The following is a 72089-nucleotide window of genomic DNA, read 5'->3' as shown; positions in this document are numbered from 1 at the left end:
ACATCACTATGGTACACTACACTACTATAGTAAATACCACATCACTATGGTCCTCTACACTACTATAGTAAATACCACATCACTATGGTCCACTACACTACTATAGTAAATACCACATCACTATGGTACACTACACTACTATAGTAAATACCACATCACTATGGTCCACTACACTACTATAGTAAATACCACATCACTATGGTCCACTACACTACACTACTATAGTAAATACCACATCACTATGGTACACTACACTACTATAGTAAATACCACATCACTATGGTACACTACACTACACTACTATAGTAAATACCACATCACTATGGTCCACTACACTACTATAGTAAATACCACATCACTATGGTCCACTACACTACTATAGTAAATACCACATCACTATGGTACACTACACTACACTACTATAGTAAATACCACATCACTATGGTCCACTACACTACTATAGTAAATACCACATCACTATGGTCCATTACACTACACTACTATAGTAAATACCACATCACTATGGTCCACTACACTACTATAGTAAATACCACATCACTATGGTCCTCTACACTACACTACTATAGTAAATACCACATCACTATGGTCCACTACACTACACTACTATAGTAAATACCACATCACTATGGTCCACTACACTACTATAGTAAATACCACATCACTATGGTCCACTACACTACACTACTATAGTAAATACCACATCACTATGGTCGACTACACTACTATAGTAAATACCACATCACTATGGTACACTACACTACACTACTATAGTAAATACCACATCACTATGGTCCACTACACTACTATAGTAAATACCACATCACTATGGTCCACTACACTACTATAGTAAATACCACATCACTATGGTCCACTATACTACTATAGTAAATACCACATCACTATGGTACACTACACTACTATAGTAAATACCAAATCACTATGGTCCACTACACTACTATAGTAAATACCACATCACTATGGTACACTACACTACTATAGTAAATACCACATCACTATGGTCCACTACACTACTATAGTAAATACCACATCACTATGGTCCACTACACTACTATAGTAAATACCACATCACTATGGTACACTACACTACTATAGTAAATACCACATCACTATGGTCCACTACACTACTATAGTAAATACCACATCACTATGGTACACTACACTACTATAATAAATACCACATCACTATGGTCCACTACACTACTATAGTAAATACCACATCACTATGGTCCACTACACTACTATAGTAAATACCACATCACTATGGTCCACTACACTACTATAGTAAATACCACATCACTATGGTCCACTACACTACACTACTATAGTAAATACCACATCACTATGGTCCTCTACACTACACTACTATAGTAAATACCACATCACCATGGTCCACTACACTACTATAGTAAATACCACATCACTATGGTCCACTACACTACTATAGTAAATGCCACATCACTATGGTCCACTACACTACTATAGTAAATACCACATCACTATGGTCCACTACACTACACTACTATAGTAAATACCACATCACTATGGTCCACTACACTACTATAGTAAATACCACATCACTATGGTCCACTACACTACTATAGTAAATACCACATCACTATGGTACACTACACTACTATAGTAAATACCACATCACTATGGTCCACTACACTACTATAGTAAATACCACATCACTATGGTCCACTACACTACACTACTATAGTAAATACCACATCACTATGGTCCACTACACTACTATAGTAAATACCACATCACTATGGTACACTACACTACACTACTATAGTAAATACCACATCACTATGGTACACTACACTACACTACTATAGTAAATACCACATCACTATGGTACACTACACTACTATAGTAAATACCACATCACTATTGTCCACTACACTACTATAGTAAAGACCACATCACTATGGTCCACTACACTACTATAGTAAATACCACATCACTATGGTCCACTACACTACTATAGTAAATACCACATCACTATGGTCCACTACACTACTATAGTAAATACCACATCACTATGGTCCACTACACTACTATAGTAAATACCACATCACTATGGTCCACTACACTACTATAGTAAATACCACATCACTATGGTCCACTACACTACACTACTATAGTAAATACCACATCACTATGGTCCACTACACTACTATAGTAAATACCACATCACTATGGTACACTACACTACACTACTATAGTAAATACCACATCACTATGGTCCACTACACTACTATAGTAAATACCACATCACTATGGTCCACTACACTCCTATAGTAAATACCACATCACTATGGTCCACTACACTACTATAGTAAATACCACATCACTATGGTCCACTACACTACTATAGTAAATACCACATCACTATGGTCCACTACACTACTATAGTAAATACCACATCACTATGGTCCACTACACTACTATAGTAAATACCACATCACTATGGTCCACTACACTACACTACTATAGTAAAGACCACATCACTATGGTCCACTATACTACTATAGTAAATACCACATCACTATGGTACACTACACTACACTACTATAGTAAATACCACATCACTATGGTACACTACACTACTATAGTAAATACCACATCACTATGGTCCACTACACTACTATAGTAAATACCACATCACTATGGTCCACTACACTACTATAGTAAATACCACATCACTATGGTCCACTACACTACACTACTATAGTAAATACCACATCACTATGGTCCACTATACTACTATAGTAAATACCACATCACTATGGTCCACTACACTACACTACTATAGTAAATACCACATCACTATGGTCCACTACACTACTATAGTAAATACCACATCACTATGGTCCACTACACTACTATAGTAAATACCACATCACTATGGTCCACTACACTACTATAGTAAATACCACATCACTATGGTACACTACACTACTATAGTAAATACCACATCACTATGGTCCACTACACTACTATAGTAAATACCACATCATTATGGTCCACTACACTACTATAGTAAATACCACATCACTATGGTACACTACACTACTATAGTAAATACCACATCACTATGGTCCACTACACTACTATAGTAAATACCACATTACTATGGTCCACTACACTACACTACTATAGTAAATACCACATCACTATGGTCCACTACACTACTATAGTAAATACCACATCACTATGGTACACTACACTACTATAGTAAATACCACATCACTATGGTCCACTACACTACTATAGTAAATACCACATCACTATGGTCCACTACACTACTATAGTAAATACCACATCACTATTGTACACTACACTACACTACTATAGTAAATACCACATCACTATGGTCCACTACACTACTATAGTAAATACCACATCACTATGGTACACTACACTACTATAGTAAATACCACATCACTATGGTCCACTACACTACTATAGTAAATACCACATCACTATGGTCCACTACACTACTATAATAAATACCACATCACTATGGTCCACTACACTACACTACTATAGTAAATACCACATTACTATGGTCCACTACACTACACTACTGTAATAAATACCACATCACTATGGTCCACTACACTACACTACTATAGTAAATACCACATCACTATGGTCCACTACACTACACTACTATAGTAAATACCACATCACTATGGTCCACTACACTACTATAGTAAATACCACATCACTATGGTACACTACACTACTATAGTAAATACCACATCACTATGGTCCACTACACTACTATAGTAAATACCACATCACTATGGTCCATTACACTACACTACTATAGTAAATACCACATCGCTATGGTACACTACACTACACTACTATAGTAAATACCACATCACTATGGTACACTACACTACTATAGTAAATACCACATCACTATGGTCCACTACACTACTATAGTAAATACCACATCACTATGGTCCACTACACTACACTACTATAGTAAATACCACATCACTATGGTCCACTACACTACTATAGTAAATACCACATCACTATGGTACACTACACTACACTACTATAGTAAATACCACATCACTATGGTCCACTACACTACACTACTATAGTAAATACCACATCACTATGGTCCACTACACTACTATAGTAAATACCACATCACTATGGTACACTACACTACACTACTATAGTAAATACCACATCACTATGGTCCACTACACTACTATAGTAAATACCACATCACTATGGTCCACTACACTACTATAGTAAATACCACATCACTATGGTCCACTGCACTACTATAGTAAATACCACATCACTATGGTACACTACACTACTATAGTAAATACCACATCACTATGGTCCACTACACTACTATAGTAAATACCATATCACTATGGTCCACTACACTACTATAGTAAATACCACATCACTATGGTCCACTACACTACACTACTATAGTAAATACCACATCACTATGGTCCACTACACTACACTACTATAGTAAATACCACATCACTATGGTCCACTACCCTACTATAGTAAATACCACATCAATATGGTACACTACACTACACTACTATAGTAAATACCACATCACTATGGTCCACTACACTACTATAGTAAATACCACATCACTATGGTCCACTACTCCTACTATAGTAAATACCACATCACTATGGTCCACTACACTACTATAGTAAATACCACATCACTATGGTACACTACACTACTATAGTAAATACCACATCACTATGGTCCACTACACTACTATAGTAAATACCACATCACTATGGTACACTACACTACACTACTATAGTAAATACCACATCACTATGGTCCACTACACTACACTACTATAGTAAATACCACATCACTATGGTCCTCTACACTACACTACTATAGTAAATACCACATCACCATGGTCCACTACACTACTATAGTAAATACCACATCACTATGGTCCACTACACTACTATAGTAAATACCACATCACTATGGTCCACTACACTACTATAGTAAATACCACATCACTATGGTCAACTACACTACACTACTATAGTAAATACCACATCACTATGGTCCACTACACTACTATAGTAAATACCACATCACTATGGTCCACTACACTACACTACTATAGTAAATACCACATCACTATGGTCCACTACACTACACTACTATAGTAAATACCACATCACTATGGTCCACTACACTACTATAGTAAATACCACATCACTATGGTCCACTACACTACTATAGTAAATACCACATCACTATGGTACACTACACTACTATAGTAAATACCACATCACTATGGTCCACTACACTACTATAGTAAATACCACATCACTATGGTCCACTACACTACACTACTATAGTAAATACCACATCACTATGGTCCACTACACTACTATAGTAAATACCACATCACTATGGTACACTACACTACACTACTATAGTAAATACCACATCACTATGGTACACTACACTACACTACTATAGTAAATACCACATCACTATGGTACACTACACTACTATAGTAAATACCACATCACTATTGTCCACTACACTACTATAGTAAAGACCACATCACTATGGTCCACTACACTACTATAGTAAATACCACATCACTATGGTCCACTACACTACTATAGTAAATACCACATCACTATGGTCCACTACACTACTATAGTAAATACCACATCACTATGGTCCACTACACTACTATAGTAAATACCACATCACTATGGTCCACTACACTACTATAGTAAATACCACATCACTATGGTCCACTACACTACACTACTATAGTAAATACCACATCACTATGGTCCACTACACTACTATAGTAAATACCACATCACTATGGTACACTACACTACACTACTATAGTAAATACCACATCACTATGGTCCACTACACTACTATAGTAAATACCACATCACTATGGTCCACTACACTCCTATAGTAAATACCACATCACTATGGTCCACTACACTACTATAGTAAATACCACATCACTATGGTCCACTACACTACTATAGTAAATACCACATCACTATGGTCCACTACACTACTATAGTAAATACCACATCACTATGGTCCACTACACTACTATAGTAAATACCACATCACTATGGTCCACTACACTACACTACTATAGTAAAGACCACATCACTATGGTCCACTATACTACTATAGTAAATACCACATCACTATGGTACACTACACTACACTACTATAGTAAATACCACATCACTATGGTACACTACACTACTATAGTAAATACCACATCACTATGGTCCACTACACTACTATAGTAAATACCACATCACTATGGTCCACTACACTACTATAGTAAATACCACATCACTATGGTCCACTACACTACACTACTATAGTAAATACCACATCACTATGGTCCACTATACTACTATAGTAAATACCACATCACTATGGTCCACTACACTACACTACTATAGTAAATACCACATCACTATGGTCCACTACACTACTATAGTAAATACCACATCACTATGGTCCACTACACTACTATAGTAAATACCACATCACTATGGTCCACTACACTACTATAGTAAATACCACATCACTATGGTACACTACACTACTATAGTAAATACCACATCACTATGGTCCACTACACTACTATAGTAAATACCACATCATTATGGTCCACTACACTACTATAGTAAATACCACATCAATATGGTACACTACACTACTATAGTAAATACCACATCACTATGGTCCACTACACTACTATAGTAAATACCACATTACTATGGTCCACTACACTACACTACTATAGTAAATACCACATCACTATGGTCCACTACACTACTATAGTAAATACCACATCACTATGGTACACTACACTACTATAGTAAATACCACATCACTATGGTCCACTACACTACTATAGTAAATACCACATCACTATGGTCCACTACACTACTATAGTAAATACCACATCACTATGGTCCACTACACTACTATAGTAAATACCACATCACTATTGTACACTACACTACATACTATAGTAAATACCACATCACTATGGTCCACTACACTACTATAGTAAATACCACATCACTATGGTACACTACACTACTATAGTAAATACCACATCACTATGGTCCACTACACTACTATAGTAAATACCACATCACTATGGTCCACTACACTACTATAATAAATACCACATCACTATGGTCCACTACACTACACTACTATAGTAAATACCACATTACTATGGTCCACTACACTACACTACTGTAATAAATACCACATCACTATGGTCCACTACACTACACTACTATAGTAAATACCACATCACTATGGTCCACTACACTACACTACTATAGTAAATACCACATCACTATGGTCCACTACACTACTATAGTAAATACCACATCACTATGGTACACTACACTACTATAGTAAATACCACATCACTATGGTCCACTACACTACTATAGTAAATACCACATCACTATGGTCCATTACACTACACTACTATAGTAAATACCACATCGCTATGGTACACTACACTACACTACTATAGTAAATACCACATCACTATGGTACACTACACTACTATAGTAAATACCACATCACTATGGTCCACTACACTACTATAGTAAATACCACATCACTATGGTCCACTACACTACACTACTATAGTAAATACCACATCACTATGGTCCACTACACTACTATAGTAAATACCACATCACTATGGTACACTACACTACACTACTATAGTAAATACCACATCACTATGGTCCACTACACTACACTACTATAGTAAATACCACATCACTATGGTCCACTACACTACTATAGTAAATACCACATCACTATGGTACACTACACTACACTACTATAGTAAATACCACATCACTATGGTCCACTACACTACTATAGTAAATACCACATCACTATGGTCCACTACACTACTATAGTAAATACCACATCACTATGGTCCACTGCACTACTATAGTAAATACCACATCACTATGGTACACTACACTACTATAGTAAATACCACATCACTATGGTCCACTACACTACTATAGTAAATACCATATCACTATGGTCCACTACACTACTATAGTAAATACCACATCACTATGGTCCACTACACTACACTACTATAGTAAATACCACATCACTATGGTCCACTACACTACACTACTATAGTAAATACCACATCACTATGGTCCACTACCCTACTATAGTAAATACCACATCAATATGGTACACTACACTACACTACTATAGTAAATACCACATCACTATGGTCCACTACACTACTATAGTAAATACCACATCACTATGGTCCACTACACTACTATAGTAAATACCACATCACTATGGTCCACTACACTACTATAGTAAATACCACATCACTATGGTACACTACACTACTATAGTAAATACCACATCACTATGGTCCACTACACTACTATAGTAAATACCACATCACTATGGTACACTACACTACACTACTATAGTAAATACCACATCACTATGGTCCACTACACTACACTACTATAGTAAATACCACATCACTATGGTCCTCTACACTACACTACTATAGTAAATACCACATCACCATGGTCCACTACACTACTATAGTAAATACCACATCACTATGGTCCACTACACTACTATAGTAAATACCACATCACTATGGTCCACTACACTACTATAGTAAATACCACATCACTATGGTCAACTACACTACACTACTATAGTAAATACCACATCACTATGGTCCACTACACTACTATAGTAAATACCACATCACTATGGTCCACTACACTACACTACTATAGTAAATACCACATCACTATGGTCCACTACACTACACTACTATAGTAAATACCACATCACTATGGTCCACTACACTACTATAGTAAATACCACATCACTATGGTCCACTACACTACTATAGTAAATACCACATCACTATGGTCCACTACACTACTATAGTAAATACCACATCACTATGGTCCACTACACTACTATAGTAAATACCACATCACTATGGTCCACTACACTACACTACTATAGTAAATACCACATCACTATGGTACACTACACTACACTACTATAGTAAATACCACATCACTATGGTCCACTACACTACACTACTATAGTGAATACCACATCACTATGGTACACTACACTACACTACTATAGTAAATACCACATCACCATGGTACACTACACTACTATAGTAAATACCACATCACTATGGTCCACTACACTACTATAGTAAATACCACATCACTATGGTCCACTACACTACTATAGTAAATACCACATCACTATGGTACACTACACTACTATAGTAAATACCACATCACTATGGTCCACTACACTACACTACTATAGTAAATACCACATCACTATGGTACACTACACTACACTACTATAGTAAATACCACATCACTATGGTCCACTACACTACTATAGTAAATACCACATCACTATGGTCCACTACACTACTATAGTAAATACCACATCACTATGGTACACTACACTACACTACTATAGTAAATACCACATCACTATGGTACACTACACTACACTACTATAGTAAATACCACATCACTATGGTACACTACACTACTATAGTAAATACCACATCACTATGGTCCACTACACTACTATAGTAAATACCACATCACTATGGTCCACTACACTACTATAGTAAATACCACATCACTATGGTCCACTACACTACACTACTATAGTAAATACCACATCACTATGGTACACTACACTACTATAGTAAATACCACATCTCTATGGTCCACTACACTACACTACTATAGTAAATACCACATCACTATGGTACACTACACTACACTACTATAGTAAATACCACATCACTATGGTACACTACACTACACTACTATAGTAAATACCACATCACTATGGTACACTACACTACACTACTATAGTAAATACCACATCACTATGGTACACTACACTACTATAGTAAATACCACATCACTATGGTACACTACACTACTATAGTAAATACCACATCACTATGGTCCACTACACTACACTACTATAGTAAATACCACATCACTATGGTCCACTACACTACTATAGTAAATACCACATCACTATGGTACACTACACTACACTACTATAGTAAATACCACATCACTATGGTCCACTACACTACTATAGTAAATACCACATCACTATGGTCCACTACACTACTATAGTAAATACCACATCACTATGGTTCACTACACTACTATAGTAAATACCACATCACTATGGTACACTACACTACACTACTATAGTATATACCACATCACTATGGTACACTACACTACTATAGTAAATACCACATCACTATGGTCCACTACACTACACTACTATAGTAAATACCACATCACTATGGTACACTACACTACACTACTATAGTAAATACCACATCACTATGGTCCACTACACTACTATAGTAAATACCACATCACTATGGTACAATACACTACTATAGTAAATACCACATCACTATGGTCCACTACACTACTATAGTAAATACCACATCACTATGGTACACTACACTACACTACTATAGTAAATACCACATCACTATGGTACACTACACTACACTACTATAGTAAATACCACATCACTATGGTCCACTACACTACTATAGTAAATACCACATCAATATGGTCCACTACACTACTATAGTAAATACCACATCACTATGGTCCACTACACTACTATAGTAAATACCACATCACTATGGTCCACTACACTACACTACTATAGTAAATACCACATCACTATGGTCCACTACACTACTATAGTAAATACCACATCACTATGGTCCACTACACTACTATAGTAAATACCACATCACTATGGTCCACTACACTACACTACTATAGTAAATACCACATCACTATGGTACACTACACTACTATAGTAAATACCACATCACTATGGTCCACTACACTACTATAGTAAATACCACATCACTATGGTCCACTACACTACACTACTATAGTAAATACCACATCACTATGTCTATGTCCTTACAAACTGAAGCTCTCACAGAATTTGGACATGTAAATCATTGTTGTCCGGTATCCTTTTTATGAATTGCTTCACTTCTTCCTGAAGTGCAGTCATGCTGAAGTCGTCTCCAAACCTGTTCCTGCATTTACCCAGTGCTTAATTTGGGAAAACAAGTGAAATCTGTTCAGGAACATCAATAGTAACACGTTTTCACAACAAAACATGTTTAATTAAACTGTTGACAGCCCCTCCCTCTGCGTGCTGGAGAAAGGAATGAAGAAGAGAGGGGAGGAGATGGAAATGCAAGGTGGTGAGATATTAGCGAGACATGAAAAGTGGGATGTACTGTACATACAGATGTTTTTCTAATGGTATAATATGACCTGCATGTCTTCTCATTTCTCTCTCTATCTCACTCTTTCACTCTCTCGCTCTCTTTCAAAATCATATCCAAAAAGTATTTTGGCTAAATAGTACAGCCATTTTTGTGCCTTTTGTTGGGTGGATGGGGACAGAGTGGACTTAATTTTTTTTATTTGGATAGAATTTAAGTAAGTCATATTATATCAGTGTCTAACACAAACTATGAGACAGGCATACTTTTAGCCAACCTTGACCAAAAATAACCTTATTTTGATAGATTTTACACCCGTAGTTACTCTAAAAATAAATGATTTAAAGACATTTTGGGGGCTTTAAAAAAAGTCCTGGGGGAGTATGCCCAGACCACCCTAAAAGTGGCTTAGCCCCCCTATCCATGAATCTCTAGTGACGTCCCTGGGTAACAGTACTGCTGAAGAGAATCATGGGTAATAGTGTCCCGGTTAACAGTATCCTGGGTAACAGTATTCTGGATAACAGTATCCTGGGTAACAATATCCTGCACAACAGTATCCTGGGTAACAGTACTGCTGAAGAGAATCCTCGGTAACAGTATCCTGGGTAACAGTACTGCTGAAGAGAATCCTCGGTAACAGTATCCTGGGTAACAGTACTGCTGAAGAGAATCCTCGGTAACAGTATCCTGGGTAACAGTACTGCTGAAGAGAATCCTCGGTAACAGTATCCTGGGTAACAATATCCTGCACAACAGTATCCTGGGTAACAGTACTGCTGAAGAGAATCCTCGGTAACAGTATCCTGGGTAACAGTATCCTGTGTAACAGTACTGCTGAAGAGAATCCTCGGTAACAGTATCCTGGGTAACAGTACTGCTGAAGAGAATCCTCGGTAACAGTATCCTGGGTAACAGTATCCTGGGTAACAGTACTGCTGAAGAGAATCCTCGGTAACAGTATCCTGGGTAACAGTATCCTGTGTAACAGTACTGCTGAAGAGAATCCTCGGTAACAGTATCCTGGGTAACAGTACTGCTGAAGAGAATCCTCGGTAACAGTATCCTGGGTAACAGTATCCTGGGTAACAGTACTGCTGAAGAGAATCCTCGGTAACAGTATCCTGGGTAACAGTATCCTGTGTAACAGTACTGCTGAAGAGAATCCTCGGTAACAGTATCCTGGGTAACAGTATCCTGGGTAAGAGTATCCTGGGGAACAGTATCCTGGGTAAGAGTATCCTGGGTAACAGTATCCTGGGTAACAGTATCCTGGGTAACAGTATCCTGGGTAACAGTATCCTGGGTAACAGTATCCTGGGTAAGAGTATCCTGGGTAACAGTATCCTGGGTAACAGTATCCCGGGTAACAGTATCCTGGGTAACAGTACTTCTAGGTCTTAGGAAGGCAGTAGCAGAGCACTTAGCCATCCGCTACACGTGTGTGCCTCGTTATGGATGCAGAACGAAACTATTAGATGAGAGGAGGGGAGGGGGAGAGGGAGGAGGGGAGGAAGCGAGGAGGAGGGGAGGAAGAGGTAATTGAAAAAAGGGAACTATAATGTAGAAAAGTGGATTTGAGTTGACAGTCACAGAGGTAAAGGAGGAGATTGGAGATGAAAGCCAGGGAGGAAGGGAAACATTAAAGGAATATTTAGGAACTGGGGAAAGATGAAAACACCTTTGGGAAAAGAAGGTAAAACTTCACAAAGAAAGTTAATTCCTAGTGGTTTCTAAGCGGCTCAAACTTTGCTTGATACAAATTGAGAGAAAGAGAGAGAGCCCGGAATTCACGTGAAGCATCTCACATGGTTAGAATGATCAATGGTTGAGGGTCTGACAACCCAAGTGGCTCTGTCTCATCTGTGACCCACAAGACTGTGTTAACCCTCTGTGCTAAATGCTAAAAGACAGTGTGTTTTAGCCCACTGAGCTAAATGCTAAAAGACTTTGTGTTTTAGCCCACTGAGCTAAATGCTAAAAGACTGTGTGTTAGCCTACTAAGCTAAATGCTAAAAGACTGTGTGTTAGCCCACTGAGATAAATGCTAAAAGACTGTGTGTTAGCCCTCTGAGCTATAGCCTAGAATTAACTATGTTTCAACCAAGCCAAACAGAGACCAGCCTCTCAGGAACACCAGAGGTCTGAGGCCATGTGCTGTGACTAACATATATAAATAATGTAGAAGTCTATATTACAGAGTGGTAAAGAAAAGTATCCCCCCATCATCGACCACTATAATGTTCCCATCGTAGACCTCTGTAATGTTCCCATCGTAGACCTCTGTAATGTTCTCATCGTAGACCTATGTAATGTTCCCATCATAGACCACTGTAATGTTCCCATCATAGACCACTGTATTGTTCCCGTCATATACCACTGTAATGTTCCCGTCATAGACCACTGTAATGTTCCCATCATCGACCACTATAATGTTCCCATCATAGACCACTGTAATGTTCCCATCATCGACCACTGTAATGTTCCCATCATAGACCACTGTAATGTTCCCATCATCGATCACTATAATGTTCCCATCATATACCACTGTAATGTTCCCATCATAGACCACTGTATTGTTCCCGTCATATACCACTGTAATGTTCCCATCATAGACCACTGTAATGTTCCCATCATAGACCACTGTAATGTTCCCATCATATACCACTGTAATGTTCCCATCATAGACCACTGTAATGTTCCAATCATAGACCACTGTATTGTTCCCTTCATATACCACTGTAATGTTCCCGTCATAGACCACTGTAATGTTCCCATCATAGACCACTGTAATGTTCCCGTCATAGACCACTGTAATGTTCCCGTCATATACCTCTGTAATGTTCCCTTCGTAGACACCTGTAATGTTCCCATCATAGACCACTGTAATGTTCCCATCATAGACCACTGTAATGTTCCCATCATAGACCACTGTAATGTTCCCATCATAGACCACTGTAATGGCCCCTTCATAGACCACTGTAATGTTCCCATCATATACCACTGTAATGTGCCTATCATAGACCACTGTAATGTTCCCATCGTAGACACCTGTAATGTTCCCATCGTAGACCACTGTAATGTTCCCATCATAGACCACTGTAATGTTCCCATCATATACCACTGTAATGTTCCCGTCATATACCACTGTAATGTTCACACTGTAACAACACCAAGGCAATCATGGTAACATTATATTGCCCACATACCTTTAGAGTCCAGGAGTAATAACAACCTTTGGGATCTCCATTCATACAGGGAAAAAAGATAGTCACTCATAGCAGCCACACCACACCGCATTATGCCAACAGTTACGCTTTACAATAAATACACAAAGTGTCTACAGGACAGGAAGTATGGCAACACTTCTGGGTACCTACAGCAAGCTGGGTGCCTCTTGCCTCACTGCGCGCTGTGCTGTGGACTGACGTCACCCGTCCGTGTTTCCCTCCGGTCCAACTGGTTGGGACGTTGACATCTCCAGTTCGCGCTGCTGCTGCTCACCGCCGCACAGAAGACAGAAAGGAAAAAGGAGCGAGCCTCCACGAGCACGGTAAGTCACCAAATGAGCCTTTGTTTGTTTTTGTTACTTTTGATTGTGTATTAGTACATGGCACAAACATGATTGCGCACGAGATATGTCATGTGTATGGGCTAAAAAATAAAATAAATAAAAACTTAAATATTATTATTGTTGAAAATGTATTTCTGCACTCTCAGTTTAAAATAACATTTATAATTGTGGTCCTATTGCAGGTTATAATTCAAATAACAGTGCGTCACCACCGAGCAAACACAGGTTAAATCAACGTTGCTTCCACATCATTTGTCAATGAAATTACTTTGAACCAACGTGGAGCTGGCTGGGAATATACGTTGAATTGACGTCTGTGCCAAGTGGGTGAATTCGTATAGGTGGGTGTTGTATTTATCCAATGCATTGTGATAGATGAGGGTTAAATTGTGATATAATGTGTTGTGAATAAACTATTAACAGCAGAAGAGGTTTGTTGTGATGTACTGCTTTTCATTTTGTATTCTATATTTCCGCTTTCCGTAGATGTCGTGATGCGGAATGCATGCGTAAAATCAGACAGAGCCGACCTACCCAAGAGCCAAAATGACACTTCACCACTGCCTGTTTTACCTCTGAACAAACATGCATCCTGAACGACGTGCATTCCTCTAGTCTGACGTGCAATAATACATTAGAAGACTTAGAAGATGGAGAATATATCTGTCTCGAACACCCGCAGGGTATTTCCGGTGGTGTGTAACGAATCCACGGACTACTATTATCTGAGCGCGACTAACCGGACAGATCTGAACTGCACGCCCCAGTCAGAGTTCTACTTTTACGCGGACCTCTATGTAGTCCTGCCTGTGATCTATTCGGTAATATGCGCCGTGGGTTTAACGGGGAACACGGCCGTTATCTACGTAATCCTCAAAGCGCCTAAAATGAAGACGGTGACCAATATGTTCATCCTAAACTTGGCGATAGCCGACGACCTGTTTACCCTGGTACTACCCATTAACATCGCCGAGCACCTGCTCCACTACTGGCCCTTAGGAGAGGTGTTGTGTAAGATCATCCTGAGCATAGACCACTACAACATCTTCTCCAGTATCTACTTTCTGACGGTCATGAGTGTGGACCGTTATCTGGTCGTCCTGGCGACGGTGCGTTCCAAGCGTATGCCATACCGCACGTACCGCGCGGCCAAGATAGTGAGCCTGTGCGTCTGGATCCTCGTGATTCTTATCGTGATGCCGTTCACTGTATTCGCCGGGGTCTACATCAGTCCCGATGACTTGGACCGGAAAAGCTGCGTCCTTAGCTTCCCGAGCCCGGAGAGTTTGTGGTTCAAGGCGAGCCGGATATACACCCTGATCCTCGGCTTCGCCATCCCGGTGTCGACCATCTGTATTCTCTACACCATGATGCTGTACAAACTACGGAACATGCGCCTCAACTCCAACGCCAAGGCTCTGGACAAGGCTAAAAAAAAAGTCACTATTATGGTGTTTGTAGTCCTAGCGGTGTGTCTGTTCTGTTGGACCCCGTTTCACCTCAGCACCATAGTGGCTCTCACCACCGACCTGAGGACCACTCCGCTGCTCATCGGGTTGTCCTACTTCATCACCAGCCTCAGCTACGCCAACTCTTGTCTGAACCCTTTTCTTTACGCCTTCCTGGATGACAGCTTCAGGAAAGCGTTCAAGAAGATGCTAGAATGTAGACCGGCGGGAATGTAGTAGCCTACAGGCTTAGTGGATACATGTCAATATGGTAATGTTAATATTGATGACATTCAAAACAAACTATGATCATGTTATTTATGTTTGCTTGAATCTATATTAGGAGATTATCATTGTTGCCATGGTATGACTTAAATATTTTATAATTATATATATATATGGAATATATAATATGGAATCACATGGGATTCTGGCCAGGATTGGAGGGGAATATTTATTTTTCATGGACATTTGTCTCCCCCTGCTGTCCTGAGAGGGCAAGTAGCCTACACTGTAGTGAGGGCAGGTCAGCCTACACTGTAGTGAGGGCAAGTAGCCTACACTGTAGTGAGGGCAAGTAGCCTACACTGTAGTGAGGGCAGGTCAGCCTACACTGTAGTGAGGGCAGGTAGCCTACACTGTAGTGAGGGCAGGTAGCCTACACTGTAGTGAGGGCAGGTAGCCTACACTGTACTGAGGGCAGGTACACTGTAGTGAGGGCAGGTCAGCCTACACTGTAGTGAGGGCAGGTAGCCTACACTGTAGTGAGGGCAGGTAGCCTACACTGTAGTGAGGGCAGGTACACTGTAGTGAGGGCAGGTAGCCTACACTGTAGTGAGGGCAGGTAGCCTACACTGTACTGAGGGCAGGTACACTGTAGTGAGGGCAGGTAGCCTACACTGTAGTGAGGGCAGGTAGCCTACACTGTAGTGAGGGCAGGTAGCCTACACTGTAGTGAGGGCAGGTACACTGTAGTGAGGGCAGGTAGCCTACACTGTAGTGAGGGCAGGTAGCCTACACTGTAGTGAGGGCAGGTAGCCTACACTGTAGTGAGGGCAGGTAGCCTACACTGTAGTGAAGCTACAGGGCTTTAACAGTGATGAAGCCTGTACACTTTGCTATAAATACAAAGGCGTTCTTCTGGCCTGTCATTGTGAACCATAGACAAACTGGGTCAACTATAGTGGATAGTCCTAACACAACTAAAGATGTGAACTAATTCTACCTTTCAGTCTGTCTATCTTACTGATAATAATAATAATAATAATAATAATAATAATAACAATATCAACATATTTTCATGTTCAAATTCAAGTAATCATTTGTGTTGACATGACACACTTTGAAAATGACCTGTTGCTTTTCCCGATACCAAGAGAGTCCACATGTTGTGTTCGTAGGTAGCAGTTATACACTGTATCACAGAGACATAAATTCATTGATTTTTATATCTGCTGAAAAATAAAACACAAACAAACAACTGTGTCGTTTATTTGTAGGAGGACAATATACAGTAGGCCATCATTTATAATGGACACAATATACAGTAGGCCATCATTTATAATGGATACAATATACAGTAGGCCATCATTTATAATGGACACAATATACAGTAGGACATCATTTATAATGGACACAATATACAGTAGGCCATCATTTATAATGGACACAATATACAATAGGCCGTCATTTATAATGGATACAATATACAGTAGGCCGTCATTCATAATGGATACAATATACAGTAGACCATCATTTATAATGGAGGACAATATACAGTAGACCATCATTTATAATGGAGGACAATATACAGTAGGCCATCATTTATAATGGAGGACAATATACAGTAGGCCATCATTTATAATGGAGGACAATATACAGTAGACCATCATTTATAATGGAGGACAATATACAGTAGGCCATCATTTATAATGGAGGACAATATACAGTAGTCCATCATTTAGAATGGACACAATATACAGTAGGCCAACATTTATAATGGACACAATATACAGTAGGCCATCATTCATAATGGACACAATATACAGTAGGCCATCATTTATAATGGACACAATATACAGTAGGCCATCATTTATAATGGAGGACAATATACAGTAGGCCATCATTTATAATGGAGGACAATATACAGTAGGCCATCATTTATAATGGAGGACAATATACAGTAGGCCATCATTTATAATGGATACAATATACAGTAGGCCATCATTTATAATGGAGGACAATATACAGTAGGCCATCATTCATAATGGAGGACAATATACAGTAGGCCATCATTTATAATGGACACAATATACAGTAGGCCATCATTTATAATGGACACAATATACAGTAGGCCATCATTTATAATGGACACAATATACAGTAGGCCATCATTTATAATGGACACAATATACAGTAGGCCATCATTCATAATGGACACAATATACAGTAGGCCATCATTCATATCGGAGGACAATATACAGTTATACAGTAGGTCATCATTCATAATGGACACAATATACAGTAGGCCATCATTCATAATGGAGACAATATACAGTAGGCCATGATTCATAATGGACCTTACAGAGCACACTGGTTTATTTGTAGGAGGACACTATACAGTAGGCTATCATTCATAAGGGACACAATATACAGTAGGCCATCATTCATAATGGAGGACAATATACAGTAGACCATCATTCATAATGGATACAATATACAGTAGGCCATCATTTATAATGGACACAATATACAGTAGGCCATCATTCATAATGGAGGACAATATACAGTTATACAGTAGGCCATCATTCATAATGGACACACTATACAGTAGACCATCATTCATAATGGACACAATATACAGTAGGCCATCATTCATAATGGACACAATATACAGTAGGCCATCATTCATATCGGAGGACAATATACAGTTATACAGTAGGCCATCATTTATAATGGACACAATATACAGTAGGCCATCATTCATAATGGACACAATATACAGTAGGCCATCATTTATAATGGATACAATATACAGTAGGCCATCATTTATAATGGAGGACAATATACAGTAGGCCATCATTCATAATGGAGGACAATATACAGTAGGCCATCATTTATAATGGACACAATATACAGTAGGCCATCATTTATAATGGACACAATATACAGTAGGCCATCATTTATAATGGACACAATATACAGTAGGCCATCATTTATAATGGACACAATATACAGTAGGCCATCATTCATAATGGACACAATATACAGTAGGCCATCATTCATATCGGAGGACAATATACAGTTATACAGTAGGTCATCATTCATAATGGACACAATATACAGTAGGCCATCATTCATAATGGACACAATATACAGTAGGCCATCATTCATAATGGAGGACAATATACAGTAGGCCATCATTCATAATGGAGGACAATATATAGTAGGCCATCATTCATAATGGAGGACAATATACAGTAGGCCATCATTCATAATGGAGGACAATATACAGTAAGCCATCATTCATAATGGACACAATATACAGTTGGCCATCATTTATAATGGACACAATATACAGTAGGCCATCATTTATAATGGACACAATATACAGTAGGCCATCATTTATAATGGAGGACAATATACAGTAGGCCATCATTCATAATGGAGGACAATATACAGTAGGCCATCATTCATAATGGAGGACAATATACAGTAGGCCATCATTTATAATGGACCCAATATACAGTAGACCATTATTTATAATGGACCCAATATACAGTAGACCATCATTTATAATGGACACATTATACAGTAGACCATGATTCATAATGGAGGACAATATACAGTAGGCCATCATTTATAATGGACACAATATACAGTAGGCCATCATTCATAATGGACACAATATACAGTAGGCCATCATTCATAATGGAGGACAATATACAGTAGGCCATCATTTATAATGGACACAATATACAGTAGGCCATCATTCATAATGGAGGACAAAATAAAGTAGGACATCATTCATAATGGACACAATATACAGTAGGCCATCATTCATAATGGACACAATATACAGTAGGCCATCATTCATAATGGAGGACAATATACAGTAGACCAGCATTCATAATGGAGGACAATATACAGTAGGCCATCATTTATAATGGACACAATATACAGTAGGCCATCATTTATAATGGACACAATATACAGTAGGCCATCATTCATAATGGACACAATATACAGTAGGCCATCATTCATAATGGAGGACAATATACAGTAGGCCATGATTCATAATGGACCTTACAGAGCACACTGGTTTATTTGTAGGAGGACACTATACAGTAGGCCATCATTCATAATGGAGGACAATATACAGTAGACCATCATTCATAATGGAGGACAATATACAGTAGACCATCATTCATAATGGAGGACAATATACAGTAGACCATCATTCATAATGGAGGACAATATACAGTAGACCATCATTCATAATGGAGGACAATATACAGTAGGCCATCATTCATAATGGAGGACAATATACAGTAGGCCATCATTTATAATGGACACAATATACAGTAGGCCATCATTCATAATGGAGGACAATATACAGTAGGCCATCATTCATAATGGAGGACAATATACAGTAGGCCATCATTTATAATGGACACAATATACAGTTGGCCATCATTTATAATGGACACAATATACAGTAGGCCATCATTTATAATGGAGGACAATATATAGTAGGCCATCATTCATAATGGACACAATATACAGTAGGCCATCATTTATAATGGAGGACAATATATAGTAGGCCATCATTCATAATGGAGGACAATATACAGTAGGCCATCATTTATAATGGACACAATATACAGGAGGCCATCATTCATAATGGAGGACAATATACAGTAGACCATCATTCATAATGGACACAATATACAGTAGGCCATCATTCATAATGGAGGACAATATACAGTAGGCCATCATTTATAATGGACACAATATACAGTAGGCCATCATTTATAATGGAGGACAATATACAGTAGGCCATCATTTATAATGGAGGACAATATACAGTAGGCCATCATTCATAATGGAGGACAATATACAGTAGGCCATCATTCATAATGGAGGACAATATACAGTAGACCATCATTCATAATGGAGGACAATATACAGTAGGCCATCATTTATAATGGAGGACAATATACAGTAGGCCATCATTTATAATGGAGTACAATATACAGGAGGCCATCATTTATAATGGACACAATATACAGGAGGCCATCATTCATAATGGACACAATATACAGTAGGCCATCATTTATAATGGAGACAATATACAGTAGACCATCATTTATAATGGAGACAATATACAGTAGGCCATCGTTTATAATACAGTTATACAGTAGGTCATAGTTCATAATGGACCTGACAGAGCAGACTGTGTGGTCTCATGCCATGTGATGTCTAGATCCAGCCGTATGCATCAATACCAACTGAATCACATCACAGTTCATTCGTCACGTTCATAGGATAAAGGGTGAAAATGGTAACAGTGAAATGTTTACTTACAAGCTCTCAACAGTGCAGTACACTTTAAGAAAAAATATTCACAAATATTTTTTAAAAAAGTAGTAAAAAAAATAGTATTGTAAATATACACACAATAAGAAAATACAGTATAAAATTAAATGTGTTTAATAAATTGAAATGAATGAATAATCCAATTAGATATAAAGCAATGTTTAATTCCTTTAATAATGTCAGCAGTCATTACAATACAAGTAGATTCATTCTTACACTTTACTTATTCATTGGATATGATGTATGTGCTGACTGTCACATAGACTTACATGCTAGAAATACAGTAATGTTTAAATATACTGAATCACAAAAATAAACGCAACACGCAACAATTTCAACGACTTTAATGAGTTACAGTGCAGTTCATAGAAAGAAATCAGTCAATTTTAAATAAATTCATTCGGCCCTAATTTATGGATTTCACATGACTGGGCAGAGGCGCAGCCGTTGAATGTTCATTTCTCTACCATAAGCCGCTTCCAACGTCCTTTTAGAGAATTTGTCAGTACGTCAAACCAGACTCACAACCCGAAGACCCCGTGTAACCACAGGGGTGCGAGGCCCAGCCAATCAGAACCACAGGGGTGCGAGGCCCAGACAATCAGAAGTTATTACCCACAAAAGGGCTTTATTACAGACATAAAAAAATAATTACAAAATCAAAATCAAATGTATTTATAAAGCCCTTCGTATATCAGCTGATATCTCAAAGTGCTGTACAGAAACCCAGCCTAAAACCCCAAACAGCAAGCAATGCAGGTGTAGAAGCACGGTGGCTAGGAAAAACTCCCTACAAAGGCCAAAACCTAGGAAGAAACCTAGAGAGGAACCAGGCTATGAGGGGTGGCCAGTCCTCTTCTGGCTGTGCCGAGTGGAGATTATAACAGAACATGGCCAAGATGTTCAAATGTTCATAAATGACCAGCATGGTCAAATAATAATAATCACAGTAGTTGTCGAGGGTGCAACAAGTCAGAACCTCAGGAGTAAATGTCAGTTGGCTGATACTCCTCAGTTTCATCAGGTGTCCGGGTGGCTGGTCATCAGGTGTCCGGGTGGCTGGTCATCAGGTGTCTGGGTGGCTGGTCATCAGGTGTCCGGGAGGCTGGTCATCAGGTGTCCGGGTGGCTGGTCACCAGGTGTCCGGGCGGCTGGTCATCAGGTGTCCGGGTGGCTGGTCATCAGGTGTCCGGGTGGCTGGTCATCAGGTGTCTGGGTGGCTGGTCATCAGGTGTCCGGGAGGCTGGTCATCAGGTGTCCGGGTGGCTGGTCACCAGGTGTCCGGGCGGCTGGTCATCAGGTGTCCGGGTGGCTGGTCACCAGGTGTCCGGGTGGCTGGTCATCAGGTGTTCGGGCGGCTGGTCACCAGGTGTCCGGGCGGCTGGTCACCGGGTGTCCGGGCGGCTGGTCACCGGGTGTCCGGGCGGCTGGTCACCGGGTGTCCGGGTGGCTGGTCACCGGGTGTCCGGGTGGCTGGTCATCAGGAGTCCGGGTGGCTGGTCATCAGGTGTCCGGGTGGCTGGTCACCAGGTGTCCGGGTGGCTGGTCATCAGCTGTCCGGGTGGCTGGTCATCAGCTGTCCGGGTGGCTGGTCATCAGCTGTCCGGGTGGCTGGTCATCAGGTGTCCAGTTGATAAAGTAAAGGAATTTCTATGTTTTTATTTCAGTTGGTTGATATACATTTGCAAGTTAAGGTGGCAGGTGGCTGATCTCAGACGATTCCGCAGGTTAAGAAGCCAGATGTGGAGGTCCTGGGCTGGTGTGGTTACACGGGGTCTTCGGGTTGTGAGTCTGGTTTGACATACTGCCAAATTCTCTAAAACGACGTTGGAAGCTGCTTATGGTAGAGAAATGAACATAAAATTATCTGGCAACCGCTCTGGTGGACATTCCTGTAGTCAGCATGCCAATTGCACGCTCCCTCAAAACATGAGACATCTGTGGCTTTGTGTTGTGTGACAAAACTGCACATTTTAGAGTCACCTTTTATTGTCCCCCAGCACAAGGTGCACCTGTGTAATGATCATGCTGTTTAATCAGCTTCTTGATATGCCACACCTGTCAGGTGGATGGGTTATTTTGGCAAAGGAGAAATGTTCACTAAAAGGGATGTAAACAAATTAGACAAAGCTAATTTTTTGTGAATATGGAACATTTCTGGGATCTTTTATTTCAGCTCATAAAACATGGATCAACACTTTACATGTTGCGTTTACATTTTTTGTTCAGTATAAATGTTACCAGGCAGTCACTGTTCGGGGTAAGCTAAATGATTTATTCTTAAAAAATAAAATAAACAATCATGTCAAATGATACATTGTGCTAACCTAGATATCTCCAGAGTCATATAGCGTATTTAGTGAGTTGAGCTCTAACTCGAGACATTCAGTAGACCAGCCTGTTTAGAAAACATTCCCCTCCTTGTAGGCCTCCGCAATGACAAGAAGTGGAATGTTATCTAAAAAAATACTGTCAACCAGGCAAGACATTCAGTTACATAACATGATTTAAAATCATAGAAAATGTATTCTATTCTCATGTTATGTTAATGGGAAATGCTAACACGGGGGCCATAGAATGTTACAATGTCATGTTAAATCAAATCAAAATTAAGAAAAATGGTCACATGCGTCGAATGCAACAGGTGTAGTAGACCTTACAGTGAAATGCTGAATACAACAGGTGTAGTAGACCTTACAGTGAAATGCTGAATACAACAGGTGTAGTAGACCTTACAGTGAAATGCTGAATACAACAGCTGTAGTAGACCTTACAGTGAAATGCTGAATACAACAGCTGTAGTAGACCTGACAGTGAAATGCTGAATACAACAGGTGTAGTAGACCTCACAGTGAAATGCTGAATACAACAGGTGTAGACCTCACAGTGAAATGCTGAATACAACAGGTGTAGTAGACCTTACAGTGAAATGCTGAATACAACAGGTGTAGTAGACCTCACAGTGAAATGCTGAATACAACAGGTGTAGTAGACCTCACAGTGAAATGCTGAATACAACAGGTGTAGTAGACCTCACAGTGAAATGCTGAATACAACAGGTGTAGTAGACCTCACAGTGAAATGCTGAATACAACAGGTGTAGTAGACCTTACAGTGAAATGCTGAATACAACAGCTGTAGTAGACCTTACAGTGAAATGCTGAATACAACAGGTGTAGTAGACCTCACAGTGAAATGCTGAATACAACAGGTGTAGACCTCACAGTGAAATGCTGAATACAACAGGTGTAGTAGACCTTACAGTGAAATGCTGAATACAACAGGTGTAGTAGACCTCACAGTGAAATGCTGAATACAACAGGTGTAGTAGACCTTACAGTGAAATGCTGAATACAACAGGTGTAGTAGACCTCACAGTGAAATGCTGAATACAACAGGTGTAGTAGACCTTACAGTGAAATGCTGAACACAACAGCTGTAGTAGACCTTACAGTGAAATGCTGAATACAACAGGTGTAGTAGACCTCACAGTGAAATGCTGAATACAACAGGTGTAGACCTCACAGTGAAATGCTGAATACAACAGGTGTAGTAGACCTTACAGTGAAATGCTGAATACAACAGGTGTAGTAGACCTCACAGTGAAATGCTGAATACAACAGGTGTAGTAGACCTTACAGTGAAATGCTGAATACAACAGGTGTAGTAGACCTCACAGTGAAATGCTGAATACAACAGGTGTAGTAGACCTTACAGTGAAATGCTGAACACAACAGCTGTAGTAGACCTTACAGTGAAATGCTGAATACAACAGGTGTAGTAGACCTCACAGTGAAATGCTGAATACAACAGGTGTAGACCTCACAGTGAAATGCTGAATACAACAGGTGTAGTAGACCTTACAGTGAAATGCTGAATACAACAGGTGTAGTAGACCTTACAGTGAAATGCTGAATACAACAGGTGTAGTAGACCTTACAGTGAAATGCTGAATACAACAGCTGTAGTAGACCTGACAGTGAAATGCTGAATACAACAGGTGTAGTAGACCTCACAGTGAAATGCTGAATACAACAGGTGTAGACCTCACAGTGAAATGCTGAATACAACAGGTGTAGTAGACCTCACAGTGAAATGCTGAATACAACAGGTGTAGTAGACCTCACAGTGAAATGCTGAATACAACAGGTGTAGTAGACCTCACAGTGAAATGCTGAATACAACAGGTGTAGTAGACCTCACAGTGAAATGCTGAATACAACAGGTGTAGTAGACCTCACAGTGAAATGCTGAATACAACAGGTGTAGTAGACCTTACAGTGAAATGCTGAATACAACAGGTGTAGTAGACCTCACAGTGAAATGCTGAATACAACAGATGTAGTAGACCTTACAGTGAAATGCTGAACACAACAGCTGTAGTAGACCTTACAGTGAAATGCTGAATACAACAGGTGTAGTAGACCTCACAGTGAAATGCTGAATACAACAGGTGTAGACCTCACAGTGAAATGCTGAATACAACAGGTGTAGTAGACCTTACAGTGAAATGCTGAATACAACAGGTGTAGTAGACCTCACAGTGAAATGCTGAATACAACAGGTGTAGTAGACCTTACAGTGAAATGCTGAATACAACAGGTGTAGTAGACCTCACAGTGAAATGCTGAATACAACAGGTGTAGTAGACCTTACAGTGAAATGCTGAACACAACAGCTGTAGTAGACCTTACAGTGAAATGCTGAATACAACAGGTGTAGTAGACCTCACAGTGAAATGCTGAATACAACAGGTGTAGACCTCACAGTGAAATGCTGAATACAACAGGTGTAGTAGACCTTACAGTGAAATGCTGAATACAACAGGTGTAGTAGACCTTACAGTGAAATGCTGAATACAACAGGTGTAGTAGACCTTACAGTGAAATGCTGAATACAACAGCTGTAGTAGACCTGACAGTGAAATGCTGAATACAACAGGTGTAGTAGACCTCACAGTGAAATGCTGAATACAACAGGTGTAGTAGACCTCACAGTGAAATGCTGAATACAACAGGTGTAGTAGACCTCACAGTGAAATGCTGAATACAACAGGTGTAGTAGACCTTACAGTGAAATGCTGAATACAACAGCTGTAGTAGACCTTACAGTGAAATGCTGAATACAACAGGTGTAGTAGACCTCACAGTGAAATGCTGAATACAACAGGTGTAGACCTCACAGTGAAATGCTGAATACAACAGGTGTAGTAGACCTTACAGTGAAATGCTGAATACAACAGGTGTAGTAGACCTCACAGTGAAATGCTGAATACAACAGGTGTAGTAGACCTTACAGTGAAATGCTGAACACAACAGCTGTAGTAGACCTTACAGTGAAATGCTGAATACAACAGGTGTAGTAGACCTCACAGTGAAATGCTGAATACAACAGGTGTAGACCTCACAGTGAAATGCTGAATACAACAGGTGTAGTAGACCTTACAGTGAAATGCTGAATACAACAGGTGTAGTAGACCTCACAGTGAAATGCTGAATACAACAGGTGTAGTAGACCTTACAGTGAAATGCTGAATACAACAGGTGTAGTAGACCTCACAGTGAAATGCTGAATACAACAGGTGTAGTAGACCTTACAGTGAAATGCTGAACACAACAGCTGTAGTAGACCTTACAGTGAAATGCTGAATACAACAGGTGTAGTAGACCTCACAGTGAAATGCTGAATACAACAGGTGTAGTAGACCTCACAGTGAAATGCTGAATACAACAGGTGTAGACCTCACAGTGAAATGCTGAATACAACAGGTGTAGTAGACCTTACAGTGAAATGCTGAATACAACAGGTGTAGTAGACCTTACAGTGAAATGCTGAATACAACAGGTGTAGTAGACCTTACAGTGAAATGCTGAATACAACAGGTGTAGTAGACCTTACAGTGAAATGCTGAATACAACAGGTGTAGTAGACCTCACAGTGAAATGCTGAATACAACAGGTGTAGTAGACCTCACAGTGAAATGCTGAATACAACAGGTGTAGTAGACCTCACAGTGAAATGCTGAATACAACAGGTGTAGTAGACCTCACAGTGAAATCCTGAATACAACAGGTGTAGAAGACCTCACAGTGAAATGCTGAATACAACAGGTGTAGTAGACCTCACAGTGAAATGCTGAATACAACAGGTGTAGAAGACCTCACAGTGAAATGCTGAATACAACAGGTGTAGTAGACCTCACAGTGAAATCCTGAATACAACAGGTGTAGTAGACCTCACAATGAAATGCTGAATACAACAGGTGTGGTAGACCTCACAGTGAAATGCTGAATACAACAGGTGTAGTAGACCTTACAGTGAAATGCTGAATACAACAGGTGTAGACCTCACAGTGAAATCCTGAATACAACAGGTGTAGTAGACCTCACAGTGAAATGCTGAATACAACAGGTGTAGTAGACCTCACAGTGAAATGCTGAATACAACAGGTGTAGTAGACCTCACAGTGAAATGCTGAATACAACAGGTGTAGTAGACCTTACAGTGAAATACTGAATACAACAGGTGTAGACCCAACAGTGAAATACTTACTTACAAGCCCTTAATAACCAACAATGCAGTTTTTAGAAAACGACCTTAAAAAAATAAGAAATAAAAGTAACAAATAATTAAAGAGCAGCAGTAAAATTCGCAATAGCGAGGTTATATACAAGGGGTACCGGTACAGAGTCAATGTGGAGGTTATATACAAGGGGGGTACCGGTACAGAGTCAATGTGGAGGTTATATACAAGGGGGGTACCGGTACAGAGTCAATGTGGGGGTTATATACAAGGGGGGTACCGGTACAGAGTCAATGTGGAGGCTCTATACAAGGGGGGTACCGGTACAGAGTCAATGTGGAGGTTATATACAAGGGGGGTACCGGTACAGAGTCATCGTGGAGGCTATATACAGGGGGTACCGGTACAGAGTCAATGTGGAGGTTATATACAAGGGGGGTACCGGTACAGAGTCAATGTGGAGGTTATATACAAGGGGGGTACCGGTACAGAGTCAATGTGGAGGTTATATACAAGGGGGGTACCGGTACAGAGTCAATGTGGAGGCTATATACAGGGGGTACCGGTACAGAGTCAATGTGGAGGTTATATACAAGGGGGGTACCGGTACAGAGTCAATGTGGAGGCTATATACAAGGGGGGTACCGGTACAGAGTCAATGTGGAGGTTATATACAAGGGGGGTACCGGTACAGAGTCAATGTGGAGGCTATATACAAGGGGGGTACCGGTACAGAGTCAATGTGGAGGTTATATACAAGGGGGGTACCGGTACAGAGTCAATGTGGAGGCTATATACAAGGTGGGTACCGGTACAGAGTCAATGTGGAGGTTATATACAAGGGGGGTACCGGTACAGAGTCAATGTGGAGGTTATATACAAGGGGGGTACCGGTACAGAGTCAATGTGGAGGTTATATACAAGGGGGGTACCGGTACAGAGTCAATGTGGAGGTTATATACAAGGGGGGTACCGGTACAGAGTCAATGTGGAGGTTATATACAAGGGGGGTACCGGTACAGAGTCAATGTGGAGGTTATATACAAGGGGGGTACCGGTACAGAGTCAATGTGGAGGCTCTATACAAGGGGGGTACCGGTACAGAGTCAATGTGCGGGGCTACCTGGTTAGTCGAGGTAATGGAGGTAATATATACATGTAGGTAGAGTTATTAAAGTGACTTATGCATAGATAATAACACATCATAATGCAGAAACCTCAATGTCCCAACTCTGTAAACCCATGTCTCTGGACGGATCTATATGAAGCTTGGATGACCTACAAATGACTATTATTAAGGGGTGTTACTGCTTAAAACAGAGATTAAAACACAGCCTCTCCATTCCACCCACTCGCTCTCTCTAATACAACTGTTGTGAAAACACAGTTAAGCTTGTTATCAATATGACACGTCATTCAGCGCAACGTATAAAGGCAATCTCTCTCTCTCTCTCGTGTTTGATAGGTCGGCAGGTAGCTTAGCGGTTAGAGTGTTGGGCCAGTAACCGAAAGATTCGCTGGTGTGAATTTCCATAAGGTGAAAAAAATATCTGTTGATCAACCGTTGAACGAGACACTTAAAACCTTAATTTGCCCCCAGGGACAATACTACTATGGCTGATCTTGTAAAACAGGGGTGTCAAACTCATTCCACGGAGAGTGTCTGCGGGTTTTAATTTTGTCCTTTTCAATTAAGACCTAGACAACCAGGTGAGGAGAGTTCCTTACTAATTAGTGACCTTAATTCATCAATCAAGTACAAGGGGTGGAGGGAAAACCCACAATGCACTCTGCCCTCTGTGAAATGAGTTTGACGTGTTGTAAAATAATACATTTCACCAATCCAGTTTCTGTGACAATAAAAATATGTATAATTTTTTTTTATATAACGATTCCATTTATTACATTTTAGCCAATATAATGAGCCTGTCCTCCGATATGTCCACATACCAGCCCCCACTGACACACACACACGAGTCCATGGTGTCCTTAAAGTGACAGTGAGGAGAGAGGGAGGAGGAGTGGAATGATGTCCCCACCAGGTTACTTTTAGGTGTTAAAATACATTTTATCAGGCAGCAGATAGCCAGCTCCAGAATTCGGATGGTAACCGAAAAGTCGTTAGTTCGAAACCCTGAACAACAAGGTGAAAAATCTGCCCATGTGCCCTTGAACAAGGCACACAACTCTAATGGCTCCAGGGTTGATCATGGCTGTAACCTGGCTGTGAGACCACTCTCCAGGTGTCTCACGGGGATATGGCTGTAACCTGACTGTGAGACCACTCTCCAGGTGTCTCAGGGGGGATAAGGCTGTAACCTGGCTGTGAGACCACTCTCCAGGTGTCTCAGGGGGGATAAGGCTGTAACCTGACTGTGAGACCACTCTCCAGGTGTCTCAGGGGGATATGGCTGTAACCTGACTGTGAGACCACTCTCCAGGTGTCTCAGGGGGATATGGCTGTAACCTGGCTGTGAGACCACTCTCCAGGTGTATCAGGGGGATATGGCTGTAACCTGGCTGTGAGACCACTCTCCAGGTGTCTCAGGGGGATATGGCTGTAACCTGGCTGTGAGACCACTCTCCAGGTGTCTCAGGGGGATATGGCTGTAACCTGACTGTGAGACCACTCTCCAGGTGTCTCAGGGGGAATAAGGCTGTAACCGGGCTGTGAGACCACTCTCCAGGTGTCTCAGGGGGATATGGCTGTAACCTGGCTGTGAGACCACTCTCCAGGTGTCTCAGGGGGATATGGCTGTAACCTGGCTGTGAGACCACTCTCCAGGTGTCTCAGGGGGATATGGCTGTAACCTGACTGTGAGACCACTCTCCAGGTGTCTCAGGGGGATAAGGCTGTAACCTGGCTGTGAGACCACTCCCCAGGTGTCTCAGGGGGATATGGCTGTAAACTGGCTGTGAGACCACTCTCCAGGTGTCTCGGGGGGGATAAGGCTGTAACCTGGCTGTGAGACCACTCTCCAGGTGTCTCAGGGGGGATATGGCTGTAACCTGACTGTGAAACCACTCTCCAGGTGTCTCAGGGGGATATGGCTGTAACCTGACTGTGAGACCACTCTCCAGGTGTCTCAGGGGGAAATGGCTGTAACCTGGCTGTGAGACCACTCTCCAGGTGTCTCAGGGGGAATAAGGCTGTAACCTGGCTGTGAGACCACTCTCCAGGTGTCTCAGGGGGATATGGCTGTAACCTGGCTGTGAGACCACTCTCCAGGTGTCTCAGGGGGATATGGCTGTAACCTGGCTGTGAGACAACTCTCCAGGTGTCTCAGGGGGATAAGGCTGTAACCTGGCTGTGAGACCACTCTCGAGGTATCTCAGGGGGATATGGCTGTAACCTGACTGTGAGACCACTCTCCAGGTGTCTCAGGGGGATAAGGCTCTAACCTGGCTGTGAGACCACTCTCCAGGTGTCTCAGGGGGATATGGCTGTAAACTGGCTGTGAGACCACTCTCCAGGTGTCTCGGGGGGGATAAGGCTGTAACCTGGCTGTGAGACCACTCTCCAGGTGTCTCAGGGGGGATAAGGCTGTAACCTGGCTGTGAGACCACTCTCCAGGTGTCTCAGGGGGATATGGCTGTAACCTGGCTGTGAGACCACTCTCCAGGTGTCTCAGGGGGATAAGGCTGTAACCTGACTGTGAGACCACTCTCCAGGTGTCTCAGGAGGATACGGCTGTAACCTGGCTAGGAGACCACTCTCCAGGTGTCTCAGGGGGATATGGCTGTAACCTGGCTAGGAGACCACTCTCCAGGTGTCTCAGGGGGATATGGCTGTAACCTGGCTGTGAGACCACTCTCCAGGTGTCTCAGGAGGATACGGCTGTAACCTGGCTGTGAGACCACTCTCCAGGTGTCTCAGGGGGATATGGCTGTAACCTGGCTGTGAGACCACTCTCCAGGTGTCTCAGGGGGATATGGCTGTAACCTGGCTGTGAGACCACTCTCCAGGTGTCTCAGGGGGAAATGCTAAAAAACACTAATATAAGCACCCACTCACTATGATGAGGACACGCCTCCTCAAGTGTAGTAGTGACGTATATTGTCGACAGACAACTACATTATGGCCATGGTTTACACAGCCAGAAAGCGTAGGAGGAGACTCACAGCCACAAAGAGGAGGAGGAGGAGCCTCAAAGCCACATAGAGGAGGAGGAGCCTCACAGCCACTATAACCTCTACCCCACTATAACCTCCACCCCACTATAACCTCCACCCCACTATAACCTCCACTATAACCTCCACCCCACTATAACCTCCACCCCACTATAACCTCCACCCCACTATAACCTCCACCCCACTATAACCTCCACCCCACTATAACCTCCACCCCACTATAACCTCCACCCCACTATAACCTCCACTATAACCTCCACTATAACCTCCACTATAACCTCCACTATAACCTCTATCCCACTATAACTTCTACCCCACTATAACCTCTATCCCACTATAACCTCCACCCCACTATAACCTCCACCCCACTATAACCTCTATCCCACTATAACCTCCACCCCACTATAACCTCCACCCCACTATAACCTCTACCCCACTATAACCTCCACTATAACCTCCACTATAAACTCCACTATAACCTCCACTATAACCTCCACTATAACCTCCACTATAACCTCCACCCCACTATAATCTCCACTATAACCTCTACCCCACTATAACCTCTACCCCACTATAACCTCCACTATAACCTCCACTATAACCTCCACTATAACCTCTACCCCACTATAATCTCTACCCCACTATAACCTCTACCCCACTATAACCTCTACCCCACTATAACCTCTACCCCACTATAACCTCCACTATAACCTCCACTATAACCTCTATCCCACTATAATCTCTACCCCACTATAACCTCTACCCCACTATAACCTCTACCCCACTATAACCTCTACCCCACTATAACCTCTACCCCACTATAACCTCCACTATAACCTCCACTATAACCTCCACTATAACCTCCACTATAACCTCTACCCCACTATAACCTCCACTATAACCCCCACTATAACCTCTACCCCACTATAACCTCCACTATAACCCCCACTATAACCTCTACCCCACTATAACCCCCACTATAACCTCTACCCCACTATAACCTCTACTATAACCTCTACCCCACTATAACCTCTACCCCACTATAACCTCCACTATAACACCCACTATAACCTCTACCCCACTATAACCTCTACTATAACCTCCACTATAACCTCTACCCCACTATAACCTCCACTATAACCTCCACTATAACCTCCACTATAACCCCCACTATAACCCCCACTATAACCTCTACCCCACTATAACCTCTACTATAACCTCTACCCCACTATAACCTCTACCCCACTATAACCTCTACCCCACTATAACCCCCACTATAACCTCTACCCCACTATAATCTCTACTATAACCTCTACTCCACTATAACCCCCACTATAACCTCTACCGCACTATAACCTCTACTATAACCTCTACCCCACTATAACCTCTACCCCACTATAACCTCCACTATAACCCCCACTATAACCTCTACCCCACTATAACCTCTACCCCACTATAACCTCCAATATAACCTCTACCCCACTATAACCTCTACCCCACTATAACCTCTACCCCACTATAACCTATACCCCACTATAACCTCTACCCCACTATAACCTCCACTATAACCTCTACCCCACTATAACCTCTACCCCACTATAACCTCTACCCCACTATAACCTCCACTATAACCCCCACTATAACCTCTACCCCACTATAACCTCTACCCCACTATAACCTCCAATATAACCTCTACCCCACTATAACCTCTACCCCACTATAACCTCTACCCCACTATAACCTATACCCCACTATAACCTCTACCCCACTATAACCTATACCCCACTATAACCTCTACCCCACTATAACCTCCACTATAACCTCTACCCAACTATAACCTCCACTATAACCTCCACTATAACCTCCACTATAACCTCCACTATAACCTCCACTATAACCTCCACTATAACCTCCACTATAACCTCTACCCCACTATTACCTCCAACCCACTATAACCTCCAACCCACTATAACCTCCAACCCACTATAACCTCCAACCCACTATAACCTCCAACCCACTATAACCTCCAACCCACTACAACCTCCAACCCACTATAACCTCCACTATAACCTCCACTATAACCTCCACTATAACCTCCACTATAACCTCCACTATAACCTCTACCCCACTATAACCTCCACTATAATCTCCACTATGACCTCCACTATGACCTCCACTATGACCTCTACCCCACTATGACCTCCACTATAACCTCCACTATAACCTCCACCCCACTATAACCTCCACTATAACCTCCACTATGACCTCCACTATGACCTCTACCCCACTATAACCTCTACCCCACTATAACCTCCACTATAACCTCCACTATAACCTCTACCCCACTATAACCTCTACTATAACCTCTACCCCACTATAACCTCTACCCCACTTTAACCTCCACTATAACCTCTACCCTACTATAACCTCTACTACAACCTCCACCCCACTATAACCTCCACTATAACCTCCACTATAACCTCCACTATAACCTCTACCCCACTATAACCTCTACCCCACTATAACCTCCACTATAACCTCTACCCCACTATAACCTCTACTATAACCTCCACCCCACTATAACCTCTACCCCACTATAACCTCCAGCCCACTATAACCTCCACTATAACCTCTACCCCACTATAACCTCCACCCCACTATAACCTCTACTATAACCTCTACCCCACTATAACCTCCACCCCACTATAACCTCTACTATAACCTCTACCCCACTATAACCTCTACCCCACTATAACCTCCACTATAACCTCCACCCCACTATAACCTCTACTATAACCTCTACCCCACTATAACCTCTACCCAACTATAACCTCCACCCCACTATAACCTCTACTATAACCTCCACCCCACTATAACCTCTACTATAACCTCTACCCCACTATAACCTCCACCCACTATAACCTCCACCCCACTATAACCTCTACTATAACCTCTACCACACTATAACCTCCACCCCACTATAAACTCCACCCCACTATAACTTCCACCCCACTATAACCCCCACTATAACCTCTACTTTAACCTCCACCCACTATAACCTCTACCCCACTATAACCTCCACTATAACCTCTACCCCACTATAACCTCCACCCCACTATAACCAACACTATAACCTCCATCCCACTATAACCTCCACCCCACTATAACCTCCACCCCACTATAACCTCCACTATAACCTCTACCCCACTATAACCCCCACTATAACCTCCACTATAACCTCCACTATAACCTCCACTATAACCTCCACTATAACCTCTACCCCACTATAACCTCCACCCCACTATAACCTCCACTATAACCTCTACCCCACTATAACCTCCACTATAACCTCCACTATAACCTCCACTATAACCTCTACCCCACTATAACATCCACTATAACCTCTACCCCACTATAATCTCCACCCCACTATAACCTCCACCCCACTATAACCTCTACCCCACTATAACCTCCACTATAACCTCTACCCCACTATAACCTCCACTATAACCTCTACCCCACTATAACCTCTACCCCACTATAACCTCTACCCCACTATAACCTCTGCCCTACTATAACCTCTGCCCCACTATAACCTCCACTATAACCTCTACCCCACTATAACCTCTACCCCACTATAACCTCTACCCCACTATAACCTCCACTATAACCTCCACTATAACCTCCACTATAACCTCCACTATAACCTCTACCCCACTATAACCTCCACTATAACCTCTACCCCACTATAACCTCTACCCCATATAACCTCCACTATAACCTCCACTATAACCTCTACCCCACTATAACCTCTACCCCACTATAATCTCCACTATAACCTCTACCCCACTATAACCTCTACCCCACTATAACCTCTACCCCACTATAACCTCCACCCCACTATAACCTCCACCCCACTATAACCTCCACCCCACTATAACCTCCACTATAACCTCCACTATAACCTCCACTATAACCTCTATCCCACTATAACCTCCACCCCACTATAATCTCCACTATAACCTCTACTATAACCTCTACCCCACTATAACCTCTACCCCACTATAACCTCTACCCCACTATAACCCCCACTATAACCTCCACTATAACCTCCACTATAACCTCCACTATAACCTCTACCCCACTATAACCTCTACCCCACTATAACCTCTACCCCACTATAACCTCTACCCCACTATAACCTCTACCCCACTATAACCTCCACCCCACTATAACCTCCACCCCACTATAACCTCCGCTATAACCTCCGCTATAACCTCCGCTATAACCCCCGCTATAACCTCTATCCCACTATAACCTCTACCCCACTATAACCTCTACCCCCCTATAACCTCTACCCCACTATAACCTCTACCCCACTATAACCTCCACCCCACTATAACCTCTACCCCACTATAACCTCTACCCCACTATAACCTCTACCCCACTATAACCTCTACCCCACTATAACCTCCACCCCACTATAACCTCCACCCCACTATAACCTCTACCCCACTATAACCTCCACCCCACTATAACCTCCACCCCACTATAACCTCCACCCCACTATAACCTCCACCCCACTATAACCTCCACCCCACTATAACCTCCACCCCACTATAACCTCTAACAGTTCACCCCTGTGTTGTAATTGCACACTACTACCACCAGAGAGCAGTATAACTCCATGCAGTACTCAGTACTACCACCAGAGAGCAGTATAACTCCATGCAGTACTCAGTACTACCACCAGAGAGCAGTATAACTCCATGCAGTACTCAGTACTACCACCAGAGAGCTGTATAACTCCATGCAGTACTCAGTACTACCACCAGAGAGCAGTATAACACCATGCAGTACTCAGTACTACCACCAGAGAGCAGTATAACTCCATGCAGTACTCAGTACTACCACCAGAGAGCAGTATTACACCATGCAGTACTCAGTACTACCACCAGAGAGCAGTATTACACCATGCAGTACTCAGTACTACCACCAGAGAGCAGTATAACTCCATGCAGTACTCAGTACTACCACCAGAGAGCAGTATAACTCCATGCAGTACTCAGTACTACCACCAGAGAGCAGTATAACTCCATGCAGTACTCAGTACTACCACCAGAGAGCAGTATAACTCCATGCAGTACTCAGTACTACCACCAGAGAGCAGTATAACTCTATGCAGTACTCAGTACTACCACCAGAGAGCAGTATAACTCCATGCAGTACTCAGTACTACCACCAGAGAGCAGTATAACTCTATGCAGTACTCAGTACTACCACCAGAGAGCAGTATAACTCTATGCAGTACTCAGTACTACCACCAGAGAGCTGTATAACTCCATGCAGTACTCAGTACTACCACCAGAGAGCAGTATAACTCCATGCAGTACTCAGTACTACCACCAGAGAGCAGTATAACTCCATGCAGTACTCAGTACTACCACCAGAGAGCAGTATAACTCTATGCAGTACTCAGTACTACCACCAGAGAGCAGTATAACTCCATGCAGTACTCAGTACTACCACCAGAGAGCAGTATTACACCATGTTGACTTCAGGGCTAAAAGCAGACAGGAGTATTACTATCAAAGTCAAACACTAGATGGCACTTGTATGCCTATGTGTGTGTGTGTGTGTGTGTATGTGTCTCTCATGTTATGTATCCTGTCTGTGATTTAATGTTTGGCTTCCTCTCTTCAGCCATGCAGACGTCCATTACGATAACATCACTTTTCCAATCTCCATCAGATCAATAGGTAATGACTAGGTCTGTACGCAGAGAGAGAGAGAGAGAGAGAAAGGCAGACCTGGCTCTAGAGAAGACAGGCTATGTGCACACTGCCCCCTCAAAATGAGGTGGAAACTGAGCTGCACTTCCTAACCTCCTGCACAATGTATGACCATATTAGAGACACATTTTCCCTCCGATTACACAGATCCACAAACAATTCCAAAACAAACCCAATTTTGATAAACTCCCATATCTACTGGGTGAAATTCCACAGTGTGACATCACAGTAGCAAGATTTGTGACCTGTTGCCACAAGAAAAGGGCAACCAGTGAAGAACAAACACCATTGTAAATACAACCCATATTTATGTTTATTTATTTTCCCTTGTGTACTTTAACCATTTGTACATTGTTACAACACTGTATATATACATAATATGACATTTGTAATGTCTTTATTCTTTGGGAACATCTGTAAGTGTAATGTTTACTGTTAATTTTTATTGTTTATTTGACTTTTGTATATTATCTAGCCTCACTTGCTTTGGCAATGTTAACACATGTTTCCCATGACGATAAAGCCCCTTGAATTGAATTGAGAGACTCTAGCGAACATGAGGTCTCCTCAAAGGATGAGTCCCACATGGCTCCCTATATAGTGCACTACCACAGGGCTCTGGTCTAAAGTAGTGCACTACCACAGGGCTCTGGTCTAAAGTAGTGTGCACTACCACAGGGCCCTGGTCTAAAGTAGTGTGCACTACCACAGGGCCCTGGTCTAAAGTAGTGCACTACCACAGGGCTCTGGTCTAAAGTAGTGCACTACCACAGGGCCCTGGTCTAAAGTAGTGCACTACCATAGGGCTCTGGTCTAAAGTAGTGTGCACTACCACAGGGCCCTGGTCTAAAGTAGTGCACTACCACAGGGCTCTGGTCTAAAGTAGTGTGCACTACCACAGGGCCCTGGTCTAAAGTAGTGCACTACCACAGGGCTCTGGTCTAAAGTAGTGTGCACTACCACAGGGCCCTGGTCTAAAGTAGTGCACTACCACAGGGCTCTGGTCTAAAGTAGTGTGCACTACCACAGGGCTCTGGTCTAAAGTAGCGCACTACCATAGGGCCCTGGTCTAAAGTAGTGTGCACTACCACAGGGCTCTGGTCTAAAGTAGTGTGCACTACCATAGGGCCCTGGTCTAAAGTAGTGTGCACTACCACAGGGCCCTGGTCTAAAGTAGTGCACTACCATAGGGCTCTGGTCTAAAGTAGCGCACTACCATAGGGCCCTGATCTAAAGTAGCGCACTACCATAGGGCTCTGGTCTAAAGTAGTGCACTATCATAGGGCTCTGGTCTAAAGTAGTGCACTACCATAGGGCTCTGGTCTAAAGTAGTGTGCACTACCACAGGGCCCTGGTCTAAAGTAGTGCACTACCATAGGGCTCTGGTCTAAAGTAGCGCACTACCACAGGGCCCTGGTCTAAAGTAGCGCACTACCATAGGGCTCTGGTCTAAAGTAGCGCACTACCATAGGGCTCTGGTCTAAAGTAGTGCACTACCACAGGGCCCTGGTCTAAAGTAGTGCACTACCATAGGGCTCTGGTCTAAAGTAGTGTGCACTACCACAGGGCCCTGGTCTAAAGTAGTGTGCACTACCACAGGGCTCTGGTCTAAAGTAGTGTGCACTACCACAGGGCTCTGGTCTAAAGTAGCGCACTACCACAGGGCCCTGGTCTAAAGTAGTGCACTACCACAGGGCCCTGGTCTAAAGTAGTGCACTACCCTAGGGCCCTGGTCTAAAGTAGTGCACTATAAAGGGAATAGGGGGCCACAGCAAGCTTCCACAGCAAGCCAGCCGGTTACGCAGCAGCAGAAGCAAACCAACTGCAGCAGTAATGGAGGAAGGGTTGTTTAGAAACTTCTAGGTGCTTGTTAGATGAGTGCAGCTGGGACCTAAGTGCAGTAATAGTAGTGTTGGAGGCTTTAGAAACTGCAAGAAAATACCAGTACAGTTTCTATGAAGCCAGAGCAGTAAAATAGACAAGACAGTTCCTTTTTGTTACACGTCACAAAGCAGAGGACAGCTGGCCTCAACTCTCAGCGGCGGGTTAACGTCAATCCTTTATCATCGTCCAGGATCTCCTCGACTCGCTTTCTCTGTGTAGAGAGAAAAATAATATGAAGATGGGAAGAACTACCAGGCGGAGAGAGAAAGAGAGAGAAAGAGAGAGAGAGAGAGAAAAAAGAGAGAGAGTGAGAGGTAGAGGGGGGGAGGGAGATAGAGAGAGAGAGAGAGCGAGACAGAGGTAGAGGGAGAGAGAGCGATAGACACAGCGAGGGAGACAGAGGTAGAGAGAGAGAGAGATGGAGAACGAGAGAGAGATACTTTTGAGGAAGAGAATCATCTTTCGAGACTCACATCTGTCTGACAACAGCTGATAATCAGCTGAGGGGATGCGCTGCGCCAAACTGAACAAATTATGGGAATCAACAGGAGAGAGGGCGAGAGAGAGAGAGGGCGAGAGAGAGAGAGGGCGAGAGAGAGAGAGAGGGAGAGAGAGAGAGAGAGAGAGACAGAGAGAGAGAGAGGCAGAGAGAGGGCGAGAGAGAGAGAGAGAGAGGCAGAGAGAGAGAGGCAGAGAGGGCGAGAGACCGAGAGAGAGAGCGGCAGAGAGAGGGCGAGAGAGAGAGAGAGAGCGGCAGAGAGAGGGCGAGAGACCGAGAGAGAGAGCGGCAGAGAGAGGGCGAGAGACCGAGAGAGAGAGCGGCAGAGAGAGGGCGAGAGAGAGAGAGAGAGAGAGAGAGAGAGGCAGAGAGAGGGCGAGAGAGAGAGAGAGGCAGAGAGAGGGCGAGAGAGAGAGAGAGAGAGAGAGGCAGAGAGAGAGAGAGAGGCAGAGAGAGAGAGAGAGGCAGAGAGAGAGAGAGAGGCAGAGAGGGCGAGAGACCGAGAGACCGAGAGAGAGAGCGGCAGAGAGAGGGCGAGAGAGAGAGAGAGAGGCAGAGAGAGACCGAGAGAGTGAGAGGCAGAGAGAGGGCGAGAGAGAGAGAGAGAGAGAGGCAGAGAGAGGGCGAGAGAGAGAGAGAGAGAGGCAGAGAGAGGGCGAGAGAGAGAGAGAGGCAGAGAGAGATCGAGAGAGTGAGAGGCAGAGAGAGGGCGAGAGAGAGAGAGAGAGAGAGCGCGGCAGAGAGGGCGAGAGATCATGGGAGATGACGGCGGTCTCCCCGGACTCTCTCTCTACCTCTGTCTCCGACAACCGTTAATGATGAGTCCGTAGTGCTCAAAACATCCTGCCACACAGGCTTCTCTGGCCTTGTTGTCATAGTATCCCCATTCTCCTCCTCCACATCCCCCTCTCATCTCTCCAAATCAAATGTATTCATGAAACCCTTTTTACAAGCGCTTACACAGAAACCTAAAATCCCAGAGAGCAAGCAATGCAGATGTAGAAGCACAGTTGGAAAACCTCCCTAGAAAGGCAGGAACCTAGGAAGAAATCAGGCTTTCCCGCTGTCTGCCTCTCCTCCTCCTTCCACACAGGCTTCTCTGGCCTTGCTGTCACAGAACCCCCCTTTCCTCTCCCCTCTCCCCAGTTGGTCACATTTTGTTTAGCATTCTTCTTCTGGTAAACCAAAAGAATAGTTAAACACTTCCACACGCGTACACCCCCCCCCCCCCCCCCCCCCCCCACACACACACACACATAAACACTAGTCTGGGTACCAGTCTCCCTAACATTCCACTCCATGTACTTCGTGTCATATGCCGTTTGTCTTATACAGAGTGTAATAGCTCAATAGAGAGACTGGCAAACCACACACACACACACACACGACGGAGACAGGAAGTCCTTGTTGAACCACCTGTGTGTCTAATGTCTCTGTATGTCGGTGACATGTGGTCAGCATGCTGTCAAGGTTCACCTGTCTGACGCTGTTCAGTTACATATTTACATTTTCTAAAGTGCCTCGGCTCTGTGGAACAAATCACAGTTATTCACATTCAAATCAAAGTCATTCACATTCCCTTCACCTGCTGAGCTGAGATAGAGAAAGGGGTGACAGAGAAAGGCATATAAACTGTCTCTGCTGTCTTTGTCTCTCCTGTCTCTGTCTCTCCTGTCTCTGCTGTCTCTGTCTCTCCTGTCTCTGCTGTCTCTGTCTCTCCTGTCTCTCCTGTCTCTGCTGTCTCTGTCTCTCCTGTCTCTGCTGTCTCTGTCTCTCCTGTCTCTACTTTCTCTGTCTCTCCCTCTCTGTCTCTCCTGTCTCTGCTGTCTCTGTCTCTCCTGTCTCTACTTTCTCTGTCTCTCCCTCTCTGTCTCTCCTGTCTCTGCTGTCTCTGTCTCTCCTGTCTCTACTGTCTCTGTCTCTCCTGTCTCTGCCTCTCCTGTCTCTGCTGTCTCTGTCTCTCCTGTCTCTCCTGTCTCTGCTGTCTCTGTCTCTCCTGTCTCTGCTGTCTCTGTCTCTCCTGTCTCTTTCCCTGTCTGTCTCTCCTCTCTCTGTCTCTCCTCTCTCTGTCTCTCCTGTCTCTGCTCTCTCTGTCTCTCCTGTCTCTGCTGTCTCTGTCTCTCCTGTCTCTGCTGTCTCTGTCTCTCCTGTCTCTGCTGTCTCTGTCTCTCCTGTCTCTGTCTCTCCTTTCTCTGTCTTCTTCCCTGTCTGTCTCTCCTCTCTCTGTCTCTCCTCTCTCTGTCTCTCCTGTCTCTGTCTCTCCTGTCTCTGTCTCTCCTGTCTCTGTCTCTCCTGTCTCTGCTGTCTCTGTCTCTCCTGTCTCTACTTTCTCTGTCTCTCCTCTCCTCTGTCTCTCCTTTCTCTGTCTTCTTCCCTGTCTGTCTTCCCCCCCCCTCTCTTTCCCTCTCTATCCATTAATTTCAATGTATTGGCATGACGTAACAATGTACATATTGCCGAAGCGTAATTTGGAGATTACTTTACAATATGAACGTAATTAAAATAATAATAATCAAGATTGATTATTGTTGTTACTGTAGTCCCATTGGCAAAGGTCAAAATAACCAACACATTCAACAATAACAATAAACATACAGTAGAGTACATGTGCAGGTTGGTTGGTCTGTCAGACACTGTCCCTCATCTTATGACAGGCAGCAATGTCTCTGTAATGTCTCTCTCTCTCTGCGTGGGTTGAAGAGCGTGCAAAGCTGTCATCAAGGCAAAGGGTGGCTACTTTGAAGAATCTCAAATGTAAAATATATTTTCATTTGTTTAACTTCTTTTGGCCTGGGGGGCAGCATTGAGTAGCTTGGATGAATAAGGTGCCCAGAGTAAACTGCCTGCTACTCAGACCCAGAAGCTAAGGTATGCATAGTATTAGTAGATTTGGATAGAAAACACTCTGAAGTTTCTAAAACTGTTTGAATGATGTCTGTGAGTATAACAGAACTCATATGGCAGGCAAAAACCTGAGAAAGAAATACAACCAGGAAGTGGGAAATCTGAGGTTTGTATGTTTTCAAGTCTTTGCCTATCCAATATACAGTGTAAAATTTGGTCCGATTGCACTTCCTACGGCTTCAACTAGATCTCAACAGTCTTTAGAACCTTGTTTCAGGCTTCTACTGTGAAGGGGGAGAGAATAAGAGCTGATTGACTAAGAGGTCTGGCAGAATGCCATGAGCTCAGTCTCGCGTGCGCCCGTGACAGTTAGCAGCGTTCCTTTTCATTTCTAAAGACAAAGGAATTGTCCAGTTGGAATATTATTGAAAATTTATTATAAAAACATCCTAAAGATTGTTTCTATACATCGTTTGACATGTTTCTACGAACTGTAATGGAACTGTCGTCTGAACTAAGTGTCTGCGCCGTGTGAATTTGGATTCGTGAACTAAACGCGCAAACAAAAAGGAGGTATTTGGACATAAATGATGGACTTTATCGAACAAAACAAACATTTATTGTGGAACTGGGATTCCTGGGAGTGCATTCTGATGAAGATCATCAAAGGTAAGTGAATATTATAATGCTATTTCTGACTTCTGTTGACTCCACAGCATGGCAGGTATGGCTTGTTTGGTCTCTGAGCGCTGTATTCAGATTATTGCATGGTGTGCTTCTTCCGTAAAGGTTTTTTGAAATCTGACACAGCGGTTGCATTAAGGAGAAGTTTATCTATAATTCCATGCATTACACTTGTATCTTTTATCAATGTTTATTATTAGTATTTCTGTAAATTGATGTGGCTCTCTGCAAAATCACCGGATGTTTTGAAGGCAAAACATTACTGAACATAACGCGCCAATGTAAACTGAGATTTTTGGATATAAATATGAACTTTATCGAACAAAACATACATGTATTGTGCAACATGAAGTCCTATGAGTGTCATGTGATGAAGATCATCAAAGGTTAGTGATTCATTTTATCTCTTTCTGCTTTTTGTGACTCCTCTCTTTGGCTGGAAAAATGGCTGTGTTTTTCTGTGACTTGACACTGACCTAACATAATCACATGGTATGCTTTCGTCGTAAAGCCTTTTTGAAATCGGACACTGTGGTGGGATTAACAACAAGTGTATCTTTAAGATGGTGTATAATGAGATTTCTGTTTGAATTTGGCGCCCTGCACTTTCACTGGCTGTTGTCATATCGATCCCGTTAACGGGATTTCAGCCGTAAGAAGTTAACACTTTTTTGGTTACTACATGATTCCATATGCGTTATTTCATAGTTTTGATGTCTTCACTATTATTCTACAATGTAGAAAATAGTAAAAAATAAAGAAAAACCCTTGAATGAGTAGGTTGTGTCCACATTTTTGACTGGTACTGTAGGTTCTGGATGGCAGGAAGCTTGGCCCCAGTGATGTACTGGCCCGTACACACTACCCTCTATAGCGCCTTACGGTCAGATGCCGAGCAGTTGCCATACCAGGCGGTGATGCAACCGGTCAGGATGCTCTCTATGGTGCAGCTGTAGAACATTTTGAGGATCTGGAGACCCATGCCAAATCTTCAGTCCCCTGAGGGGGAAAAGGTGTTGTCGTGCCCTCTTCACAACTGTCTTGGTGTGTTTGGACCATGATAGTTTGTTGGTGATGTGGACACCAAGGAACTTGAAACTCTCAACCCGCTCCACTACAGCCCCATCGATGTGAATGTGGGCCTGTTCGGCCTGCCTTTTCCAATAGTCCACGATCAGCTGCTTTGTCTTGCTCACATTGAGGGAGAGGTTGTTGTCCTGGCACCACACTGCCAGGTCTCTGACCTCCTCCCTATAGGCTGTCTCATCGTTGTCGGTGATCAGGCCTACCACTGTTGTGTCGTCAGCAAACTTAATGATAGCGTTGGAGTCGTGTTTGGCGACACAGTTGTGGGTTAACAGGGAGTACAGGAGGGGACTAAGCACGCACCACTGAGGGGCCCTCATGTAAAGGATCAGCGTGGCAGATGTATTGTTGCCCTCCCTTACTACCTGGGGCGGCCCGTCAGGAAGTCCAGGATCCAGTTAAAGAGGGAGGTGTTTAGTCCCAGGGTCCTTAGCTTAGTGATGAGCTTTGTGGGCACTATGTTGTTGAACACTGAGTTGTAGTCAATGAACAGCATTCTCACATAGGTGTTCCTTTTGTCCAGGTGGGAAAGGGCAGTGTGGAGTGCGATTGAGATTGCGTCACCTTTGGATCTGTTTGGGCGGTATGCAAATTGCAGTGGGTCTAGAGTTTTGGGACCGATGGTTTTGATGTGAGCCAGGACCAGCCTTTCAAAGCACTTCGTGGCTACCGACGTGAGTGCTACGGGGCAGTAATAATTTAGTCAGGTTACCTTCGCTTTCTTGGGCACAGGGATTATGGTGGTTAAAGGTCTTGCTCACATTGGCTACGGACAGCGTGATCACACAGTCGTCTGGAACAGCTGGTGCTCTCATGCATGCTTCAGTGTTGCTTTAGCTCCTTTGGTAGGCTCGAGTCACTGGGCAGCTTGCAGCTGGGTTTCCCTTTGTAGTCCATAAAATGTTTCATGCCCTGCCACATCCAACTAGTGTCAGAACCAGTGTAATAGGATTCAATCTTAGTCCTGTATTGATGCGTCGCCTGTTTGATGGTTCGTCTGAGGGCATAGCAGGATTTCTTATAAGCGTCCGGATTAGTGGCCCGCTCTAGCCTTTAGTTCAGTGCGGATGTTGCCTTTAATCCATGACTTCTGGTTGGGAAATGTACGTATGGTCACTGTGGGGACGATGTCGTCGATGCACTTATTGATGAAGCCGATGACTGAGGTGGTGTACTCCCCAATGCCATTGGATGAATCATGGAACATATTCCAGTCTGTGCTGCAAAACAGTCCTGTAGCGTAGCATTCACTTCATCTGACCACTTCCGTGTTGAGAGAGTCACTAGTACTTCCTGCTTTAGTGTTTGCTTGTAAGCAGGAATCAGAAGGATAGAATTATGGTCAGATTTGCCAAATGGAAGGCGAGGGAGAGCTTTGTTTGTGTCTATGTGTGTGGAGTACAGGTGATCTAGAGTTTTTTCCCCCTCTGGTTGCACATTTAACATGTTGATAGAAATGAGGTAAAACTGATTTAAGTTTGCCTGCATTAAGGTCCCCGGCCACTAGGAGCGCCGCTTCTGGATGAGCATTTTGTTGTTTGCTTATGTCCTTATACAGCTGGTTGAGTACGGTCTTAGTTCCAGCATCGGTTTGTAGTGGTAAATAGACGGCTACGAATAATATAGATGAGAACTCTCTTGGTAGATAGTGTGGTCTACAGCTTATCATGAGGTAGTCTATCTCAGGCGAGCAATACCTCGAGACTTCTTTAATATTAGACATCGTGCACCAGCTGTTATTGACAAATAGACACACACCCCCACCCCTCGTCTTAACAGACTGTCACGTTCGTCGTATGAATCGGATGAAGGTGCAGCATGGTATGCGTCCATTCTTCTTAAATAAAGAAAGAACACTGAACAAACTAACAAAACAAAAAAACGAACGAAACGTGAAGCTATATGAAATAGTGCAGACAGGCAACTAAACATAGAATAAGATCCCACAAACACCAAAGGGAAATGGCTACCTAAATATGATCCCCAATCAGAGACAACGATAAACAGCTGCCTCTGATTGGGAACCATATCAGGCCACCATAAACATACAAGTACCTAGACAATACAAAACCCCTAGACAATACAAAAACTAGCGTAATCCACCCTAGTCACACCCTGACCTAACCAAAATATAAAGAAAACAGATCTCTCAGGTCAGGGCATGACACAGACGTAGCTGCTCTGTCCTGGGTCACTGTATTTTAGATCTTTCCAAAAACTGAAATGCTTTAAAAAATATATATATATTATTATTGGATATTGGCCTAATTCTGCCCTGCATGCATTGTTTGTAGTTTTCCTCTGGAGGAGAATCTTACAGAACGCTGCAAGCAGGGTTTCAATGGGGTGTTTGTCCCACTGCAAGTGGACCTCGCTGCCATAATGTGCATATTGCTCTCTTTCCATCTCACCCTCTGTCCCTCCTCTCTGTCTCACCCTCTGTTCCTCCTCTCTGTCTCACCCTCTGTCCCTCCTCTCTGTCTCACCCTCTGTCCCTCCTCTCTGTCACTCCTCTCTGTCTCTCCGTCTCACCCTCTGTCTCACCCTCTGTCTCTCCGTCTCTCCGTCTCACCCTCCGTCTCTCCGTCTCACCCTCCGTCTCTCCGTCTCACCCTCCGTCTCTCCGTCTCTCCGTCTCACCCTCCGTCTCTCCGTCTCACCCTCCGTCTCTCCGTCTCACCCTCCGTCTCTCCGTCTCACCCTCCGTCTCTCCGTCTCACCCTCCGTCTCTCCGTCTCACCCTCCGTCTCTCCGTCTCACCCTCCGTCTCTCCGTCTCACCCTCCGTCTCTCCGTCTCACCCTCCGTCTCTCCGTCTCACCCTCCGTCTCTCCGTCTCACCCTCCGTCTCTCCGTCTCACCCTCCGTCTCTCCGTCTCACCCTCCGTCTCTCCGTCTCACCCTCCGTCTCTCCGTCTCACCCTCCGTCTCTCCGTCTCACCCTCCGTCTCTCCGTCTCACCCTCTGTCCCTCCTCTCTGTCTCACCCTCTGTCCCTCCTCTCTGTCTCTCCGTCTCACCCTCTGTCTCACCCTCTGTCTCACCCTCTGTCTCACCCTCTGTCTCACCCTCTGTCTCACCCTCTGTCTCTCCGTCTCACCCTCTGTCTCACCCTCCGTCTCTCCGTCTCACCGTCTCACCCTCTCACTGTCTCACCCTCCGTCTCTCCGTCTCACCCTCCGTCTCTCCGTCTCACCCTCCGTCTCTCCGTCTCACCCTCTGTCCCTCCTCTCTGTCTCACCCTCTGTCCCTCCTCTCTGTCACTCCTCTCTGTCTCTCCGTCTCACCCTCTGTCTCACCCTCTGTCTCTCCGTCTCACCCTCCGACCCTCTGTCTCACCCTCCGTCTCTCCGTCTCACCCTCTGTCTCACCCTCCGTCTCTCCGTCTCACCCTCCGTCTCACCCTCTGTCTCACCCTCTGTCTCACCCTCCGTCTCACCCTCTGTCTCTCCGTCTCACCCTCTGTCTCACCCTCTGTCTCTCCGTCTCACCCTCTGTCTCACCCTCTGTCTCTCCGTCTCACCCTCTGTCTCACCCTCTGTCTCTCCGTCTCACCCTCTGTCTCACCCTCCGTCTCTCCGTCTCACCCTCTGTCTCACCCTCCGTCTCTCCGTCTCACCCTCCGTCTCTCCGTCTCACCCTCCGTCTCTCCGTCTCACCCTCCGTCTCTCCGTCTCACCCTCCGTCTCTCCGTCTCACCCTCCGTCTCTCCGTCTCACCCTCCGTCTCTCCGTCTCACCCTCCGTCTCACCCTCCGTCTCTCCCTCCGTCTCTCCGTCTCACCGTCTCACCCTCTCACCGTCTCACCCTCCGTCTCTCCGTCTCACCCTCCGTCTCTCCGTCTCACCCTCCGTCTCTCCGTCTCACCCTCTGTCCCTCCTCTCTGTCCCTCCTCTCTGTCACTCCTCTCTGTCTCTCCGTCTCACCCTCTGTCTCACCCTCTGTCTCTCCGTCTCACCCTCCGTCTCTCCGTCTCACCCTCCGTCTCTCCGTCTCACCCTCCGTCTCTCCGTCTCACCCTCCGTCTCTCCGTCTCACCCTCCGTCTCTCCGTCTCACCCTCCGTCTCTCCGTCTCACCCTCCGTCTCTCCGTCTCACCCTCCGTCTCTCCGTCTCACCCTCCGTCTCACCCTCCGTCTCTCCGTCTCACCCTCCGTCTCTCCGTCTCACCCTCCGTCTCTCCGTCTCACCCTCCGTCTCTCCGTCTCACCCTCCGTCTCTCCGTCTCACCCTCCGTCTCTCCGTCTCACCGTCTCTCCGTCTCACCCTCTCACCCTCTCACCCTCTCACCCTCTCACCCTCCGTCTCTCCGTCTCACCCTCCGTCTCTCCGTCTCACCCTCCGTCTCTCCGTCTCACCCTCCGTCTCTCCGTCTCACCGTCTCGCCCTCCGTCTCTCCGTCTCGCCCTCCGTCTCTCCGTCTCGCCCTCCGTCTCTCCGTCTCGCCCTCCGTCTCTCCGTCTCGCCCTCCGTCTCGCCCTCCGTCTCTCCGTCTCGCCCTCCGTCTCTCCGTCTCGCCCTCCGTCTCTCCGTCTCGCCCTCCGTCTCTCCGTCTCACCCTCCGTCCCTCCTCTCCGTCTCACCCTCCGTCCCTCCTCTCCGTCTCTCCGTCTCTCCGTCTCACCCTCCGTCTCTCCGTCTCACCCTCCGTCTCTCCGTCTGTCCCTCCGTCTCTCCGTCCGTCCCTCCTCTCCGTCTCACCCTCCGTCCCTCCTCTCCGTCTCACCCTCCGTCCCTCCTCTCCGTCTCACCCTCCGTCCCTCCTCTCCGTCTCTCCGTCTCACCCTCCGTCTCTCCGTCTCACCCTCCGTCTCTCCGTCTCACCCTCCGTCCCTCCTCTCCGTCTCACCCTCCGTCCCTCCTCTCCGTCTCTCCGTCTCACCCTCCGTCTCACCCTCCGTCTCTCCGTCTCACCCTCCGTCTCTCCGTCTGTCCCTCCTCTCCGTCTCACCCTCTGTCCCTCCTCTCCGTCTCACCCTCTGTCCCTCCTCTCCGTCTCACCCTCCGTCTCACCCTCCGTCTCTCCGTCTCACCCTCCGTCTCACCCTCCGTCTCTCCCTCCGTCTCTCCCTCCGTCTCTCCCTCCGTCTCTCCCTCCGTCTCTCCCTCCGTCTCTCCCTCCGTCTCTCCCTCCGTCTCTCCCTCCGTCTCTCCCTCCGTCTCTCCCTCCGTCTCTCCCTCCGTCTCACCCTCCGTCTCACCCTCCGTCTCTCCCTCCGTCTCTCCCTCCGTCTCTCCCTCCGTCTCTCCCTCCGTCTCTCCCTCCGTCTCTCCCTCCGTCTCACCCTCTGTCTCTCCGTCTCACCCTCTGTCTCTCCGTCTCACCCTCTGTCTCTCACCTTCTGTCCATCCTCTCTATCTCTGTGGCTCCCTCTCTGTCTCTCTTCTCTCTCTCCTGGTATCTACACCCCTGACAGTGGTGGCAGGCATTTGGTCGGTAGCGTTGTGACTCATTAAGAAGACTGTCAACCCAGGTGTAGCCTCCAGAGTGCTGTGTGTGTGTGTGTATATACACTGCTCAAAAAAATAAAGGGAACACTTAAAAAACACAATGTAACTCCAAGTCAATCACACTTCTGTGAAATCAAACTGTCCACTTAGGAAGCAACACTGATTGACAATAAATTTCACATGCTGTTGTGCAAATGGAATAGACAAAAGGTGGAAATTATAGGCAATTAGCAAGACACCCCCCAAAACAGGAGTGATTCTGCAGGTGGTGACCACAGACCACTTCTCAGTTCCTATGCTTCCTGGCTGATGTTTTGGTCACTTTTGAATGCTGGCGGTGCTCTCACTCTAGTGGTAGCATGAGACGGAGTCTACAACCCACACAAGTGGCTCAGGTAGTGCAGTTCATCCAGGATGGCACATCAATGCGAACTGTGGCAAAAAGGTTTGCTGTGTCTGTCAGCGTAGTGTCCAGAGCATGCAGGCGCTACCAGGAGACAGGCCAGTACATCAGGAGACGTGGAGGAGGCCGTAGGAGGGCAACAACCCAGCAGCAGGACCGGTACCTCCGCCTTAGTGCAAGGAGGTGCACTGCCAGAGCCCTGCAAAATGACCTCCAGCAGGCCACAAATGTGCATGTGTCTGCTCAAACGGTCAGAAACAGACTCCATGAGGGTGGTATGAGGGCCCGACGTCCACAGGTGGGGGTTGTGCTTACAGCCCAACACCGTGCAGGACGTTTGGCATTTGCCAGAGAACACCAAGATTGGCAAATTCGCCACTGGCGCCCTGTGCTCTTCACAGATGAAAGCAGGTTCACACTGAGCACATGAGCACATGTGACAGACGTGACAGAGTCTGGAGACGCCGTGGAGAACGTTCTGCTGCCTGCAACATCCTCCAGCATGACCGGTTTGGCGATGGGTCAGTCATGGTGTGGGGTGGCATTTCTTTGTGGGGCAGCACAGCCCTCCATGTGCTCGCCAGAGGTAGCCTGACTGCCATTAGGTACCGAGATGAGATCCTCAGACCCCTTGTGAGACCATATGCTGACACATGCACATTTGTGGCCTGCTGGAGGTCATTTTGCAGGGCTCTGGCAGTGCACCTCCTTGCACTAAGGCGGAGGTACCGGTCCTGCTGCTGGGTTGTTGCCCTCCTACGGCCTCCTCCACGTCTCCTGATGTACTGGCCTGTCTCCTGGTAGCGCCTGCATGCTCTGGACACTACGCTGACAGACACAGCAAACCTTTTTGCCACAGTTCGCATTGATGTGTCATCCTGGATGAACTGCACTACCTGAGCCACTTGTGTGGGTTGTAGACTCCGTCTCATGCTACCACTAGAGTGAGAGCACCGCCAGCATTCAAAAGTGACCAAAACATCAGCCAGGAAGCATAGGAACTGAGAAGTGGTCTGTGGTCACCACCTGCAGAATCACTCCTGTTTTGGGGGGTGTCTTGCTAATTGCCTATAATTTCCACCTTTTGTCTATTCCATTTGCACAACAGCATGTGAAATTTATTGTCAATCAGTGTTGCTTCCTAAGTGGACAGTTTGATTTCACAGAAGTGTGATTGACTTGGAGTTACATTGTGTTGTTTAAGTGTTCCCTTTATTTTTTTGAGCAGTGTATATATATATATCACTTATCATATCAACGCTGAGACAGAACAGAAATAGCAAACATCTCGAAAGGCAAATATGACTTAATGTAATCTTCCCAGACAGACATGTGTACCTCAAATCATCAAGACGAGGGAATTCAGTTTAAAGAGTCTACGTCAATCTAAGTAACACAATAAAAAGTGGCTATAAAAATCTTTCAGTTTAAGCCAGAGACATCTTCCACCGATGTAAGACTTCCGCAAACGAATGGAAGCATGGAGGTGGTTCTCCGTTTTGGTAACCCATACAAACGAATGGAAGCATGGAGGTGGTTCTCCGTTTTGGTAAGCCATACAAACTAATGGAAGCATGGAGGTGGCTCTCCGTTTCGGTAACCCATACAAACGAATGGAAGCATGGAGGTGGCTCTCCGTTTCGGTAACCCATACAAACAAATGGAAGCATGGAGGTGGCTCTCCGATTCGGTAACCCATACAAACGAATGGAAGCATGGAGGTGGCTCTCCGATTCGGTAACCCATACAAACGAATGGAAGCATGGAGGTGGCTCTCCGTTTCAGTAACCCATACAAACGAATGGAAGCATGGAGGTGGCTCTCCGTTTCGGTAACCCATACAAACGAATGGAAGCATGGAGGTGGCTCTCCGTTTCGGTAACCCATACAAACGAATGGAAGCATGGAGGTGGCTCTCCGTTTCGGTAACCCATACAAACGAATGGAAGCATGGAGGTGGCTCTCCGTTTCGGTAACCCATACAAACGAATGGAAGCATGAAGGTGGTTCTCCGTTTCGGTAACCCATACAAACGAATGGAAGCATGGAGGTGGCTCTCCGTTTCGGTAACCCATACAAAACGAATGGAAGCATGGAGGTAGTTCTCCGTTTTGGTAACCTATACAAACGAATGGAAGCAAAGAGGTAGTTCTCCGTTTTGGTAACCCATACAAACGAATGGAAGCAAAGAGGTAGTTCTCCGTTTTGGTAACCTATACAAACGAATGGAAGCATGGAGGTGGCTCTCCGTTTGGGTAACCCATACAAACGAATGGAAGCATGAAGGTGGTTCTCCGTTTTGGTAACCCATACAAACGAATGGAAGCATGGAGGTGGCTCTCCGTTTGGGTAACCCATACAAACGAATGGAAGCATGGAGGTGGTTCTCCGTTTTGGTAACCCATACAAACGAATGGAAGCATGGAGGTGGTTCTCCGTTTTGGTAACCCATACAAACGAATGGAAGCATGGAGGTGGTTCTCCGTTTTGGTAACCCATACAAACGAATGGAAGCATGGAGGTGGTTCTCCGTTTTGGTAACCCATACAAACGAATGGAAGCATGGAGGTAGTTTTGTGTCAACACAAATAAAGGGTTAAATATGTGTACAAACAAACTAACATATGTCCTGAACTTTCTTATATCTCATAGATAGAGGACAGACACTTCAAAACCTTATTCCTTATTATCATTTTTTGGGACTGTATTTTTTGGCATTGATGAATGTGTTTTTTTAAATGTTTTTTTTTTTTTTCATTCCTAAATGGGTCCTAAAATACTCAATCAAATAGCAAAATGACCCATGGTATGACCATCTTAAAACAACTTAATATGTCAGTGTAGTAACCCCAACGGCTTAGACCACAGGTGTCAAACTCATTCCACAGGGGGCCGAGTGTCTGCGGGTTTTCGCTCCTCCCTTATACTTGATTGATGAATTAACATCACTAATTAGTTAGGAACTCCCCACACCTGGTTGTCTAGGGCTTTATTGAAAGGAAAAACCAAAAACCTGCAGACACTAGGCCCTCCGTGGAATGAGTTTGACACCCCTGGCTTAGACTGTCAGAGCTATTAAACACACAGAGGCTCCTTCCTGCAGCACACACACACACACACGGAAACATACATAAATAGACACACACACACACACACACACACACATTCCAATCTGTGCTGCAAAACAGTCCTGTAGCGTAACATTCACTTCATCTGACCACTTCCGTATTGAGCGAGTCACACACACACACACACACACACTGTTTTCTTTCCAAGGGAAAGGAGGGGGGAGATATGGAGGGAATAGGGAGGGGCTGTTAAACCCACCTGCAGCTTGTCCAGACAATCGATGGCATTTATCTTGCTTTCCTCCGTTGGCAGCAGCAACTCAAGACGGACGGCGGTTTGGGCGTTGGACTGGCACGAAATCATTAGATTGATTTCCTGGGTCTGCATGGACGGATAGACGGATGGAGGGATGGATGGGTGGGGGGGGGGGGGGTGGAGGGAAGGATCGATGGAGGGAGGGAGATATGCACAAACAGGGAAACATAGTTTTCAGGTCCATAGAGCAGAGACCTTGAATTATTGTGGTTCAGGCCTCATGAAGTAGAGACCTTGAAGTATTATGGTTCAGGCCTCATGGAGTAGAGACCTTGAACTATTATGGTTCAGGCCTCATTGAGTAGAGACCTTGAAGTATTGTGGTTCAGGCCTCATGGAGTAGAGACCTTGAAGTATTGTCGTTCAGGCCTCATGGAGTAGAGACCATTTAGTATTGTGGTTCAGGCCTCATGGAGTAGAGACCATTTAGTATTGTGGTTCAGGCCTCATGGAGTAGAGACCTTGAAGTGTTGTGGTTCAGGCCTCATGGAGTAGAGACCTTTCAGTATTGTGGTTCGGGCCTCATGGAGTAGAGACCTTTCAGTATTGTGGTTCAGGCCTCATGGAGTAGAGACCATTTAGTATTGTGGTTCAGGCCTCATGGAGTAGAGACCTTTCAGTATTGTGGTTCAGGCCTCATGGAGTAGAGACCTTGAAGTATTGTGGTTCAGGCCTCATGGAGTAGAGACCTTTCAGTATTGTGGTTCAGGCCTCATGGAGTAGAGACCTTGAAGTATTGTGGTTCAGGCCTCATGGAGTAGAGACCTTTCAGTATTGTGGTTCAGGCCTCATGGAGTAGAGACCTTGAAGTATTGTGGTTCAGATCTCATGGAGTAGAGACCTTGAAGTATTGTGGTTCAGGCCTCATGGAGTAGAGACCATTTAGTATTGTGGTTCAGGCCTCGTGGAGTAGAGACCTTGAAGTATTATGGTTCAGGCCTCATGGAGTAGAGACCTTGAAGTATTGTGGTTCAGGCCTCATGGAGTAGAGACCATTTAGTATTGTGGTTCAGGCCTCATGGAGTAGAGACCTTGAAGTATTATGGTTCAGGCCGCATGGAGTAGAGACCTTGAAGTATTGTGGTTCAGTCCTCATGGAGTAGAGACCATTTAGTATTGTGGTTCAGGCCCAGTAATTGACATCATAATGATTGATAGTACCACTCTGATGAAGAGGGGGGCCAGAGGAAGGGTAAACAATTACAATAGAATTGAATAGGATAACAGGCTTACATGTTTCTCACATGAAACTTCTACAGTGGATTTCTAGTAGGCTAGCATCACTGTTGTTGTGTGCAGAGGGGAATTATAGCCTAGCAAATGATCATGGAACAGTTCAATTCATCTTAATTAAAAAATATTAAATAAATAAAAATGTGAATATGATGACAAGAGGTACTTCCCAAATTAGATTGATTTCCTCGGTCTGCACGGAGGGATGGATGGAGATATGCACAGACGGGGAAACATATTATTCAGACCTCATGGAGCGGAAGCCAATTATTAATGCGGTTCAGGCCCACTAATTGACATCGTGACATCATAATTAAGAGGGATGGCAGAGGAAGAGAGAGAAGAAGAAAAAAAAATAAGATAATTGACTTCTTACCAAAGGAACTTTCTAAAGTGGATTTAAAGGTAGGATTGTTTTCACTGTGTGTACAGTCAAACGCATGACAAGAAGCCGTTACATCGATGAGAGTAAAACAAATCTGTGTGTGCATATGGAGACAGACGGCACCCTATTCCCTATCATTCTGTGTACGAGACAACTTTTGATCAGGGGCCCATAGGAATATTGTCAAAAATAGGGGCACATATATATATATATATAAAGAATAGGGTGCCGTTTTGGAACAGAACGAGGGGGAGGATATTCTTACCCTCATACTCCGATACTGCAGTCTCATCTGTCGAACTCTGTTGCGGGCTTCCGCGGCCTTCAGTTGTCCTATGATCAGGTCTTGCCGTCTCTTCTCTTCCTCGTCCCTCTCGTCGCAGTGATGATGACCGACACTTGTATGTCTCTTCCCCCCGGCCCCGGAAGACTGCCAGGCGGACACCCGCTGCCGAGACATCGCCATCCAGGTCTTCGCCTCTTTCGGCGGCTCCTCGTAGGCCAGGTACCGGGCCCGCTGCTGCGGACACATCCGCTTCACCTCCTCTTTAGTCGCGCTTGATCTCCTCCGGTTGCCACAGGTACTGGGCTTGTTGTCACTTTTTGACGACATATCGATAGGCCTACTGGTTTCAAAATGAATAGGTATATCTTACCAAATACAATTTTGACAGTTTGTTTGTTACTTTTTGAAATGTTGCATATTTTAAAATATTGGTGTTTCCACAACAATGTAGCGAACTGTTGATACAGTAGCATACAGTGGCCAGTCAGCAACAGTAGCAAACACAAAACTGCACTCAATGTCAACATTTATCATCACGTAAGTTCAGTAAAAAGCGGGAGATACACTAATTTCAGCAACGCATTTCAAGAAAAGTATTGAATGTTGTTTTACCTTTCAGAGAGGGGGGGAAATGAAGTCGAGATCACACACACGGCGCCGTGTTGTTTACTGCCGTTGTCATAGAAACATGCTCGGCTACCACATTCCGTGGCTAACCTCTTCCGCATCGCGCTGGTGTGCCAAACTGTGCCTAGTTAGACGCTGATATTGACTTTTGATAAAGTTATTTTTGTTGTTGTCATGAGCCATGAAAATATGATTGATCTATTCGCTTTTCTTCTTGTGTCTGTTGTGGAGGCACCTTTGGAGTGAAATTAGACTCGTTGTTTGTGTAACAGTGTGGACGTGCATGCCGTTGTGGTGATGATGACTGATGGTTTTTCTCGGAACTGATTGATTTACTTTACGTAGCAGTTTATGATAACTAACTTGGCAGGTTAGGATAATTAACATAACAGATGAGGATAATTAACAGAGCAGGTTAGGATAATTAATATAGCAGGTTAAGATAATTAACGGAGCAGATTAGGAGAATTAACATAACATGTTAGGGTAATTAACATAGAAAATTAGGAATATTAACATAGCAGGTTCGAGAATTAACGTAGAAGGTTAGGAGAATTAACATAACAGGTTAGGAAAATTAACATAACAGGTTAGGAAAATTAACATAGCAGGTTAGGATAATTAACATAACAGGTTATGATAATGAACGTAGCAGGTTAATGTAGCAGGTTAGGATAATTTAAGTAGAAGGTTAGGCGAATTAAAGTAGGAGTTTAGGAAAATTAACAAGGCAGGTTAAGATAATTAAGCTAAGGTTAGGAAAAGGGTTAGGATTAGATTTTGCTTTAGCTAAAATTCTACAACTGTAAATTAAATTCTTAAATATACAAACAAGAAATAAGAAGAACACAGAAAGTAAGAAGCTATATACAGGGTCAGTACCATATTAACAATGTACAGGGACACTGGAGTGATGGAGGTAGATATGTATAGGGAGAAGGGGACAGGGATACTGGAGTGATGGAGGTAGATATGTATAGGGGGAAGGTGACTATATACAGGGTCAGTACCATATTAACAATGTACAGGGATACTGGAGTGATTGAGGTAGATATGTAGAGGGGTAAGGTGACTATTTACAGGGTCAATTCCATATTAATAATGTACAGGGATACCGGAGTGATGGAGGTAGATATGTATAAGGGTAAGGTGACAGGGATACTGGAGTGATGGAGGTAGATATGTATAAGGGTAAGGTGACAGGGATACTGGAGTGATGGAGGTAGATATGTATAGGGGTAAGGGGACTAGGCCTCAGGATGCATGATAAACAGAGTAGCAGCAGCGTAAATGATGGAGGTAGATATGTAGAGGGGTAAGGTGACTAGGCCTCAGGATGCATGATAAACAGAGTAGCAGCAGCGTAAATGATGGAGGTAGATATGTAGAGGGGTAAGGGGACTAGGCATCAGGATGCATGATAAACAGAGTAGCAGCAGCGTAAATGATGGAGGTAGATATGTAGAGGGGTAAGGTGACTAGGCCTCAGGATGCATGATAAACAGAGTAGCAGCAGCGTAAATGATGGAGGTAGATATGTAGAGGGGTAAGGTGACTAGGCCTCAGGATGCATGATAAACAGAGTAGCAGCAGCGTAAATGATGGAGGTAGATATGTAGAGGGGTAAGGGGACTAGGCCTCAGGATGCATGATAAACAGAGTAGCAGCAGCGTAAATGATGGAGGTAGATATGTAGAGGGGTAAGGTGACTAGGCCTCAGGATGCATGATAAACAGAGTAGCAGCAGCGTAAATGATGGAGGTAGATATGTAGAGGGGTAAGGTGACTAGGCCTCAGGATGCATGATAAACAGAGTAGCAGCAGCGTACATGATGGAGGTAGATATGTAGAGGGGTAAGGTGACTAGGCCTCAGGATGCATGATAAACAGAGTAGCAGCAGCGTAAATGATGGAGGTAGATATGTAGAGGGGTAAGGTGACTAGGCCTCAGGATGCATGATAAACAGAGTAGCAGCAGCGTAAATGATGGAGGTAGATATGTAGAGGGGTAAGGGGACTAGGCATCAGGATGCATGATAAACAGAGTAGCAGCAGCGTAAATGATGGAGGTAGATATGTAGAGGGGTAAGGGGACTAGGCCTCAGGATGCATGATAAACAGAGTAGTAGCAGCGTAATGATGGAGGTAGATATGTAGAGGGGTAAGGTGACTAGGCCTCAGGATGCATGATAAACAGAGTAGCAGCAGCGTAAATGATGGAGGTAGATATGTAGAGGGGTAAGGGGACTAGGCATCAGGATGCATGATAAACAGAGTAGCAGCAGCGTAAATGATGGAGGTAGATATGTAGAGGGGTAAGGGGACTAGGCCTCAGGATGCATGATAAACAGAGTAGTAGCAGCGTAATGATGGAGGTAGATATGTAGAGGGGTAAGGGGACTAATGATGATTGTATGTGTATGTAGAGTCAGTATAAATGTTATGTAAACATTGTATTTCTGTGGTTTGAATTTCATAATCAATTTGGTTTTTCAGTTGGTAGACCTGCCCTTGTGTCTCTCCTCACTCGGAAAACCCACTACTCCCTGATGTCAATAACAAAGCTGATAACTGTGACTTGATTGGATTAGAATGTGAATAATGGTAATGATGATGAGAGCCCGGTATAACTCAGCCCTTTCATTAGAGGTTATGGTTACTTTGTGTCTCTAATACCACACTGTTTACATTTCTATAGTCATGTGACAAAGAGTCTTTTTTCAATTAAAAGTCCAATTGTTGGCCTTTTTACCAAATCATTTTTTTTCTCCACGTGAAATGTTTAATTTCCAGAACTAATCACAATTGGGTGTGCTATAACCTGCCCATATAATATCCTGCCCATATGAACACATTTATTTTAGGCCATATAAAGAACACCTATGCATGATTTAATGAAAACAGCAAACAGACATAATGTTTCACGTTCTTTAATAAAATACTTTAATGAAAACAGAAACAGACAATAGGCTATAGAGCAGGCTTCACAGTTTCTCCACCTCCAAAATAGGCCTACGAGGAACCTCGACGTCTCTCGACGACGTTGAGTGCACGAGGGGGGTCTCTGCACTGTGTAGTACCTTACCTAGCCCAGTAAGCGCTGTGTAGTACCCTCTACAAAAAGTTTAACAAAAAGACACGTAAGCCATATAAACGCATTGAATAACAAGAGTCACTACATGGAACAACAAATCATCTGAATGAAGTTTGTTCTGAAGTGTCTGTCCTACATCTGAGAGATATGAGAAAGATTAGGAAACAATTGTAAGTTTTCAAACGTTGACATGTATTTTCTAACCCCTTGATTATGTCAATCAACAGTTTCCATACTTTCATTCATTATTTCAACTGGTACCGTGGGACCTTCAGGCAAGTCTTGTGAGGCCTGTGGGCATCCTAGAGCAAAACAACCGACATACAGGTGTTCATGAGAGCCCAAACTGTTCGGACGCTACAGACAGAGAAGTTGGCAGATCGGCTGTACCGAATTCAGATGAGTCCCAAGACACTTGTGCGGGTCGAAGAACAAAACGGAGAACATCATCGTGAGAGTCTCATCTTTCCGTAGAGGGGACGTTACAGACGATTCTGTGAGAAGACCAATTTTCGGGAATGTCTCATGGTCTAACAAATACTGCTTTAGCTCTGTCACCTTTCAACGCATACGCGGAAGTGGATGCGGTGGATTCATCCAATGCAAAACAAACTATATCTCTATCTTAAACCGAGTGATTTTTCTGGGGAATTTTTTATTATTGTGCTAAATATATTTCCGCCGGGGTTGCGGACATCAACTCTAGGAGGCTAAACACAACTGGTGACAGATCGAGATCTCTGTCTGACAAACTGCTATCAGTCTTTTCTACATTTGTAATATAAACTCAGCAACAAAAAAAAAGAAATGTCCTCTCACTGTCAACTGCGTTTATTTTCAGCAAACTTAACATGTGTAAATATTTGTATGAACATAAGATTCAACAACTGAGACATAAACTTAACAAGTCCACAGACATGTGACTAACAGAAATTGAATAATGTGTCCCTGAACAAAGGGGGGGTCAAAATCAAAAGTAACAGTCAGTATCTGGTGTGGCCACCAGCTGCATTAAGTACTGCAGTGCATCTCCTCCTCATGGACTGCAACAGATTTGCCAGTTCTTGCTGTGAGATGTTACCCCACTCTTCCACCAAGGCACCTGCAAGTTCCCAGACATTTCTGGGGGGGTCTAGAGTTTAGGGGTGGTCTAGAGTTTAGGGGTGGTCTAGTGGTCTAGTGGTTAGAGGTGGTCTAGTGGTTAGGGGTGGTCTAGGGGTTAGGGGTGGTCTAGGGGTTAGGGGTGGTCTAGAGGTTAGGGGTGGTCTAGTGGTTGGGGGGGTCTAGAGGTTAGGGGTGGTCTAGAGGTTAGGGGTGATCTAGAGGTTAGGGGTAGTCTAGTGGTTAGGGGTGGTCTAGAGGAGCACCATAACTCATTGGACAATGATTTTTTTGTTTTGTTATTTTGGTTCTGTACTCTAGCACTCTAGAGTTTGAAAGGATACAATGACGACGAGGGTGAAGTACAGACTGTCAGCTTTAATGTGAGGTTATTTTCATACATATCGGATAAACCGTTTAGAAATGACAGCACCTTTTGTACATGGTCCCCCCATTTTAAGGTAATACAAGTATTCGTTGAATTGGCTTCACAGATGTGTCGTTAGGCAGGTGTATTCATTTGTGTCGTTAGTGAATGCAGGAGAGGTGTTGATGAATAGTATTGATTCTAGACTTTGCTGTTGCCTTTGGAGGTTGTTGTTGGGGTTGGACAACATGAGGAAGACAGCAGTGTCGATGCAAATGAAGCTGGCCGTCATAAGACTCAGAAATGAAAATGAATCAATCAGGAACATTGCAAAAACCCTGGGCATGCCCAAGTCAACAGTTTGGTTCATCATTAAGAAGAAAAACAACACCTGGTGAACTCAATTATGTCAAAAGACCCGGTAGACTGAGGAAGACCACTGTAGTGGATGACCGGAGAATACTCTCTATGGTGAGAACCTGACAACAGCCCAACAGATCCAAAACCCTCTCCTGGATGCAGGTGTAAAGTCTACCATACGTAGAAGACTACACCAGCAGGACTACAGAGGGTACACTACAGGATGCAAACCACTGATAAGAACAGAAAGGCGAGATTACAGTTTGCTAAAAAGCACCTAAAAGAGCCCCAAGAGTTCTGGGGAAAAAAGTATTGTGGACAGATGAGACAAAGATTAACATGTACCAGAGTGATGGAAAGAGGAACGTGTGGAGAGAAAAAAAGACATGCCCATGATCCAAAGCATACCACCTCATCCGTGAAACATGTTGTAGTAGGTGTTATGGCTTGAGCCTGTATGGCTGCCAGTGGAACATGGTGGAGGGGGTGTTATGGCTTGAGCCTGTATGGCTGCCAGTGGAACATGGTGGAGGGGGTGTTATGGCTTGAGCCTGTATGGCTGCCAGTGGAACATGGTGGAGGGGGTGTTATGGCTTGAGCCTGTATGGCTGCCAGTGGAACATGGTGGAGGGGGTGTTATGGCTTGAGCCTGTATGGCTGCCAGTGGAACATGGTGGAGGGGGTGTTATGGCTTGAGCCTGTATGGCTGCCAGTGGAACATGGTGGAGGGGGTGTTATGGCTTGAGCCTGTATGGCTGCCAGTGGAACATGGTGGAGGGGGTGTTATGGCTTGAGCCTGTATGGCTGCCAGTGGAACATGGTGGAGGGGGTGTTATGGCTTGAGCCTGTATGGCTGCCAGTGGAACATGGTGGAGGGGGTGTTATGGCTTGAGCCTGTATGGCTGCCAGTGGAACATGGTGGAGGGGGTGTTATGGCTTGAGCCTGTATGGCTGCCAGTGGAACATGGTGGAGGGGGTGTTATGGCTTGAGCCTGTATGGCTGCCAGTGGAACATGGTGGAGGGGGTGTTATGGCTTGAGCCTGTATGGCTGCCAGTGGAACATGTTGGAGGGGGTGTTATGGCTTGAGCCTGTATGGCTGCCAGTGGAACATGGTGGAGGGGGTGTTATGGCTTGAGCCTGTATGGCTGCCAGTGGAACATGGTGGAGGGGGTATTATGGCTTGAGCCTGTATGGCTGCCAGTGGAACATGGTGGAGGGGGTGTTATGGCTTGAGCCTGTATGGCTGCCAGTGGAACATGGTGGAGGGGGTGTTATGGCTTGGGCCTGTATGGCTGCCAGTGGAACAGGCTCACTTGTCTTCATCGATGATGTGACAACAAGTAGAACAATGAATTCTGAATTCAATGAATTCTGAAGTGTACAGAAATATTTTATCTGCTCAGATAAAACCAAACGCCTTCAAACTCATTGGACGGCACATCAACATGCAACAAGACAATGACCCTAAACATCAGTGCTAGAGCAACGAAACCAGCGTCTGGTGATGTTACAGGCCTGGCAGAGCATCACCAGGGAAGATACCCAGCGTCTGGTGATGTTACAGGCCTGGCAGAGCATCACCAGGGAAGATACCCAGCGTCTGGTGACGTTACAGGCCTGGCAGAGCATCACCAGGGAAGATACCCAGCGTCTGGTGATGTTACAGGCCTGGCAGAGCATCACCAGGGAAGATACCCAGCGTCTGGTGACGTTACAGGCCTGGCGGAGCATCACCAGGGAAGATACCCAGCGTCTGGTGACGTTACAGGCCTGGCAGAGCATCACCAGGGAAGATACCCAGCGTCTGGTGATGTTACAGGCCTGGCAGAGCATCACCAGGGAAGATACCCAGCGTCTGGCGATGTTACAGGCCTGGCGGAGCATCACCAGGGAAGATACCCAGCGTCTGGTGATGTTACAGGCCTGGCAGAGCATCACCAGGGAAGATACCCAGCGTCTGGTGATGTTACAGGCCTGGCAGAGCATCACCAGGGAAGATACCCAGCGTCTGGTGACGTTACAGGCCTGGCAGAGCATCACCAGGGAAGATACCCAGCGTCTGGTGATGTTACAGGCCTGGCAGAGCATCACCAGGGAAGATACCCAGCGTCTGGTGACGTTACAGGCCTGGCGGAGCATCACCAGGGAAGATACCCAGCGTCTGGTGACGTTACAGGCCTGGCAGAGCATCACCGGGGAAGATACCCAGCGTCTGGTGATGTTACAGGCCTGGCGGAGCATCACCGGGGAAGATACCCAGCGTCTGGCGATGTTACAGGCCTGGCGGAGCATCACCGGGGAAGATACCCAGCGTCTGGCGATGTTACAGGCCTGGCGGAGCATCACCGGGGAAGATACCCAGCGTCTGGTGATGTTACAGGCCTGGCGGAGCATCACCGGGGAAGATACCCGGCGTCTGGTGATGTTACAGGCCTGGCGGAGCATCACCGGGGAAGATACCCGGCGTCTGGTGATGTTACAGGCCTGGCGGAGCATCACCGGGGAAGATACCCGGCGTCTGGTGATGTTACAGGCCTGGCGGAGCATCACCGGGGAAGATACCCGGCGTCTGGTGATGTTACAGGCCTGGCGGAGCATCACCGGGGAAGATACCCGGCGTCTGGTGATGTTACAGGCCTGGCGGAGCATCACCGGGGAAGATACCCGGCGTCTGGTGATGTTACAGGCCTGGCGGAGCATCACCGGGGAAGATACCCGGCGTCTGGTGATGTTACAGGCCTGGCGGAGCATCACCGGGGAAGATACCCAGCGTCTGGTGATGTTACAGGCCTGGCGGAGCATCACCGGGGAAGATACCCAGCGTCTGGTGATGTTACAGGCCTGGCGGAGCATCACCAGGGAAGATACCCAGCGTCTGGTGATGTTACAGGCCTGGCAGAGCATTACATTTACATTTACATTTAAGTCATTTAGCAGACGCTCTTATCCAGAGCGACTTACAAGTACATACATTCATACTTTTTTTGTACTGGCCCCCCGTGGGAATCGAACCCACAACCCTGGCGTTGCAAGCGCCATGCTATACCAACTGAGCCACACGGGACCACCAGGGAACATACCCAGGGTCTGAGGATGTTACAGGCCTGGCAGAGCATCACCAGGGAACGTACCCAGCGTCTGGTGATGTCGATGCATCGCAGACTTCAAGCAGTCATTGCATGCAAAGCATATGCGACCAAATATGAACAATGATTAATTTATTCTACATTATGTTTAACTGTCCAATGGTTTTTCATGCCCGAAAATGACTGGGCCCATGTACAAAAGCTTCTGTAATTGCTAAACGGTTCGTCCGATATCTATAAAAATACCCTCAAATTAAAGCTGCACTTCACCCTCATTGTCATTGTATCCTTTCAAACTCAAAGTGATAGAGTACAGAACCAAAAAAACAGGATGCATGTATAGGGCTACTGTGTAGGTTCCAGCCCACACCTTTCTGGCAAAATAACTCAATCCCCTGATTGACATGATGCAGTTAGCCACTATTTAGTAAGGAATTACCTTCATCCACTTGTCTAGGTCTTAATTGAAAGGAAAAACCAAACAGCTGCAGACACTCGTTTTCTTACACCAACAGTTTCCTTTCACACAAAGTGTGGGGTACATTGTGCGGGGTACATTGTGCGGGGTACATTGTGCGGGGTACATTGTGCGGGGTACATTGTGTGGAGTACATTGTGTGGAGTACATTGTGCGGGGTACATTGTGCGGGGTACATTGTGTGGGGTACATTGTGCGGGGTACATTGTGCGGGGTACATTGTGCGGGGTACATTGTGTGGGGTACATTGTGTGGGGTACATTGTGTGGAGTACATTGTGTGGAGTACATTGTGCGGGGTACATTGTGCGGGGTACATTGTGCGGGGTACATTGTGCGGGGTACATTGTGTGGGGTACATTGTGTGGGGTACATTGTGCGGGGTACATTGTGTGGGGTACATTGTGTGGGGTACATTGTGTGGAGTACATTGTGTGGAGTACATTGTGTGGGGTACATTGTGTGCGGTACATTGTGTGGAGTACATTGTGTGGGGTACATTGTGCGGGGTACATTGTGCGGGGTACATTGTGCGGGGTACATTGTGCGGGGTACATTGTGCGGAGTACATTGTGTGGAGTACATTGTGTGGGGTACATTGTGTGGGGTACATTGTGTGGGGTACATTGTGTGGAGTACATTGTGTGCGGTACATTGTGTGCGGTACATTGTGTGCGGTACATTGTGTGGAGTACATTGTGTGGGGTACATTGTGTGAGGTACATTGTGTGGGGTACATTGCCACAGTAGATTTGCTAAATGAGGAAACTCTTTGTTTCTACTGAAAGGAATCTTTGTCAAACAGATAAATCGGCCGTAGTCTGTTTAAAAAAAGGACTAAGTTGTTGCGATGACAATACCAAGTAGAGGGTGAACATATCTTGAAAGATTACAAGCGTCTTTTAGGGAGCGTTAATAAGGTGACAATTAAATGTTTGCAATTGAGATCCGCCTTGCAGGTGAATTCATATCGATGGTTTAACGAGACATCAGCAGGTGAATTCATATCGATGGTTTAACGAGACATCAGCAGGTGAATTCATATCGATGGTTTAACGAGACATCAGCAGGTGAATTCATATCGATGGTTTAACGAGACATCAGCAGGTGAATTCATATCGATGGTTTAACGAGACATCAGCAGGTGAATTCATATCGATGGTTTAACGAGACATCAGCAGGTGAATTCATATCGATGGTTTAACGAGACATCAGCAGGTGAATTCATATCGATGGTTTAACGAGACATCAGCAGGTGAATTCATATCGATGGTTTAACGAGACATCAGCAGGTGAATTCAGCACATATCGATGGTTTAACGAGACATCAGCAGGCGATCATAAAGAAGCTGCTAACGAACTACTATTTTTTGGACAGATCTTTTTGGTGAACATAGTGAACATCGGGAACCTGAATTTGCGTAGGTGACAAAACCATTAATTTGTCTCCCTGATTTACCTCCCACTATACTGTTTTTTGTTGTTGTTGTTCATGACATGTTTCTGCAGATACATCTCCACCCGGCACAGCCAGAAGAGGACTGGCCACCCCTCATAGCCTGGTTCCTCTCTAGGTTTCTTCCTAGGTTTTGGCCTTTCTAGGGAGTTTTTCCTAGCCACCGTGCTTCTACACCTGCATTACTAGCTGTTTGGGGTTTTAGGCTGGGTTTCTGTACAGCACTTTGAGATATTAGCTGATGTACGAAGGGCTATATAAAATAAACTTGATTAAACTTGAGATACGTTACAAGTCATTCTCTAAAGAGAGTGAATCCACACTGCACAAACAGGAAATAGTGGGGAGAGCTTGTCAATCTGGTCCACGCTGATTTTTTGTTGTTCAGTGCTTAAAAAATATGTAATATTTTTAATTTGGTAAAATGTATTTCGGAAGGGAGAAGGTAGTGTGGTTTTCACTCTTCTGCAGGTTTGACTAAATCATCATGTCTTCCATCCTAGCCTCATGTCCTCATCTGCTTGAATATGCCTCCCAGTCCCCGGTTCGAATCCGGGCTGTATCACATCCGGCCGTGATTGGGAGTCCCATAGGGCGGCGCACAATTGGCCCGGTGTCATCCAGGTTTGGCCGGGAGTAGGCCGTCATTGTAAATAAGGAATTTGTTCTTAACTGACTTGTTTAGTTAAATAAAAGGTTAAAGAAATGGTGCAATAGATGGTATAAAATACAGTATATACATATGATATGCGTAAATAAGATATGTAAACATTATTTAAAGTGGCATTATTTAAAGTGGCATTGTTTAAAGTGACTAGTGATCCATTTATTCAAGTGGCCAGCGATTGTGTCTCAATGTAGGCAGCAGCCATTCTGAGTTAGTGATGGCTGTTTAGCAGTCTGATGGCCTTGAGATAGAAGCTGTTTTTCAGTCTCTCGGTCCCAGCTTTGATGCACCTGTACTGACTTCGCCTTCTGGATGGTAGCGCTATGAACAGTCAGTGGCTCGTGTGATTGTTGTCCTTGATGATCTTTATGGCCTTCCTGTGACATCGGGTGGTGTAGGTGTCCTGGAGGGCAGGTAGTTTCCCCCCGGTAATGCGTTGTGCAGACCTCACTACCCTCTGGAGAGCCTTACGGTTGTGGGCAGTGCAGCTGCCATACCAGGCTGTGTACAGCCCGATAGGATGCTCTTGATTATGCATCTGTAAAAGTTTGTCAGGGTTTTGGTTGACAAGACACATTTCTTCAGCCTCCTAAGGTTGAAAAACTTTCTACCTTCTCCACTGCTGTTCCTTTGATGTGGATAGGGGGATGCTCCCTCTGCTGTTCCCTGAAGTCCACAATCATCACCTTTGTTTTGTTGACGTTGAGTGTGAGGTTATTTTCCTGACACCACACTCCGAGGGCCCTCACCTCCTCCCTGTAGGCCGTCTCGTCGTTGTTGGTAATTAAGCCTACACTGTAGTGTCGTCTGCAAACTTGAGGATTGAGTTGGAGGTGTGCATGGCCACGCAGTCATGGGTGAACAGGGAGTACAGGAGAGGGCTGAGAACGCACCCTCATGGGGCCCCAGTGTTGAGGATCAGCGAAGTGGAGATGTTGTTTCCTACTTTCACCACCTGGGGGCGGCCCGTCAGAAAGTCCACAACCCAATTGCACAGGGCAGGGTTGAGACCCAGGGCCTCCAGCTTGATGATGAGTTTGGAGGGTACTATTGTTTTGAATGCTGAGCTGTAGTCAATGAACAGCATTCTCACATAGGTATTCCTCTTGTCCAGATGGGAAAGGGCAGTGTGCAGTGTGATGGTGATTGTATCGTCTGTGGACCTGTTGGGGCGGTATGCAAACTGAAGTGGGTCTAGAGTGGCCGGTAAGGTGTAGGTGACATGATCCTTGAATTGTCTCTCAAAGCACTTCATGATGACAGAAGTGAGTGCTACTGGGCGGTAGTCATTTAGTTCAGTTATCTTTGCCTTCTTGGGAACAGGAACAATGGTGGCCATCTTGAAGCATGTGGGGACAGCAGACTGGGATAGGGAGTGATTGAATAAGTCCGTAAACATGGTCTGCGCATGCTCTGAGGACGTGGCTAGTGATGCCGTCTGGGCCAGCGGCCTTGCGAGGGTTAGAACGTTTAAATGTTTTACTCACGTCGGCCACTAGAAAGAGAGGGGGGGTGGGGGGGCCAGTCCTTCTTAGCGGGCCGCGGGGGTGGCACTGTTTTATCCTCAAAGCGGGCAAAGAAAGTGTTAGATTGGTCTGAAAGCATGACTTCGGTGTCCGTGATGTGGCTGGCTTTCTTTTTGTAGTTCCGTGATTTCCTGTAGACCCTGCCACATACGTCTCGTGTCTAAGCCATTGAATTGCGACTTCACTTTGTCCCTGTACCGGCATTTCGCTTGTTTGATTGCCTTGCGGAGGGAATAACTACATTGTTTGTCTGCCATATTCCCAGACCTCTTTCCATGGTTAAATGTGGTGATTTGCACTTTCAGCTTTGCCCGAATGACGCCATCCATTCACGGTTTCTGGTTAGGGTTTTAATAGTCACAGTGGGTACAACAACTCCTATACACTTCTTTATTAACTCACTCACTGAGTCAGCGTATACATCGATAATGTTCTCTGAGGCTGACCAGAACATATCTCAGTCCGCGTGATCAAAACATTCTTGAAGCGTGGATTCCGATTGGTCAGACCAGCATTGAATGGTTCTAGTCACTGGTACATCCTGTTTTGAGTTTCTGCCTATAAGACGGTAGGAGCAAGATGGCGTTGTGGTCGGATTTGCGGAAGGGAGTGCGGGGGAGGGCTTTGTTTGAATCGCGGAAGTTATAGAAGCAGTGATCGAGTGTATTACCCCATGTGCGTAGTGCAATCAATATGCTGATAGAATTTAGGTAGCCTTGTTCTCAAATTTGCTTTGTTAAAATCCCCAGCTACAATAAATGCCGCCTCAGGATATATGGTTTCCAGTTTACATAGTGTCCAGTGAACTTCCTTGAGGGCTGTCTTGGTGTCTATTTGAGGGGGAATGTACACCGCTGTGACGATAACTGACGAGAATTCTCTTTGGAGGTAATATGGCTGGCATTTGATTGTAAATAATTATAGCTCGGATGAGCAGAAGGACTTGAGTTCCTGTGTGTTGTTATGATAACCAGTCTAGTGCATTTTAGAGTTGAAGAGGACCAACTACAGAAACACATGCTTGCATCTCAAAAAGTAAATTAAATGTAGAATCAGTTTAACATGAGACAAACGCAGGATTTCACTTCTGTAACATGCAGTGATGAGAATTCTGTTGTCCCTGTCAGGGAGCTCAGGCTTTTGCTGTAGATAGTAGGGTTCTCGTCTCTGGACCACACAATCTAAGGCACTACTCTCTCTACATCCAAAAAGATCTCACACTCGATTAGTGCAAATACAGTGAATTTGAAAAGTATTCAGACCCCTTCCCTTTTTTCCACATTTTGTTAAGTTACAGCCTTATAAAAAAATGTATTAAATTATTTATTTTCCTCATCAATCTACACACAATACCCCACAATGAAAAAGCGAAACAGGTTGGTAGCAGCATCATACTGTGGGGATGTTTCTCAGCGGCAGGGATTTGGAGAGTAGTCGAGGGAAAGATGAACGGAGCAAAGTACAGAGTTTGAGAGATCCTTGATGAAAACCTTCTCCAGAGCACTCAGGACCTCAGACTGGGGCGAAGGTTGACCTTCCAGCAGGAAAACGACCATAAGCACACAGCCAAGACAATGCTGGAGTGGCTTCGGGACAAGTCTCTGAATATTCTTGAATGGCCCAGCCAGAGCCGGGACTTAAACTCGAACAAACATCTCTGGACAGACCTGAAAATAGCTGTGCAGCGACGCTCCCCATCCAACCTGACAGAGTTTGAGAGGATCTGCAGAGAAGAATGGGAGAAACCCAAATACAGGTGTGCCAAGCTTGTAGCATCATACCCAAGAAGACTCGAGGCTGTAATCGCTGCCAAAGGTGCTTAAACAAAGTACTGAGTATTTAATTTTGTTAAAATTCGCAAACATTTCTAAAAAACATGTTTTTCTTTGTCATGATGGGGCATTGTGTGTAGATTGATGAGGGGGGATTTAATCCATTTTAGAATAAGGTTGTAACGTAACAAAATGTGGAAAAAGTCAAGGGGTCTGAAATATTTCCGAGTGCACAAAAACTTATTTAAGCAGACTTTATGCGTTTCTGTGCATTTATGTGCAGCTTAATTTGTAGGAAAATAATTTTGGTGGGATTCAAACTTTCGGAAACAATCTTTTGAAAGTTATTAGAGCAATGCATGATGGACAATGGTGTTCTACACAGCCGTTTTGTGTGTCCAACATTCATTTATATAAAACAACAAACGTGTTAACAACTCATATATTGTTAATCAACCAGGTTATCACTGAAAAAAATTATAATATAATAGTTGCCTTACATTGTTTTATTTTGTATTAATGCCAACACTTATTTCTATGCTTTTTACGCTTAATAATACTTTGGGATACTGGTGCACTTGTAGTCAGAAGGCCCTTTTTTTCGTGAAGGAAACAGTAGGCCTACACGATTTTCTTCAAAACACATTTCACCTTTGGTGGAGCCTACATTTAAACCAGTTTCTTCACAATGCATTTAATACAAGGCTATGTCGAATTAGACGAGGGTTGCCAGATTGGAGAAAAAATGGCATATATACAGTACCAGTCGAAAGTTTGGACACACCTACTCATTCAAGGGTTTTTCTTTATTTTTTTGAAGACATCAACAATATGAAGTAACACATATGGAATCATGTAGTAACCAA

General features: G+C 44.4%; 2 protein-coding genes across 3 annotated transcripts; one reads left to right on the top strand and one right to left on the bottom strand.

Moving 5' to 3' along the window:
• Positions 1-14895: 14895 nt before the first annotated feature.
• LOC129861369 (neuropeptides B/W receptor type 2-like) lies at positions 14896-17987 on the top strand. Its single transcript, XM_055932751.1, has 3 exons — positions 14896-15038; positions 15242-15400; positions 15546-17987. Exon 3 carries the CDS (start codon positions 15710-15712, stop codon positions 16742-16744), a length of 1035 nt encoding a protein of 344 aa, XP_055788726.1. The 5' UTR covers positions 14896-15038; positions 15242-15400; positions 15546-15709; the 3' UTR covers positions 16745-17987.
• Positions 17988-38171: 20184 nt separating this feature from the next.
• On the bottom strand, positions 38172-57577 carry LOC129861368 (uncharacterized). Of its 2 annotated transcripts, XM_055932750.1 has the most exons (4): positions 57301-57577; positions 56668-57028; positions 54728-54850; positions 38172-40646 (listed from the first exon to the last, which is right to left on the bottom strand). In XM_055932750.1, the coding sequence occupies exons 1-4, from the start codon at positions 57414-57416 to the stop codon at positions 40587-40589; spliced, it is 660 nt and encodes a 219-aa protein (XP_055788725.1). In that variant the 5' UTR covers positions 57417-57577; the 3' UTR covers positions 38172-40586. The 2 variants fall into 2 exon arrangements, with proteins under 2 accessions (XP_055788725.1, XP_055788724.1); XM_055932749.1 differs by lacking the exon at positions 38172-40646 and having other exon boundaries at positions 54471-54850.
• Between the last annotated feature and the right edge of the window lie 14512 nt (positions 57578-72089).

The sequence above is a fragment of the Salvelinus fontinalis genome, chromosome 8 (genome assembly GCF_029448725.1).
Source record: "Salvelinus fontinalis isolate EN_2023a chromosome 8, ASM2944872v1, whole genome shotgun sequence".
NCBI classification, from domain to species: Eukaryota; Metazoa; Chordata; class Actinopteri; order Salmoniformes; family Salmonidae; genus Salvelinus; species Salvelinus fontinalis.
The sequence above is the reverse complement of the archived record's forward strand: the minus strand, read 5'-3'. Positions and strand labels throughout refer to the sequence as shown.

What these genes read in the sequence shown, in the direction of transcription:
- LOC129861369 (XM_055932751.1), top strand. Translation starts at nt 15,710, where the DNA reads ATGGAGAATATATCTGTCTCGAACACCCGCAGGGTATTTCCGGTGGTG.
- LOC129861368 (XM_055932749.1), bottom strand. Translation starts at nt 57,416, where the DNA reads ATGCGGAAGAGGTTAGCCACGGAATGTGGTAGCCGAGCATGTTTCTAT. An exon ending in TTTCCCCCCCTCTCTGAAAG is followed by an intron (nt 57,029 to 57,300) that starts GTAAAACAACAT and finishes TTTTGAAACCAG; the next exon opens with TAGGCCTATCGATATGTCGT. An exon ending in TGCAGTATCGGAGTATGAGG is followed by an intron (nt 54,851 to 56,667) that starts GTAAGAATATCC and finishes CCGTCCATGCAG; the next exon opens with ACCCAGGAAATCAATCTAAT.